Genomic DNA, 72,089 nt, shown 5'->3' with positions numbered 1-72,089 from the left:
CTGACAATATCTGCTGCTCTTCCTCCGCTCCAATCGGTTCTTCTGACCTCGTCCTTGTCAAAGTGGACATCTCTGGCTGTTATCAGAGAACCACCTCACCGCCATCGAGTCTGGCATTTCACTCAAGCCGACTGGCAGGGTCTCCAAGCAGCCATCAAACTTATAAACTGGTCTCCTATCTCTTTCTCCAACATCAACTCATCCTGGGAATTCTTTAAAAGAAAGTTGCTCTCCCTCATGCACAGATTTATCCCCTCTCGCCTTCAGTTGTCCTACCCTTCCTCCCGCCCTTAGTTCACTGAAGCTTGTGGTGAGGCAGTTGTCCTGAAACAACTTGCCTTTGCCTCATGTAAAGCAAACCCAACTGAGGGTAATCTCAGTTCCTTCCATAAAGCTCGGAACAAGTGTGTATCTACCCTCAGGAGAGCCAGAAAACAACATCTTTCTAATCTCAAGTCTGAACTCTCAAACCTCTCTCCCTACTCAAAATCCTGGTGGCATCTAATCAAATCTGTTTCTGGTGTATGTTCCCCCTCCATCCCCTCCCTTACCTCAAATGGCCGCACTGCTGATACCGCACATGAAAAAGCTGAATGCCTAATCTCGGTGTTTGCAGCTAAATCTTGTGGCAAAAACCCATCACTTTCTCTCCCCGCCTTACCCAGTCACACCCAACTGTCCTTGGACTCTGTGTCGTTTTCTCCTGTCAAGGTGGAGAGCTTGCTGGCAAACCTCGACTCAGATTATGCAACCGGTCCAGACGACATCAGCTCACGTGTCCTCAAAGCCTGCTCTTCTGCTCTTGCTCATCCTCTCTGTTCTACTCACCCTCTCATTTGCTCAAGGTCATCTGCCATCTGCTTGGAAATCTGCAAACATCATTGCCCTGCATAAAAAGGTGCAAAAACAGATCCCTGCAACTACAGACCAATCAGCGTTCTCCAAATCATCAGCAAGGTGATGGAATCCATCATCGCTTCAGACATTAAATCCTTCCTCTTCTCCAATGGCTTGATTTCCGATCATCAATTTGGTTTCAGACCAGGTCACTCTACCCTGGATATGCTGCTTCTGCTCTCCCAACAATGGATGGAGGTCCTCAATGCCAGACAGGAAATCCAAGCCGTATCCCTGGACATATCACTGCTTTTGACACAGTCTGGCACCCTGCCCTGCTCACCAAACTCTCTTCCCATGGGATCCAAGGCCATCTGCACTCATGGCTCGCAGATGTACTCTCCTCTCGCAGTCAAGGTGTGGCCCTAAATGGAGTTCTTTCATCCCCTCTTCCTGTCCAGGCTGGAGTTCCTCAAGGTAGCGTTCTGGGCCCTGTTCTTTTTCTGGTTTTCATCAATGATCTCTCCGACTCTCTGGAAAATCCTCTTTATCTCTTTGCTGATGACTCCACCCTCTGCCGTACCATCGGTCATCCCTCCGACCGGCAAGCAGCAGCTTCTTCGCGCACTGCAGATCTGGATAAAATCTCAAACTGGTCCAACATGTGGAACATGTCTTTCAATCCGGACAAATCTCACACTCTCACTATGTCTCTCTGAAAGGACCGTTTGGAAAACCCCCCCATCACTTTCTCAACAATCCTCTGGAAGAAGTCTTTTCTTTCAAGCTTCTGGGTCTCACTATCTGCCATGACCTTTCCTGGGAAAGCCACATTTCAAACCTCGCCTCCAAAGTCAGTCGCCGACTGGGAATCCTTCGTCGTGCAAAGTCCTTCCTCGGCCCTCCTGAGCTCCTGACCACTTACAAAGATTTTGGCTGTAGCCTGATGGAGTACTGCTCTCCCCTCTGGGCTGGTGCTCCTGCCTCCCACCTCTCTCGGCTTCACGCTGTAGAAACCAGGGCATTTCGGATCATCGGCATCTCCCGCAATGAGGCTGAGTCTTTGGGCCTCTCACTCAATCACTGCAGGTTGGTCGGTGGTCTTTCTGTCTTCTCCCGTCTCCTCTCCAGCCTTGCACCCCCCCCTGCTCTCTCTGCGATTTGTCCGCACCACATTTCCTCAGGGCGCTCAAGGTCAGCCAACAACCCCCTTCTGGTAAAACTACCAAAATCACGAATCACTGCTCACCTTCACTCTTTCATTTCTCGTTTTTTCCCACCTTTGGAGTAAACTCCCTCACTCTGTTCAATCCCACTCTTCCCTCCAGGCCTTCAAAACAGCTGTTCACAACCACCTCTTATCATCCCCAATCCAAATCCTCGATCTTTTCTACCCCAGATAATCCACCCCAAACCCACCTCCTTCAAATTCCCTGCTTTCCTTCCTGAAAGTCCCTGTAATGACAATCTTGTATTCCCCATGTTCCCTGCCCCATCCCTTTCCCTTCCCCAGATCTCCTAATCTGTTCCCCACTGTTTTGTCCCTCCCACTCCCGCCCCTCTTGTCTCATGCCCCCTTGATGTGCGTTGTGTGTTCGCTCTCACACGAGCCTCGACAAGGTATACAAAAAAAGGGAACTATCCAAATGTGGAGCAGAGCCCGAACCAGCTTGGTTGAACTGCTTTCGTGGTTGCTGCACATGTTTGCTCGATCGGTAGTTGCTCTTTCCATTTTATTGAAGCTAATTTTCTTGGACCGGATTAGTTGTGTTTTCTGTTATCTCTTCAACCCTGTGTTGGTTTTTTGTGTTTTCATCCAATTTCCCATGTTAAATAGTACCTTGTTTTGCTGTACTGATGATTTGGTTTTCATGTTGCTCAATGCCTCCTCGGATAGCCGGCGTACGAATCCTGTCTCTGTTTTGAGACCATGGTCTTCGTTCCACTTCTCCCCCCCCCTTCCCAAGTATTGTCCTTTCTACCTCTTCAACTTTATCCTATTACCCCTCCTCACTTTAAACAAATATAAATATATTTTTCACTCCAAAACACAAATTTCAATCTGTTTATAATTCATTCTGCCTGTATTTTCTAAACTTCATGATTGATCTCTTCCTTTTCTCAATATCTCCAAACAATCTTCCCTGAATGAACGCTTCTTCCTTTAAAAGCATGTTAATCCATTTCAAAAATGCTTCACCTTCCTTATTTCTGTTATGAATACTCATGTTGTTATTCATCATGATCTATTCTTCTTCTTCTTCTCCTTCTTCTCCTTCTTCTCCTCCTTCTCCTCCTTCTCCTCCTCCTCCTCCTCCTCCTTCTCCTCCTTCTCCTCCTTCTTCTTCTTCTTCTTCTTCTTCTTCACCTTCTTCTTCTTCACCTTCTTCTTCTTCACCTTCTTCTTCTTCACCTTCTTCTTCTTCTTCACCTTCTTCTTCTTCTTCACCTTCTTCTTCTTCTTCACCTTCTTCTTCTTCTTCACCTTCTTCTTCTTCTTCACCTTCTTCTTCTTCTTCACCTTCTTCTTCTTCTTTACCTTCTTCTTCTTCTTCATCTTTTTCTTCTTCTTCACCTTCTTCTTCTTCTTCACCTTCTTCTTCTTCTTTTCTTTCTTTTTCTTCTTCACCTTCTTCTTCTTCTTCACCTTCTTCTTCTTCTTCACCTTCTTTTTCTTCTTCACCTTCTTCTTCTTCTTCACCTTCTTCTTCTTCTTCACCTTCTTCTTCTTCTTCACCTTCTTCTTCTTCTTCACCTTCTTCTTCTTCTTCACCTTCTTCTTCTTCTTCACCTTCTTCTTCTTCTTCACCTTCTTCTTCTTCTTCACCTTCTTCTTCTTCTTCACCTTCTTCTTCTTCTTCACCTTCTTCTTCTTCTTCACCTTCTTCTTCTTCACCTTCTTCTTCTTCTTCACCTTCTTCTTCTTCTTCACCTTCTTCTTCTTCTTCTTCTTCTTCTTCTTCTTCTTCTTCTTCTTCTTCTTAACCTTCTTCTTCTTCTTAACCTTCTTCTTCTTCTTCACCTTCTTCTTCTTCTTCACCTTCTTCTTCTTCTTCACCTTCTTCTTCTTCTTCACCTTCTTCTTCTTCTTCACCTTCTTCTTCTTCTTCACCTTCTTCTTCTTCTTCACCTTCTTCTTCTTCTTCACCTTCTTCTTCTTCTTCACCTTCTTCACCTTCTTCTTCTTCTTCTTCACCATGATCTATTCCTCTTCTTCTTCTTCTTCACCATGATCTATTCCTCTTCTTCTTCTTCTTCACCATGATCTATTCCTCTTCTTCTTCTTCTTCACCATGGTCTATTCCTCTTCTTCTTCTTCTTCACCATGGTCTATTCCTCTTCTTCTTCTTCTTCACCATGGTCTATTCCTCTTCTTCTTCTTCTTCACCATGGTCTATTCCTCTTCTTCTTCTTCTTCACCATGGTCTATTCCTCTTCTTCTTCTTCTTCACCATGGTCTTTTCCTCTTCTTCTTCTTCTTCACCATGGTCTTTTCCTCTTCTTCTTCTTCTTCACCATGGTCTATTCCTCTTCTTCTTCTTCTTCACCATGGTCTATTCCTCTTCTTCTTCTTCTTCACCATGGTCTATTCCTCTTCTTCTTCTTCTTCACCATGGTCTATTCCTCTTCTTCTTCTTCTTCACCATGGTCTATTCCTCTTCTTCTTCTTCTTCACCATGGTCTATTCCTCTTCTTCTTCTTCTTCACCATGGTCTATTCCTCTTCTTCTTCTTCTTCACCATGGTCTATTCCTCTTCTTCTTCTTCTTCACCATGGTCTATTCCTCTTCTTCTTCTTCTTCACCATGGTCTATTCCTCTTCTTCTTCTTCTTCACCATGGTCTATTCCTCTTCTTCTTCTTCTTCACCATGGTCTATTCCTCTTCTTCTTCTTCTTCTTCACCATGGTCTATTCCTCTTCTTCTTCTTCTTCTTCACCATGGTCTATTCCTCTTCTTCTTCTTCTTCTTCACCATGGTCTTTTCCTCTTCTTCTTCTTCTTCTTCACCATGGTCTTTTCCTCTTCTTCTTCTTCTTCTTCACCATGGTCTTTTCCTCTTCTTCTTCTTCTTCTTCACCATGGTCTTTTCCTCTTCTTCTTCTTCTTCTTCACCATGGTCTTTTCCTCTTCTTCTTCTTCTTCACCATGGTCTTTTCCTCTTCTTCTTCTTCTTCACCATGGTCTTTTCCTCTTCTTCTTCTTCACCATGGTCTTTTCCTCTTCTTCTTCACAACAATAATTTTCCAAAACTGTCTCTCACCTAACTGCTTTGTCCATCAACTTTCCTACCCTCCCGACAGCACGACCTTCCTCCATGCCTTCGACAATAATTATTTCCACTCATCCCATGATGTTTGTCTCCGTATGTCCAGTTTGGGAATCTTGAGAAGTCCACTTTGTAGAGGTTGTCTGCTCACGACAATCAATTCCCTTTGACGTCCTTTAACAGTGTCAAACCCCAATGTGTGAGAACCCTCCCCCCACATCTCCTACAAGCCAGCATCCTTCCAACCCCACCACTTCTATGTGTCCACCTCTTCAGCATCTCTCCACTTCATGTCCCCTCTTTCTGCATCCCCCCTCACTCCACCCCTTCACAGCTTCCCCCTCTTCCTGCCGCCTCCCATATTCCCTCTATGTCTGACCTGCTCCCAGCTGACCCCCATGTCCTGCCGTCTCCACCCATCCCGCACCCCTCTCCCCATCCACCCCCAGTTCTGCAACCTGCAAACATCCTTCCCATACCGCACACTTCCAGCCTCCACCCCATCTTGCACCCTCCTAGCCTCTAACCTATCCCACACAATCCCAGCCACACCCACACCCCACCATTGCACATTCTCCCAGCCCCCCTCCCCTGTTGCACATTGTCCTAGGCCTCCCCTCCCCCTGTCCTGCACCTTCACAGTCCTCCATCCCCAACTGTCTGGAACTAAAACACAAGAGGCCTCCACTCCAACCTGACAGATCTCTCAATCCAGGCTGCTGCTGATAAACCGAACATCATCTGTTTACCAGAAACCCTCCTCCCACAGGATGTCCATAACTCCTCAGTGTGTCTCCCTGGAAATTGTCTCCTCTGAGATTTGATAGGCCTGAACCCCACCCTGGTGGCAGAGTTGCACATTACATCAATTTCTCGATTTTTCACTGTGCATGTACTGATCTTACACCTCCCAGAAGAGGGGAAAGAAAGTCAAGAAAGTAGATGGGTGAGAGATTTGTTAGGATTGAAAGACATATTCCATGTGTTTGACCAGATTGTGATTTTTTTTTGGTCAAGATCTGAAGCGAGGGAAGAGGCTGCAGCCTGCCTGTCTGAAGGATGAGGGATGTCATGGTAGAGGGTGGAGTCATCAACAAATAGATAAAGCGGATTTTCCAGAGAGTCACAGAGATCATTGATGAAGATCAGGAATACAACTCGGCCCAGAACGCTGCCTTGAGGAACTCCAGCCTTGACAGGGAGAGAAGATGAAAGTATTCCATTGAGGGCCACATGTTGGCTCTGAGAATAGAGGATGTCAGGAACCCAAGAGTGGAGATGGCCTTTGATGCCATAGGCAGACAGTTGCCAGAACTTCAAAAGCACAAGATATGTCCAGAAAGATGGCCCTGATCTCATGTCTGACATTGAGAGCTTCCATCCATTGCTGGGTGAGTAGAAGCAGCATCTTCTTCCTGCGTATGGCAGCTTCGCTGCCGGGGTAGCTATCATTTCTTGGAAGCCGGATTGTGCCGCTGATACAGTGTCCGAAAAGACCGAAAGGACCATTAGTTCCCCATCTACTTTCTTCACTATCCTCTTGAGGGCGTTCAATCATTCAAACTCATGCGTCTCACGATCAGCCATGATCTTTCGTGGGCAAAGACATCTTAAAGTTGGCCTCCAAAGCCAGCCACCAACTGGGCATCCTCTGCATACAAAGTCCTTCCTTGGCACACCTGAACTCCTATCCACATACAAGGAGTTCACCCGCAGCTTGATGGAGTACTGCTCTCCACTCTGGCCTGTCTCCCCTGCCTCATATCTTGCTCAGCTTGGCGCTGTGGAAGGCCAGACCTTCAAGATCAGTGGAATCTCCCGAGATGAAGCTGAGTCTATGGGCCTATCACTTTGTCATCATAGACAAGTCGGTGGTCTCTCTGTCTTATTTTGCCTCCTTTCTGATCTTCCACCTTCTACTCTTTCCATGTTCTCTCCCCTGCAGGTGTCTGCAGGGCTCACATGGTCCACCATCAATGCCCTTCCGGTAAAACTATCCAAATCCAGGATCACCGCTCATCTCCACTCATTAGTTGCTCTTTTTTACTGCCGAGAGAACCAACTTCCACATCCTCTTCAATCTCATTCTTCCCTCCAGGTCTTCACAACATTTGTTCACTGCTATCTCAGATCATCCCCAATCCAAAACCATGATCTTTTTTACCCTTGTTAACCCCATCCACATCCCTTCTCATGTTCCAGTTTTCCTTCCTTGGAGCTTCCTTCTCTATGCATGTGTGTTTTGCATCGTGTTTTTGTGTGTTACGTTCTGATCTATTCAGTGTGTTAGCTCTTCCATGAGCCTCAACTATGCATACAAACAAAAAAAAAATTGCAAATGTTATCATGGTAAAAACAATACATATATATATATATATATATATATATATATATATATATATACATATACATATATATATATATATATATATATATATATATATATATATATATATATATATATATATATATATATATATATATATATATATATATATATATATATATATATACAGTTAAGCAACCACCAATCCGGGAACCTTGGGACCGAAGGGTTGACGGTTTTCAGGATATCCCAGTTCTCAGGATAAAAGGCCAAGATCGAGGAGTTTTGGTCTGTTTTTGATGATCAAACAAATATGTGAACAGTTTTTTTTTTGTTTTTTTTTAATGAAGGTGAAATTCTTTAAATAATGGTGAAATGAGAAGTGATTGAGCGATCGGAATTGTGAACATTTGCCGTCTGAGCGCTTCGACTTGTGGTATCCCCACGCTATGAATGATTCGTTTTTTTATCTCAAAATTATAGCTTTAGCTTGAAAAATTGGCGGTTTTCAGGTAAAACCGGATTTTAGGATCCCGGATTTTAGGATCCCGGATTTGTGGTTGGTTACCTGTATTACACAATACAGTCTTTTTATCACCTCCGATTTGTACGCTTCGTCACTTACTTGTCCTGTCAGTTGGCATTAACTCCCATATTCAGCAGCCCCAAAGATCCTTCGTCACCAGGCCGAATATTTTTTGGAGCTAAACAACTTGAGTTAAACCGCTTTTCAGAACATACATTTCAATAAATGAAGCCATGTGTCTTAATCGCTTGATAGCTGGTGCTCCATTTGGTTTGTATGTAAATGTGGGACTTGACACAAGTGGAAGTAACACCACAGTGACTTGAGACTTGTTTGCAACTTGGCTAAAGTGACTTGTTGACATCTTTGGTGGTCGATGACAGATTACAGGGGTTAAAAACCAGAAGATGGGATTGCTTCTTGAAATGGATGGAAATATGAAAAAGTAGTAAAGTGGGCCAGAAGGGAGAAAGATGTTGGATTTTATTTTGAACTTTCTCACAATGTATATGATGGAAGGGAGAGATGTAGACGTAGACGTAGACGACGTAGACGTAGACGTAGATGTAGATATAGGAATTTTTGGGAGACTGATAAGATTGGTTTCTCGCCTATGAGGCTGATCTCTAATAATGTGAATGACCTCATGAGTGTTGTTGCCAGTGATCCTGCCAACTGTTCTGCTGTAGGCCTGATTGGCAATTCTGCAATTGGCCTGCCGAGAGTTAGTGCGTCCTGCCTGCTGCCTTACTTTCGGCCGGCTTCATAAAAAATTGGCCTACCAAGTGATGCTGCTGGCTATCCTACCAGTTATCCTGTTGGGAGCCTGACCGGAATCGCCGTGAGAGCCTGGCTGACTTTGTGACCATATCTACTGACTTGTCTCTGCACCCCACCACAAGTATTTGCAGTATTCAATCCTGATTGCCATCCATTGCACTTCTGAAGGCAAGACCTTGCAATGAGCTACATATGGTTCATTTGTATGCAGGTGTTGAGGCTAGAGGAACAAGAGAACTACAGAGAGCTGAAGGTGAGCAGATAGAAAGTGGGGTGAAGAAGAAGCAGGCGCATGAGAACACGTCAATGTGCTACAGCACAAGGGAGGAGTTTCAGGAGCAAGGGAGAGACAGGGAACTAGTGGTTGAAGTAAAGCTCAGAGGTAAAGAAAGGAAAGACCAAAAGGTCTCAGTGGACAGAAGACTTCAATTGCTTGAGGGAAGAACAGGAGACAACAGTTTCGGGAATATGTTTCCGGTTCAACAGAGATGTTTGGGGCACCACGATGGCTTTTAGTGAAAGGATTCCACTCTGGATTGAACTAAGAAGCAAAACACTCATTGGAAAACATTGAAACGATGGATGGTATCCTGCCATTCCCTGTCATGTTTATCTTTCTTTCTCACACTTCTTTATATACTCTTCAATTACTCGTTTTCATCTTTTATTTTAATACAATGATAATTTTAATGAGAGCAGTATGGCAAGTCTTTTTTTATTCTCCACTTCTTTCACATGCGATGTTTTTTGTTTTCTTAGCGTTTCCTCAACAACCCGATTAAAAAAAAAGATAAAATATCAACCATAAAATGGGTGATTTGTGTACGTGCTCCTTTTCTTTATTTCATGATGGAGGTCAAGGCTCATGTAGAAGCTGGGTGGTGGTAACGAATACACAGCAAACATTAATATACACTAGTACGTGCCTGTACGTGTGTGGTGATACGTGCGTGGCCGTACGTGCAAAAAAAAACTTTCAAACTGCGTGCCAGAAACAAACACACAGGCCGTTCCTTCGCTCTCGCGTGCCCGTACGTGCGTGGCCGTACGTGCAAAAAAAAAAAAAAATTCAAACCGCGTGCCAGAAACAACCACACAGGCCGTTCCTTCGCTCTCGCATGCCAGATGTGCATGGCCGAATGTGTGTGACCGTACGTACAAACCAAAAAAAACTTTCAAACAAATACACAGGCCATTCCTTTACTCTTGTAAACGACGACTGGATTGGGACATTGTGTTTATCTATAAATGTGCATAAGAAATCGATAAATTATTAGAATACAGTAAGTCATCACTATCCAGAAGTAGTGCGTGCCTGTACGGAATGTTCACATGCATTCCACGAATTATGGCTTGCATTGAAGTAACAATTGCTGTGATACTTACACACAGAGTTAATTAAAATCCAAATTAAAATCAAGTTTACCTCCCTGTCTTTGCTTGCCATAACATTCACTGCCAGTGACCATTGCCACTCCTACGCCACGGTAACTAAATAGCACCCTTTCCCCATCGGCCACACCTACGCAGTAACGTGTCTTGACATTGGTTTGGTAAATAAATGGCCATAACTTGGGAAGCACTTGTCCGATTAATATAAAACCTTGAAAAGGCACATACTCAGGTCCCCAGCAATATACCTGGCAAGTTTCAATGAGATCGGACAAGTGGTTGTTGAGAAACAGCGGTCACAGGCGCACACACAAACACACACACAAACACACACACACACACACACACACACACACACACACACACACACACACACACACACACACACACACTCAGACATACACACACATTGCTGGAATTATAGATAGATGACCCACAGTCCCCAATAGAAAGCCTACACATCTTTCAAAATGTTCACCTTTTGTTGCCTTATCACCTAGAATTAAATTCCATGAAATCAGACTTTTTACAGCTTTATTTATACATCGTAACCCACAACTTCCAAGTGAAAAACAAATTCTACAAATTTGAGAAAATTAATTAAAAAATACAAAACGAGAATATCTTGGTTGGATAAGTGCCCACCCCCCTGAGTTAATGCTTGGTGGAAACACCTTTGACAGCAATTACAGCTGTGAGTCTGTAGGGATAGGTCTCAACCAACTTTGCACACCTTGATTGGACAATATTTACCCATTCTTCTGTGCTAAACTGTTCAAGCTCAGCCAAGTTGTATGGGGAGCATTGATGGACAGCAATCTTCAAGTCATGGCACAGATGTTTTGATTGGATTTAGGTCAGGGCTCTGACTGGACCACTCAAGGACATTTATCTTTTTGTTCCTTAGCCACTCCAGTGTAGCTTTGGCTGTGTGCTTCGGGTCGTTCTCATGCTTAAAGGTGAACGTCCGTCCCAATTCCAGCTTTCTTGCAGAGGGCAGCAGGTTTTCCTCTAGGATTTTTCTGTATTTTGCTTCATACATTTTCCCTTCTATCCTGACAAGTGCCCCAGTCCCTGCTGATAAGAAACATCCCCATAACATGATGCATAAACACCATGCTTCACAGTAGGGATGGTGTTCTTTGATTTATGTGCCATGTTAGGTTTCTATCAAACATAAGGTTTTTTTTGGTTTTTTTGTATACCTTGTAGAGGCTCGTGTAAGAGCTAACACAACGCACAGCAAAGGGGGGGGGGCATGAGACAAGAGGAGCAAGAGTGGGAAGGACAAAACAGTGGGGAACAGAGGCATTAGGAGATCTGTGGAAGGGAGAGGGGTGGGGCAGGATACACGGGGTAAACAAGGTGATACTACAGGGACTTTCAGGAAGGAAAGCAGTCAATTTGAAGGAGGTGGGCTTGGGCTGGATTGATGGAGGTAGAAAAGATCGAGGATTTGGATGGATGATGAGAAGAGGTGGTGGTGAACAGCTATTTTGAAGGCCTGGATGGAAGAATGGGATTGAATAGAGAGGGAGTTTATTCCAAAGGCGGGAAAAAAAGAGGAATGAAAGAGTGAAGGTGAGCAGTGATTCGTGATTTTGGTAGTTTTACCAGAAGGGGGATGTTGGTGGACCTTGAGTGCCCTGTGGAAATATGGTCGGGACATATCGCAGACAGAGCGGGGGAGGGGTTGTGCTTTTTTTGTGCAGAGAGTGTTTTTTTTTTGCATAGGACTCCACATGAGCTTTTTTGAGTAATGGCTTCCTTCTTGCCACCCTACTGTACAGGCAAGACTTGTAGAGTGCTTGGGATATTGTTATCACATGCCCACAGTGACCAGTCTTTGCTATAAATTCCTGAAGCTCTTTCAAAATTGCCATTGACCTCTTGGTGGCCTCTCTGATCAGTCTCCTCCTTGCTTGGTTATCCAGTTTGGAGGGATGGCCTGATCTAGGCAGGGGCTTGGTGGTACATTCCACTTCTTAATGATTCTCTTGACTGCTCCAAGGGATATTCAAGGCCTTTGAAATATTTTTATACCCATCCCCTGATCTGTGCCTTTCCACAACTTTATCCCAGAGGTCTTTTGAAAGCTCTTTGGTGCTCATGGTTGAGTCTTTGCTGTGAAATTCACTGCCCAGTTGAGGAAATCCACAGGAACAACTGATTTTATTCAGAAATAAACGAAATCATGACAATTTAACACAGGTGGAGGCCAATTAACTTGGTGTGTGTGTTTTTTTAATGTGATTGGCTACACCTGAGCTAATTTACAATTGCTGTTATAAGGGGGGTGGACACTTATCCAACCAAGATATTCTAGTTTTGTATTTTTAAGTACTTTTCTGAAATTTGCAGAACTTGTTTTTCACTTGGAAGTTGTGTGTACCGATGTGTAAATAAAGGTGGAAAGAGTCTGATTTAATGTAATTTAATTCCAGGCAAAAGGTGAAAATTTTGAAATAGGGTGTAGACTTGCTACAGGCACTATAAATGTACTTCAATTACTTTATCACTTTAACATCGTCTTGAATATCAATTTGTCATTTTATTTTCAAAAATGGCAACCGCTGTGGCAAAAAGTTCAATTGCATCACTGTCGACTGTATCTCCATGGCTTACAAACATCGGTTGATAAGGAACAACTGGCTTGGTAAGCGATTAGTGATGTATACAGCGAGTCGTAGGTATGAAGCTACATCGTTTTGAAACCTTACAACCTGTTCCAAGGCAAGGCATTTTTGAGTAGGCCAAAACAAAATGGCAGATTAAGACCCCTGCGAGGTGAATGTGGACTGACCAAGGGTAGGCCTGTTTTTGGTTTTAATTGAATAAGGCTGTTAATTATCTTCAAAATGGGTGATTACCCAAATACCCAGTTTTCATTCATGCACCTCCTTGGAGTTCTCTTAGTATGTGTGCAAAGTTTTGTGCCACTAATATTCATGATTTTTGAGTTATGGAGTAAAAACCCTGACTGATGAACTTCTTCTTGTGTATCTGGAATAATAAATATGTGTGTGTGTGTGTGTGTGTGTGTGTGTGTGTGTGTGTGTGTGTGTGTGTGTGTGTGTGTGTGTGTGTGTGTGTGTGTGTGTGTGTGTGTGTGTGTGTGTGTGTTCGTCCTCCATAACTCCAAAACCATTAAACCTACTTTGTGGCCTGAAACTTTGCATGCATACTATGGAAGCTCCAAGGGAGTGCATGATTAAAAACTTGGTGTTTGGGTTAATTTAAACACACCTTTTGAAGATAATTTAGGGGGCGCTCATCATGAAAAACCCAAATTAGCCTTACAAACATGGTGGCGCATCATCTTCGTCAGCCCTCTGTCAGCTCACTATAGTCTTAAGGCTTTAGTGTTTTTTTCACTTTCCTCACTTATTATATATTCATCGATTGCCTGATCACTGAATACCTACAAATCGATGGATACATTGCATTGCTTATAAATGACCGGTGACTTTTCCACACATGCCATAACCTCTAGAATCTCGTAATCTGAGCCAAATTTCAAAATTTATACTTCTTCATTGACTTCAGCAATAGTTCCGACTGTTAAAAAAAAGTATTCATTTGTCCAATTCGGACATTGCTTGACATTCCGGGTGTCTCCGGGTGCGTGGTGTTTGTATGACCAATCGGAATGACCTTCCTCTGACACTGCCTCCCTTTCCCCTCACATTGCATTATTTTGCCCTCTTACTGCCTTATCTTCCCTTGCCCTCAAGCTGTGCTCCCTTCCCATCATGCTGCCTTCCCTCCACCTCCCCTCACACTTACCCCCTACCCTCTCCACCCCCTTGGACATCTCCCAGTGGTTTCCGTGTGCTGCATTAATGTGCTGTTTTAACGTATCCCATTTCATTCAATCCGACACTACCCCCCCCCCCTTCTTCACAAGTCCCACTTCCAAATGCTAGTCAAAAACCCCTCCCCTCATGCTTACCTCACCCCAAATCCCCCCTCTTCTGCACTCCTCTCTCCCCCATCCTTCTCTCCCCCACCCCCCCAGAGTGTACAGCAATGTTTGGTGAGGCGTTGCTCTCACCACACCCCCCTTCCTCGCTCTTCCCCCTTTCTAACTCCCCTCCACTGTCTCTCTTCCCCTCCTATCTCTCTCCCCCTCCCCTCTGTCCTCTATCCCTCCCTTTCCTCCTCTATCCCTCCCATCCCTTCTCTCTCCTTCCTTTCCCAGTTTTTCCCCTTCCCCTTAATATTCCCGCTAGGGGTTGTATTTGCGGGTATAATAATAAATGTAAGTGTGTATCAGTATCAGTGTGTGTGTGCGTGTGTGTGTGTGTGTGTGTGTGTGTGTGTGTGTGTGTGTGTGTGTGTGTGTGTGTGTGTGTGTGTGTGTGTGTGTGTGTGCCTTCATGCTTGGTTACGGGTGCCGTGATGGCATAGTTTCATCCTGTGTCTTGTGATGATAATCATGGGTGGTGGAGGTTTTAACTTTTAACCTCAGCAGCGTACGAGCGATCACGTTTTCCCTTGGACTCGTGACTGTTTCTTCAGTAATTGGTTATTTTATATGAAGCGGGTGTGCTTTACAAGGTCAGTTGGCTTCCCTTTGTGAATTGCAAAACAAAACATACGAGATTTGATAACACCTGATTTTCGAGCCGTTTGCCGTATAAATGTGTTTTCTAAATTACAGAGCCAATTTTTTTTTTCAACTATCACATGACGATTGGCAGCTGTTTATAAAGATTAATGTTTATGCACATCTCTCTGAAACATCTGTAATCCAAAGATGTTTTTATAATTTATTATTAAATTCACCCAAAACAAGGGTGAAAGTTATTCACGGTTTTTGGGTTGTATACAGTATGTACTGTAGTCGATAATCACACTGACTCCAATCTGCCAATTCCTGAAGAATTGCCGATATTGGCCAAGCACGTGTGTGTGTGTGTGTGTGTGTGTGTGTGTGTGTGTGTGTGTGTGTGTGTGTGTGTGTGTGTGTGTGTGTGTGTGTGTGTGTGTGTGTGTGTGTGTGTGTGTGTGTGTGTGTGTGTGTGTGTGTGTGTTGTTGTTAAAGCATAACATAGTCTCTCTGCTAACTTCCCTACCCCCATATCTCTCTCTCTCTCTCTCTCTCTCTCTCTCTCTCTCTCTCTCTCTCTCTCCCTCACTCTCTCTCTCTCTCCTCGCTCTCTCACTCTCTCCTCGCTCTCTCTCTCTCCTCGCTCTCTCTCTCTCCTCGCTCTCTCTCTCTCCTCGCTCTCTCTCTCTCCTCGCTCTCTCTCTCTCTCTCTCTCTCTCTCTCTCTCTCTCTCTCTCTCTCTCTCTCTCTTTCTCTCTCCTCACTCCCTAGCTCTCCCTCCCCCTCTCTCTCCTCGCTCTCTCTCTCTCTCTCTCTCTCTCTCTCTCTCTCTCTCTCTCTCTCTCTCTCTCTCTTTCTATCCCTGGACATATCTGAATGTTGGTTATGTCTGGACGGTGGTTATTTTTGCACATATTTGTACAGTGGTTATCTCCACACGTATCCAGATGGTGGTTATGTCTGGACAGTGTTTGTCTCTGGATGTGTCTGTGTTTGTCTCTGGGCATGTCCTTGTTTGTCTTTGGACATGTCTGGGCGGTGCTTATATCCAGACGGGAGTTCATCTCCAGACATGTCCGGGTGGTGTTTGTCTCCAGACTTGTCCCGGCATTTGTCTCCAGACCTGTCTGGGCATTGTTTGTCTCCAGATGTCTCCGGGCAATGTTTATCTCCGGACATGCCCAGGCGGAGTTTGTCTGTGGGCGGTATTTTTAGTATGACCAGTAGAAAATACTTTTCAGACATTGTTTTGTTTCCATCTTCACTGTTATTTTATGCAGAATCATTTTGATGAGGCGGTATGAATCATAATTAACACTCCACCACACGTCTGCCTTCCCTTCCCCTCATCTCATGCTGCCTTCCCTTCCCCCACCCTTCCTCACTCCCCCCCTCTCTCCTTTCTGCTCCACCTATTCACTCTCCCCACTTTCTCTCCCCCACCCCTCTCTCCCTCTTCCCCACCATTCTCTCTCTCTTCCCCATCACTCTCTCCCTCTTCCCAACCCTTGTCTGTTCATCATAGCTATGAATTGTTGTTTCTTTTCCTCTTTATTTTCCCCTCCACTGCCTCACTCTCCACCATTTCCCCCACCCCTCTTCTTCTCTTCCCCCACTTTAGTATTCCCATCAGTGAAGCGATCGGTGGTATTCGCTCCTTATAAATAAACCTGTGTTATAAAAGTACCTAGCTCATAGTGTCTTTTTTAATTGGTCCAGTAAGGTCCGCATGCAGTATAGCGGAGAATTTCTGCCCCACTTAATTTGCTCTTATTAGCCTGTCCATACTCGCATCTCCATTCGACTGCACCTGATCCGGTGAGTAATTTGAGTATGCATTGAGGGAACGAGGCTCCCTTGGTGCAGCTGTCCACACATAATGTATCATGCGAAGTAATGTAACGCTGCAGGATTGGCAGTACCAATCGGCGCTCGTCGTTGCTTAGCAACCCACCGAAGCACAAACTTATTCGTGCCCAGTGGCCTCAGGACCGAGTGTTCAGGTGGAACCCAAGAGCTTCCCTTCTCATCGTGGTCAAACTGAAATCCTGGAGCTGCAAGAATAGTCATCCGGCTTCACTGTGAAAGGTACATACCAATAGTATGTAATTAATAAGTTAACGTGTCGTCTGCAACCAACATTCAAAGAGTACATGATCAATAGGCCTACAGTCACATGGCTTCACAGACTGACTGGCTGACGAATGGACAGCTTCACTCACGGATGGACCATGCTTTTCGTTTATATATGTTGTAATGAAAGCAGATCATACAAAAAGGTGAAAAAAGCAAACTTTGTATGTAATTGCTGAAAAAAGAACCCCTTGTTTACTGTATCACCATTGCTTGTGAATAGCAGCTGATACAGCACGGCGATTATGCAGATTGTTTTTTTTTATTGCATTTAATGAAGTTCCACTTTCTTCACATTCCTTAACCTTTCACCACTCAATATAATTGAATGAACAGGAGAAAAAATTAAGTTTAATGCTTTTTTTCAATAAATACACTTCACTTAAATAATCGCTAATTAGTGAAAATTTTCAGACCACTCCAGATTTCGACAAATAATTGGTCCACCAGATCCGATTCTCAAATCCAAAATAATATTTTAATTATATACTTTTTAATTAGTCTGTGAGAGCATATCATGTTTCCAAGGCAAGACATGTTTGAATAGGCTGAATCAAAATGTCAGCGAAGACCCCTGAGAGGCGAAGTTGGGCTGACTGACCAAGGGAAAGTGTTTCATGGAGGTCAGTGATTATCTTCAAAGGGGGTGTTTTAATTAACCCAAACACCTGATTTTCATCCTGCACTTCCTTGAAGTCCCTTTGTATGCATGCAAAGTTTCAGGCCGCTACGTTTCATGGTTGAGAGAGTGAGGAGGTGGAGGGGGAAAGAGAGAGAGAGTAAGGAGGGGTGGGGAAGCGAGTCAGGAGGAGAGCGAGGAGGGGTGTGGGAGAAGGGAAGACAGTGTGAGGTGAGAGGAAGGGAAGGCAGACGTGCGGTGGAGCGTTAATTACAATTCATACTGTTTCATCAAAATGCTCCTGCATAGAATAACATTAAAGATGGAAACAAAATAATGTCTGAAATTCATTTTCTACAAGTCATACTATAAATACCGCCCTGAGACACACCACCCGGACATGCCCGGAGATAAATGCAGTCTGGAAACAAACACCATCCAGAAACAAACACCGGCCAAACACATCCGGAGACAAACTCCAGTCCAGACGTAAACATCAGTCATACGTGTCCGGAGACAAACACTGCCTGGACGTAAACACCACCTGGACAGATCTCGAGCCAAACACCACCCGAATGCCTCTGGAGCCAAGCTGTACAGAGACAAACACCACTGGGACATGTCCAGAGACAAACTCCTGTCTGGACATGTCTGGAGACAAACTCACATCTGGACATTTCTGGAGATAAACTCCGGTCAGGACATAAACACCACCCAGATGCGTCCAGAAACAAACACCCGTCCAGACATAAACACCGTTCGGACACGTTTGGATACAAACACCACCCAGATGTGTCTGGAGCTAAGCTGTCTGGAGGCAAACACCACTCGGACACATCCAGAGACAAACTCACGTCCAGAGACAAACACCGCCCAGCCACATCTGGAGACAAACACCACCCAGATGTGTCCCGAGCTAAGCTATCCGGAGACAAACACTGCCCGGACATGTCCGAAGACAACCACAGACACGTCCAGAGATAAACACTGCCTGGACAGGTCTGGAGAGAAAGAAACACTGTCCAGAGAGATCCAAACACTGTCCGGAGATGAATGACACCTGGACATGCCAAAGACAAACACCATATGGAGATGTGCACCACCCGGACACGTCCAGAGAGAAACATCGTCTGGAGAAAGGAGAGGGAGAGAGATGTGTGGGAGGATGCTGCTCTGTATTAGGCGGCGGCGGGGGGGGGGGGGGGGGGGTATATATATATATATAAATATATATATTTATATATATATATATATATATATATATATATATATATATATATATATATATATGGAGAGATAGTGATGGTTGAAGGGGAATCAGCAAAGAGAAAATGTTATGTTTATGAACCACACACACACACACACACACACACACACACACACACACACACACACACACACACACACACACACACACACACACACACACACACACACACACACACACACACACACACACACACACCATTCGTGCTTGGCTGATAATTCTTCAGGAATCAGCATATTGGAGTCAGTGTGATCACCAATTACAGTACGTACTGTATACAACCCAAAAACCTTGAGTAGCTTTCACCTTGTTTTGGGAGAATTTCAATAAACAAATTAAAAACTAGAAGGGCACTCGTTAGAGCGCATTGCTCCACCACACAATGCCTGATCCACGAGAACATATCAGGCCCAATTAATTTTTGAGATATCGTGCTATATATCATTCTTGGCCCTATCTCTCAATCGTGATTAATCACTTTAAAAATTAAATAATTATCATATCCAGATTCGGATTCGGATCTTCACCAAAATCTAATTAGTTCGTCCTTGTCACGCACCCAACCTGTCCACAAAATTTCATCTGGATCCGTCCACAACCTTTTGATATATCCTGTACACAAACAGCCAAACAAGAAAAAGATGGAGTGCATAGCATGATACTTGCAAAATCCACCCTCCTCTCCAAAGGTTGCCCTGGATACATCAAATTGTCCATTTCATTAAGATTGAAATTGACAATGTTGATCAAAGCTGAAGTCAATTGGATGAAAATTGATTATTTTTCAGATTGAAATTGATGATTTTAGAAGTGTAACCTTGAGTTGACTTTTGACCTTTAGACCTAAAAAAAAAAAATAGTTGGTTTCCTTATTCAGTGATGGACTATGCAAATCCTGTTCAACTCTCAAGTTAATAGGATGAAAACTGATGATTTTTCAGATATAAATTGATGATTTTAGAAGTTTGACCTGGAGTTGACCTTTGACCTATTGACCTCAAAATCAGTTGGTTTTCCTGATCGGGACACAATATGCAAATCGTGTTCAAATTTAAAGTCGATCAGATGAAAAATGATTTTAGAAATTTCACCCCAAGATGACCTTTGACCTTTGACCTCAGAATCAACAGACTTCTCAGGTGAGACTACCTCTAGAACTTGGTAAAGTTTCATGACGATTGGTTTAAAATTGTGACCTGGAGGCGATAATCAAACAGACAAACAAACAGACAAGCCGGTAGGTGGCGATGGGTCGCCAAGCATGGAAACTATAAGATATAGAGCAAAATGGATGTCATATAGCGGATAGGGAATCACATTAAGATTATGCATATCAAATCTCATCCAGTTCCATCTCCTGATAACTACTCGGTATCCATTTGAATGAAAAGTATCGAAAATGCGGTTTGAAATGGAAAATCCCCAAAGTTCGAGGGGGTGCTGTGGGTGAACAAAGATCTAAATCGAAAATCCGGCTCGATCGTTTGTGCACAATGTATTCCAGATGATTAGTGTGAATTTTCATGACCATCCGACCATAACCCTAGGAGGAGTAGCATTTGGCGCGAAGGCACCTCCAGCTCTCGCATATTATCGATTTTTGCACTAATTGACCTTTGACCCCTGACCGAAGCGAAATCGGTCAATATGTCCTGAGGCAAAGTTGTAGTACTCATTGAGTACCATGAACCTGAAAAGTTTCATTCGTATCTGCACTCATCTGGTCGCTAGGGGGCCTTTTCTCCAATTTTCGTGCATACTCTAATTGTAGGGGGCGCTGCGGGTAAAGTATTCCGTATATCATAAAAACCAGAACATATTTGATAGAGCATCACCTGGAGATCATTTGTGCCAAATTCCATAACCCGACATGGGATAATGGCTTTCGGAATTGATTTCGCGTGAACGGTACCGATTTTGAAGGTTTTTCGGTTGTTTCTCGAGAACCAAAGCGTCCCGCGCAACCATTACAATTTCCAAAGCACTTGGTCATAAGTTCAGTTCACTGTCCATGCAAATGTTATAACTTTATTTTAAAACGTCTGTTTTTCACAAGATTTGCTTTGATTCCAAGTCGAGTACCTCGTGAACCCTCTGAAAATATAGACCCAGATCTGGCAGACGCTATGGATAGGCATTCCCTCCCGGGGGACAGGGCACGATGTCAAGCAGTGAGTGCATTAAATCATATAGCTCAATGAAGCTGGTTAATTTTGGCACATTCCTCAATTTTTTGTTCACTTGATATATTTCTCCAAACAGTGGAAAATAATAAGTTTAATGATTTGGAAATTTCACATTTTCTTGTGTTCATATCGAGAAGGAGGGAACATAGCCTTGCTTGCTTAATTATATCCTTCATCAGGCATTCCTCAGCCACCGCTCTTTATGGGGTCTTAAGGCATATCCTGGGCAACCACGCTGGGGTCTGAAGCCGCCATGTTTTTGGCCTGCTCAACCATGACTTGATTTGGAACAGGCCACAACAATTTCTTTCTGACAAAGGGGTTTTTTCACTTTTCTCACTCATATTATTGAAATCCTGTTCATCATCGCTACAAATCGCTGTGTACATCGCTTCTGTAAGTGCTATAGTTCTCAAATTAGGAGCTTGGAGCGATTTCATACATTATATGATACGATTTTCCATGATCTACTCACAGATTAATTAAAGTACATCATCGAAATATTATTTCGGTTTTGAGGATCAGATATCATCTGGACTAAATAAGTATCGAAATCTGTTGTGAAATCTGATAATATAAAGAAATAACGAGTTTTATAACTAAGCCGATATACCTATTTACTTTAAATAAGGCCGTTAATTATATTCAAAAGGGGTGTTCTAATTAACTCAAGCACCAAATTTTCACTCTTGCATTTCCTTGGTATTTTCTTTGTCTGTTGCACATGAAACTGCACAGTCTGTTGCATGCACAGTTTCAGGTTGCTGGTTTTGGAGTTATGGAGAAGACACTGACACACACGCACACGCACATGCACACGCACATGCACACGCACACAATCATACACACAATCGAACACACACACACACACACACACATACACACACACACACACACACACACACACACATACACACACACACACACACACACACACACACACACACACACACACACACACACACACACACACTTGTTAGTGCAGATCTTCCACATCGTAAAAATCACTCACATATTGTCACTTCTCACAACTGCAAAGACGTATCCCAAGATGGTTGGCCCTGGGTTCAAATATTTGTGATAAAAGGCGATCAAAATGGCATGAGTTCTCCTGCAACGTCATTATTCTGTCCCTAAAATGTGTGATGTGGAAAATGACGTCGTTAGAAACAAATTTTTCCCATTTAAATTAATGTAAATAACATTTAATGTGTCCCAAGTCGAATTTTTTTTTGCAATAAAATGTACTGTATTTGTAAACCAGTGAAGATGAAAATGATGGACAAAATGAAAAAAAGAGCAAATTATCTCAACACAGAAAAGTAACCCCTCAGAGATGAAAAATTAATAAATTTTAAGGAAACAACTTAGAAATTGAGAAAGTAAACTCGTACAGTGAATGAAGACATTTCCGATTGAGGAAACGCACCATTGTTGTGCGGTTCAGTAAATGAATGAATAATTTGCAATTGAGCAACACATGCCATAAATACACGATGCAGAAAACAAATGAATATTTTATGATTGAGGAAATGCACCATAAATGTGCGATTAAGTAAATGAATGAAAGATTTGTAATTGAGGCAATGCACCATAAATGTGTCTTTATAAAACTAATTAATAACTTGGATTGAGGAAGTGCTCTGTAAGTGTGTGAATCAGCAAACGAATGAAAAATTGGCGATTTAGGAAACGCACCCTGATTGTGAAATTCAGTAAACAAATGAATAATCTGTGATTGAGGAAATGCACCATGACTGCACGATTCAATAAAGGAATAAATAATTTCCAACTGAAGAAATGCACCATAAATGTGCGATTCAGTAAAGGAACAAATAATTTCCAACTGAAGAAATGCACCATAAATGTGCGATTCAGTAAAGGAATATATACTGTGCAATCGAGGAAATGCACCATTAATGTGCGATTTAGAAGATGAATGAATCATTTGTGATTGAGGATATGCATCATTTTTTTATGTGATTCAGCAAACAAATGAATAATATGTGATTGAGGAAATGCAGCATAACAGTGCAATTCAGTAAAAAATGAATAATTTGTGATGGATGAAACGCACATCAGACGTGCGAATCAGTAAATGACTGAATAATTTGTAATTGAGGATACGCACCATTTTTATGAGATTTAGTAAACGAATGAATAATTTGTGATTGAGGAAACACACCTTAAATGTGTGATTCAGTGAATGAATCAATAATTTGCAATTGAGGAAATGCACCATGAATGTTCGATTCAGTAAACAATGAATAATTTGTGATCAAGGCAACGCACTACAAATGTATGATTCGGTAAATGAATTAATATTTTGCGATTGAGGAAGCGCAAAATGAATTTGCTATTTAGTAAATGAATGAATGAATAACTTGCAATTGAGGAAATGCACCATGTATGTTCGATTCAGGAAACGAATGAATAATTTGCGATTGTGGAAATACACCTTGTTTTTGTGATTCAGTGAATGAATAAATAATTTTTAATTGAGGAAATGCACCATGAATGTGCAAATCAGTAATCAATGAATAATTTGTGATTGAGGAAGTGCAAAATGAATTTGTGATTCAGTAAAGGAATGAAGGAGTAATTTGTGATTGAGGAAATGCACCATGAATGAGTGATTCATTTAACAAATGAATAGTTTTGCAATGTAGGAAACTTACTATGAATATGTAAATCAGTAAACGAATAAATAATTTGAAATTGAGGAAATCCACCATGAATGTGAAAGTCAGTAAACGAATGAATAATTTGCGATTGAGGAAGCACCTCATAAATGTGCGATTCAGTAAACAAATGAATTATTTGCGATTGAGGAAACGCACCATGAATATGCGATTTAGTGAATGAATGAATAGTTTGTGATTGAGAAAACGCACAATGAATATGCGATTCAGAAAATAAATAAAGAATTTGTGATTGAGGAAATCCACCATAAATGTGTGAATCAGTAAATGAATGAATAATTTGCGATTGAGGAAATGCACTATAAATCTGTGATTCAGGAAATGAATGAATAATTTGTGATTGAGGAAATGCACCATGAATATGTGATTTAGTGAATGAATGAATAGTTTGTGATTGAGAAAACGCACAATGAATATGCGATTCAGAAAATAAATAAAGAATTTGTGATTGAGGAAATCCACCATGAATGTGTGAATCAGTAAATGAATGAATAATTTGTGATTGAGGAAATGCACTATAAATCTGTGATTCAGGAAATTAATGAATAATTTCTGAATTTGCTATTCAGGAAATGAATGAATGAATAATTCGTGATTGAGGAAATGCACCATGTATGTTCGATTCAGGAAACGAATGAATAATTTGCGATTGTGGAAATACACCTTGTTTTTGTGATTCAGTGAATGAATAAATAATTTTTAATTGAGGAAATGCACCATGAATGTGCAAATCAGTAATCAATGAATAATTTGTGATTGAGGAAGTGCAAAATGAATTTGTGATTCAGTAAAGGAATGAAGGAGTAATTTGTGATTGAGGAAATGCACCATGAATGAGTGATTCATTTAACAAATGAATAGTTTTGCAATGTAGGAAACTTACTATGAATATGTAAATCAGTAAACGAATAAATAATTTGAAATTGAGGAAATCCACCATGAATGTGAAAGTCAGTAAACGAATGAATAATTTGCGATTGAGGAAGCACCTCATAAATGTGCGATTCAGTAAACAAATGAATTATTTGCGATTGAGGAAACGCACCATGAATATGCGATTTAGTGAATGAATGAATAGTTTGTGATTGAGAAAACGCACAATGAATATGCGATTCAGAAAATAAATAAAGAATTTGTGATTGAGGAAATCCACCATAAATGTGTGAATCAGTAAATGAATGAATAATTTGCGATTGAGGAAATGCACTATAAATCTGTGATTCAGGAAATGAATGAATAATTTGTGATTGAGGAAATGCACCATGAATATGTGATTTAGTGAATGAATGAATAGTTTGTGATTGAGAAAACGCACAATGAATATGCGATTCAGAAAATAAATAAAGAATTTGTGATTGAGGAAATCCACCATGAATGTGTGAATCAGTAAATGAATGAATAATTTGTGATTGAGGAAATGCACTATAAATCTGTGATTCAGGAAATTAATGAATAATTTCTGAATTTGCTATTCAGGAAATGAATGAATGAATAATTCGTGATTGAGGAAATACACCATGAATGTGTGATTCAGGAAATGAATGAATAATTTGCGATTGAGGAAATGCACTATAAATGTGTGATTCAGGAAATTAATGAATAATTTATGAATTTGCTATTCAAGAAATGAATGAATAATTAGTGATTGAGGAAATACACCATGAATGTGTGATTCAGGAAATGAATGAATAATTTGCGATTGAGGAAATGCACTATAAATCTGTGATTAAGGAAATTAATGAATAATTTCTGAATTTGCTATTCAGGAAATGAATGAATAATTGGTGATTGAGGAAATACACCATGAATGTGTGATTCAGGAAAAGAATGAATAATATGCGATTGAGGAAATGCACTATAAATCTGTGATTCAGGAAATTAATGAATAATTTCTGAATTTGCTATTCAGGAAATGAACGAATGAATAATTTGTGATTGTGGAAACACACCATGAATGTGTGATTCATTAAACGAATGAATCATTTATGATTGAAGAAACACCATTTTTGGGCAATTCAGTAAACGAATGAATCATTTATGATTGAGGAAATGCTCCATGAATGTGTGATTCAGTAAACTAATGAATCATTTGCGATTGAAGAAACACACCATGAATGTGTGATTCAGTGAATGAATAAATAATTTTTAATTGAGGAAATGCACCATGAATGTGCAAATCAGTAATCAATGAATAATTTGTGATTGAGGAAGTGCAAAATGAGTTTGTGATTCAGTAAAGGAATGAAGGAGTAATTTGTGATTGAGGAAATGCACCATGAATGAGTGATTCATTTAACAAATGAATAGTTTTGCAATGTAGGAAACTTACTATGAATATGTAAATCAGTAAACGAATAAATAATTTGAAATTGAGGAAATCCACCATGAATGTGAAAGTCAGTAAACGAATGAATAATTTGCGATTGAGGAAACGCACCATGAATATGCGATTTAGTGAATGAATGAATAGTTTGTGATTGAGAAAACGCACAATGAATATGCGATTCAGAAAATAAATAAAGAATTTGTGATTGAGGAAATCCACCATAAATGTGTGAATCAGTAAATGAATGAATAATTTGCAATTGAGGAAATGCACTATAAATCTGTGATTCAGGAAATGAATGAATAATTTGTGATTGAGGAAATGCACCATGAATATGTGATTTAGTGAATGAATGAATAGTTTGTGATTGAGAAAACGCACAATGAATATGCGATTCAGAAAATAAATAAAGAATTTGTGATTGAGGAAATCCACCATGAATGTGTGAATCAGTAAATGAATGAATAATTTGCGATTGAGGAAATGCACTATAAATCTGTGATTCAGGAAATTAATGAATAATTTCTGAATTTTCTATTCAGGAAATGAATGAATGAATAATTCGTGATTGAGGAAATACACCATGAATGTGTGATTCAGGAAATGAATGAATAATTTGCGATTGAGGAATTGCACTATAAATCTGTGATTCAGGAAATTAATGAATAATTTCTGAATTTGCTATTCAGGAAATGAATGAATGAATAATTCGTGATTGAGGAAATACACCATGAATGTGTGATTCAGGAAATGAATGAATAATTTGCGATTGAGGAAATGCACTATAAATCTGTGATTCAGGAAATTAATGAATAATTTCTGAATTTGCTATTCAGGAAATGAATGAATGAATAATTAGTGATTGAGGAAATACACCATGAATGTGTGATTCAGGAAATGAATGAATAATTTGCGATTGAGGAAATGCACTATAAATCTGTGATTCAGGAAATTAATGAATAATTTCTGAATTTGCTATTCAGGAAATGAATGAATAATTGGTGATTGAGGAAATACACCATGAATGTGTGATTCAGGAAAAGAATGAATAATATGCGATTGAGGAAATGCACTATAAATCTGTGATTCAGGAAATTAATGAATAATTTCTGAATTTGCTATTCAGGAAATGAACGAATGAATAATTTGTGATTGTGGAAACACACCATGAATGTGTGATTCATTAAACGAATGAATCATTTATGATTGAAGAAACACCATTTTTGGGCAATTCAGTAAACGAATGAATCATTTATGATTGAGGAAATGCTCCATGAATGTGTGATTCAGTAAACTAATGAATCATTTGCGATTGAAGAAACACACCATGAATGTGAGATTCAGTAAGTGAATGAATAATTTGCGATTGAGGAAACACACCATGAATGTGTGATTCAGTAAACGAATGAATAATTAATTTATGATTCAGGAAACATACCATGAATATGTGATTCAGTAAACGAATGAATAATTTATTATTCTGTAAACGCTCCGTGAATGTGTGATTCAGTAAACGAATGAATCATTTGTGATTGAGGAAACGCACCATTTTGGGGTGATTCAGGAAACGAATGAATAATTAATGATTCAGGAAACACTCCATGAATATGTGATTCAGTAAACGAATGAATAATTTATTATTCAGTAAACGCTCCGTGAAGGTGTGATTCAGTAAACGAATGATCATTTGCGATTGAAGAAACACCATTTTTGGGCGATTCAGGAAACGAATGAATAATATGTGATTCAGGAAACGAATAATATGTGAATCAGTAAACGAATGAATAATATGTGATTCAGGAAACGAATGAATAATGTGATTCAAGAAACGAATTAATAATATGTGATTCAGGAAACGAATGAATTAATTATTTGCCATTGAGGAAACACATCATTTTTGGGCGATTCAGGAAACGAATGAATAATATGTGATTCAGGAAACGAATTAATTAATTATTTGCCATTGAGGAAACGCATCATTTTTGGGCGATTCAGGACAGGAATTAATAAACTGCGATTGTCGAAACGCAGTATGAATGTGCGATTGAGTAAACGAATGAATAATTTGCGATTGAGTAAACGAACGAATCGCGATAAAGAAAGATTCACGATGCAGGATCCTCTTGGATCGTCCGTATCACTCCGCGCAGCTTGGGTGTGACGCGCCTTCCGCGGACTCCACACAGTTGGGCGAAAGTCCGGTTCTCAGAGACTGACGATTGCTCTCACCGGCAGCCCAGGTCGGAGCTGAGGACGAATGGCCGCTGTATGTCACGGCCAAGGACGGCGGGACTCGTTGTGAAGGGGACGACGAGCCGTCACGCCCGCTGCTATTGTGTCGGAAAGTAGTCCGCTGGACGCGAACGATCGGGGACTGCGACCCACGTCCAGATCGGGACTCGGACCGGGACCCGGTCCTGAGATGGTGCCAAAGGTTCCCCTTCTTGGGACGAGACGTCCATCGATGGACTGACACGATCATTTGTTCGTCGTGTCTGTCTGTCCGAAACTACAATAATCTGTCCCAGGACTCAAAAAGAGATTCTTTCACTTTCGCTTCCCTCGGTCCAGTTCGTGGACTGTGCCGCCGCGAGACTGGATCGACCGGTGGAACCAGCGGTTCGTACTTCCCTCGGCTCGCCTTGTCTCCTTGGCTGTTGTTCAACGCTGTTCGTCTCGATTTGTAATTGATTTGTTGTAGCACATGTTTATCTTTTTAAAACGTTTTTATTACTTTTATTGGGACAAAACCAATCCCTGTCTAACCTCAACCCATCACTGTCTAACCGAAACCCATCACTGTCTAACCGAAACCCATCACTGTCTAACCGAAACCCATCACTGTCTTACCGAAACCCATCCCTGTATAACCTCAACTCATCTGTCTAACTTCAACCCATCCCTGTCTAACCTCAACCCATCACTGTCTAACCTCAACCCATCACTGTCTAACCGAAACCCATCACTGTCTAACCGAAACCCATCACTGTCTAACCGAAACCCATCACTGTCTAACCGAAACCCATCACTGTCTAACCGAAACCCATCACTGTCTTACCGAAACCCATCCCTGTATAACCTCAACTCATCACTGTCTAAACGCATCTCATCACTGTCTAACCTCAACCCATCACTGTCTAACCTCAACTCATCACTGTCTAACTTCAACCCATCCCTGTCTAACCTCAACGCATCACTGTCTAAACGCATCTCATCACTGTCTAACCTCAACCCATCACTGTCTAACCTCAACCCATCACTGTCTAACCTCAACCCATCCCTGACACCTCAACCCATCCCTGTCCAACTTTCCTTCTGTCTAACCTCAACCCATCCCTGACACCTCAACCCATCCCTGTCCAACTTTCCTCGTGTCTAACCTCAACCCATCCCTGACTAACCTCAACCCATCCCTGTCCAATTCTCCTACTGTCTAACCTCAACCCATCCCTGTCCAACTTTCCTTCTGTCTTACCTCAACCCATCCCTGTCCCACTTTCCTCCTGTTTAACCTCAACCCATCCCTGTCCAACTTTCCCACTGTCAAACCTCAACCCATCACTGTCTAACCTCAACCCATCACTGTCTTACCGAAACCCATCCCTGTATAACCTCAACTCATCTGTCTAACTTCAACCCATCCCTGTCTAACCTCAACCCATCACTGTCTAACCTCAACCCATCACTGTCTAACCGAAACCCATCACTGTCTAACCGAAACCCATCACTGTCTAACCGAAACCCATCACTGTCTAACCGAAACCCATCACTGTCTTACCGAAACCCATCCCTGTATAACCTCAACTCATCACTGTCTAAACGCATCTCATCACTGTCTAACCTCAACCCATCACTGTCTAACCTCAACTCATCACTGTCTAACTTCAACCCATCCCTGTCTAACCTCAACGCATCACTGTCTAAACGCATCTCATCACTGTCTAACCTCAACCCATCACTGTCTAACCTCAACCCATCACTGTCTAACCTCAACCCATCCCTGACACCTCAACCCATCCCTGTCCAACTTTCCTTCTGTCTAACCTCAACCCATCCCTGACACCTCAACCCATCCCTGTCCAACTTTCCTCGTGTCTAACCTCAACCCATCCCTGACTAACCTCAACCCATCCCTGTCCAATTCTCCTACTGTCTAACCTCAACCCATCCCTGTCCTACTTTCCTTCTGTCTTACCTCAACCCATCCCTGTCCCACTTTCCTCCTGTTTAACCTCAACCCATCCCTGTCCAACTTTCCCACTGTCAAACCTCAACCCATCACTGTCTAACCTCAACCCATCCCTGTCCAACTTTCCTCCGGTCCAACCTCAACCCATCCCTGTCCAACTTTCCCACTGTCTAACCTCAACCCATCCCTGTCCAACTTTCCTTCTGTCTAACCTCAACCCATCCCTGTCCAACTTTCCTTCTGTCTTACCTCAACCCATCCCTGTCCCACTTTCCTCCTGTTTAACCTCAACCCATCCCTGTCCAACTTTCCCACTGTCAAACCTCAACCCATCACTGTCTAACCTCAACCCATCCCTGTCCAACTTTCCTCCGGTCCAACCTCAACCCATCCCTGTCCAACTTTCCCACTGTCTAACCTCAACCCATCCCTGTCCAACTTTCCTTCTGTCTAACCTCAACCCATCCCTGTCCAACTTTCCCACTGTCTAACCTCAACCCATCCCTGTCCAACTTTCCTTCTGTCTAACCTCAACCCATCCCTGTCCAACTTTCCCACTGTCTAACCTCAACCCATCCCTGTCCAACTTTCCCATTGTCTAACGTCAACCCGTCCATGTCCAACTTTCCCACTGTTTAACCTCAACCAATCCCTGTCTGACCTCAACCCATCCCTGTCCAACACCTGTCTGATCTCAATCCATCCCTGTCAAACTCTCCGAATATCTGACGTGACCCCACCCCGATCCAACTAACTGTCCTTCTCTTTCACTGTCTGACCTCAATCCATCACTGTCCAACCCTCTTACTGTCTGAACTGAATCCATCCCTGTCCACCCTCAACCCATCCCTTTCCAACCCTCTGATTGCCTGAACACTATCCATCCCTGTCCAACTCGCCAACTGTCGAAACTCAATTCTTCCCTGTCCAACCCTCCCACTGTCTGACGTCTATCCATCCCTGTCCAGCGCTCCTCCTTTCTGACCTCAACCCATCCCTGTCAAACTCTTTTACTGTCTAACCTCAATCCATACCTTTCCAATTCTCCTGCTGTCTCACTGCAATCCATCCCTGTCCAGCTCTCTTGTCTGACCTCGATCCATCCTTGTCAAACTTTCCTGCTGTCTAACCTTAATCCATCCCTGTCCAACACTCCTACTGTCTGAGATCAATCCATCCCTTTCCAACTCTCTTCCTGTCCAACCTTTATCCACCCCTGTCCAACACTCCAAGTACCTAACCTTAATCCATCCCTGTCCAATGGTCCGACTCTCTAACCTCCATTCATCCTTCTCCAACTCTCCTTCTGTCTGACCAAGATCCATCCCTGTCCAACTCTTTTCCTGTCTGACCTCACTCCATCCCTGTCCAACTCTTTTCCTGTCTGATCTCACTCCATCCCTGTCCAACTCTTTTCCTGTCTGACCTCACCCTATCCCTGTCCATCCATTTTCCTGTCTGACCTCACCCCATCCTGATCCATCCATTTATCTGTCTGACCTCAGTCCATCCCTTTCCAATTCTACTCCTGTCTCACCTCAATCCACCCCTATCCAAACCTCCTCCTGTCTGACCTCAATCCATCCCTGTCCAAACCTCCTCCTGTCTGACCTCAATCCATGCCTGTCCAAACCCCCTCCTGTCTGACTTCAATCCATCTCTGTCCAACTCTCCTGTCTGACTTCAATCCATCCCTGTCCAACTCTGCTGGATGACTTCATTCCATCCCTGTTCAACTCTCCTGTCTGACCTCAATCCATCCCTGTCTAACTCTCCCACTCATTGACCTCAATCAGTCTCTGGCCAAACCTAATCAATCCCTGTCCAACTTTCCGCCTGTCTTACCCCGATCCATCACTGTCCAGCTCTTTTACTTTCTAACTTCAATCCATCCCTGTCCAACTCTGCTGTCTGACTTCATTTCATCCCTGTCCAACTCTCCTGTCTGACCTCAATCCATCCCCGTCTAACTCTCCCACTCATTGACCTCAATCAGTCCCTGTCCAAACCTAATCCATCCCTGTCCAACTCTTTTACTTTCTAACCTCAAGTCATCCCTTTTCAATTCTCCTGTCTGAACTCAATCCACCGCTCACCAACTCTCCCATGGTTTGACCTCACCCCATCCCTGTCCAACATCAATCCATCCCTGTCCAACATCAATCCATCCCTGTCTAACTCTGCTGTCTGACTTCATTTCATCCCTGTCCAACTCTCCTGTCTGACCTCAATCCATCCCTATCTAACTCTCCCACTCATTGACCTCAATCAGTCCCTGGCCAAACCTAATCCATCCCTGTCCAACTCTTTTACTTTCTAACCTCAAGTCATCCCTTTTCAATTCTCCTGTCTGAACTCAATCCACCGCTCTCCAACTCTCCCATGGTTTGACCTCACCCCATCCCTGTCCAACATCAATCCATCCCTGTCCAACATCAATCCATCCCTGTCCAACCTCAATCCATCCCTATCCAATCTTTTACTGTCTAACCTCAATTCATCCCTTTCCAATTCTCCTGTCTAACTTAAATCCATCCCTTTCCAATTCTCCTGTGTAACCTCAATCCATCCCTGTCCAACTATCCTCCTGTCTGACATCATTCCATCCCTGTCCAACTCTCCTCCTGTCTGACCTTGATCCATCCCTCTCCAACTATCCCATGGTTTGACCTCACCCCATCCCTGTCCAACATCAATCCATCCCTGTCCAACATCAATCCATCCCTGTCCAACATCAATCCATCCCTGTCCAACATCAATCCATCCCTGTCCAACCTCAATCCATCACTGTCCAACTCTTTTATTGTCTAACCTCAATCCATCCCTTTCCATTTCTCCTGTCTAACCTTAATCCATCTCTTTCCAATTCTGTCTGACCGAGATCCATCCGTTTTCAATTCTCCTGTGTATCCTCAATCCATCCCTGTCCAACTCTCCTCCTGTCTGACCTCAATCGATCCCTCTCCAACTGTCCCATGGTTTGACCTCTCCCCATCCCTGTCCAACATCAATCCATCCCTGTCCAACATCAATCCATCCCTGTCCAACATCAATCTATCCCTGTCCACATCAATCCATCCCTGTCCAACATCAATCCATCCCTGTCCAACATCAATCCATCCCTGTCCAACCTCAATCCATTCCTGTCCAACTCTTTTAATGTCTAACCTCAATTCATCCCTTTCTAATTCTCCTGTCTAACCTAAATCCATCCCTGTCCAACTCGCCTACTGTCTAAACGAAATTCTTCTCCGTCCAACCCTCCCACCATCTGACATCTATCCATCCCTGTCCAATTCTCCTCCTGTCTTACCTCAATCTATCCCTGTCCAACTCTCCAGCTGTTTAAACTCAATCCATCACTGTCAAACCACAACCCATCCCTGTCAAACTATTTTGCTGTCTGATCTCAATCCATCCCTGTCCAACTCTCCAGCTGTCCTAAAGTCAATCCATCCCTATCCAGCACTTGTCTGACCTCCCTCCATCCCTATTCAGCACTTCTTCTTTGACCTCCCTCCATCCCTGTCCAACTCTTTTACTGTCTGACCTCCCTCCATCCCTGTCCAAATCTTTTACTGTCTGACCTCCCTCCATCCCTGTCCAAATATTTTACTGTCTGACCTCAGTCTCCATATCTCATGCCTGAATTTAGTCCACCCCTTCATGTCGAGAACCTGAAGTCAAGCCTTCCTTCTTAAACTTTACTGTCTGACCCAAATACCAATCTGACGTGACCCGAATCCATATCTGGTGTCCGAACTACTTTCTATTTGTTTTAATGTCTGACATCTATCACTGTCCGTCTCTGGTGTCTTACTCATTAGCTATCTTGTCCACTTTTCCTCACAATTCCAAATCCTTTTCTGTTCACCTCTTCTTGTATTCAATCTTCAGCCATTCCTCTCTGAAACGATTGTTGTCGAAACTGAATCCATCCTTGGATACTTATTTCATTCCACAATCCTTGTACATCTCCAGATTGCCACCTGAATCCATTGTTACCATCAGACGACATTGCATTACTGTTCAGCTTTCTCTATGTAGCCTACATCCACCTGAATTTAATCCATCCCTCCATGTCGAGGATGTGAGTTTAATCCACTCCTCTCCATATCGAGGATGTGAGTTTAATCCACCCTCCATATCGAGGCTGTGAATTTAATCCACCCTGTCCATATCTCGTACCTCAATTTAATCCACCCCTCTCCATATCGAGGATGTGAATTTAATCCACCCCTCTCCATATCGAGGATGTGAGTTTAATCCACCCCCCTCCATAGCGAGGATGTGAGTTTAATCCACCCCTCTCCATATCGAGGATGTGAGTTTAATCCACCCCTCTCCATATCGAGGATGTGAGTTTAATCCACCCCTCCATATCGAGGATGTGAGTTTAATCCACCCCTCTCCATATCGAGGATGTGAGTTTAATCCACCCCTCTCCATATCGAGGATGTGAGTTTAATCCAACCCTCTCCATATCGAGGATGTGAGTTTAATCCAACCCTCTCCATATCAAGGATGTGAGTTTAATCCACCCCTCTCCATATCGAGGATGTGAGTTTAATCCACCCCTCTCCATATCGAGGATGTGAATTTAATCCACCCCTCTCCATATAGAGGATGTGAATTTAATCCACCCCTCTCCATATCGAGGATGTGAGTAATCCACCCCTCTCCATATCGTGGATGTGTGTTTAATCCACCGCTCTCCATATCGAGGATGTGAATTTAATCCACCACTGTCCATATCTAGTACCTCAATTTAATCCACCCTTCTCCATATCGAGGATATGAATTTAATCCACCCTGTCCATATCTAGTACCTTAATTTAATCCACCCTGTCCATATCTAGTACCTTAATTTAATCCACCCTGTCCATATCTAGTACCTAAATTTAATCCACCCCTGTCCATATCTAGTACCTAAATTTAATCCACCCCTGTCCATATCTAGTACCTCAATTTAATCCACCCTGTCCATATCTAGTACCTCAATTTAATCCACCCCTCTCCATATCGAGGATGTGAGTTTAATCCACCCCTCTCCATATCGAGGATGTGAGTTTAATCCACCCCTCTCCATATCGAGGATGTGAGTTTAATCCACCCCTCTCCATATTGAGGATGTGAGTTTAATCCACCCCTCTCCATATCGAGGATGTGAGTTTAATCCACCCCCTCCATATTGAGGATGTGAGTTTAATCCACTCCTCTCCATATCGAGGATGTGAGTTTAATCCACCCCTCTCCATATCGAGGATGTGAGTTTAATCCACCCCTCTCCATATCGAGGATGTGAGTTTAATCCACCCCTCTCCATATCGAGGATGTGAATTTAATCCACCCCTCTCCATATAGAGGATGTGAATTTAATCCACCCCTGTCCATATCTAGTACCTCAATTTAATCCACCCCTCTCCATATAGCGGATGTGAAGTTAATTCACCCCTCTCCATATCGAGGATGTGAGTTTAATCCACCCCTCTCCATATCGAGGATGTGAGTTTAATCCACCCCTCTCCATATCGAGGATGTGAGTTTAATCCACCCCTCTCCATATCGAGGATGTGAGTTTAATCCACCCCTCTCCATAACGTGGATGTGTGTTTAATCCACCGCTCTCCATATCGAGGATGTGAATTTAATCCACCCCTGTCCATATCTAGTACCTCAATTTAATCCACCCTTCTCCATATCGAGGATGTGAATTTAATCCACCCTGTCCATATCTAGTACCACAATTTAATCCACCCCTCTCCATATCGAGGATGTGAGTTTAATCCACCCCTCTCCATATCGAGGATGTGAGTTTAATCCACCCCTCTCCATATCGAGGATGTGAGTTTAATCCACCCCTCTCCATATCGAGGATGTGAGTTTAATCCACCCCTCTCCATATCGAGGATGTGAGTTTAATCCACCCCCTCCATATTGAGGATGTGAGTTTAATCCACTCCTCTCCATATCGAGGATGTGAGTTTAATCCACCCCTCTCCATATCGAGGATGTGAGTTTGATCCACCCCTCTCCATATCGAGGATGTGAGTTTGATCCACCCCTCTCCATATTGAGGATGTGAGTTTAATCCACCCCTCTCCATATCGAGGATGTGAGTTTAATCCACCCATCTCCATATCGAGGATGTGAATTTAATCCACCCCTCTCCATATAGAGGATGTGAATTTAATCCACCCCTGTCCATATCTAGTACCTCAATTTAATCCACCCCTCTCCATATAGCGGATGTGAATTTAATTCACCCCTCTCCATATCGAGGATGTGAGTTTAATCCACCCCTCTCCATATCGAGGATGTGAGTTTAATCCACCCCTCTCCATATCGAGGATGTGAGTTTAATCCACCCCTCTCCATAACGTGGATGTGTGTTTAATCCACCGCTCTCCATATTGAGGATGTGAATTTAATCCACCCCTGTCCATATCTAGTACCTCAATTTAATCCACCCTTCTCCATATCGAGGATGTGAATTTAATCCACCCTGTCCATATCTAGTACCTCAATTTAATCCACCCCTCTCCATATCGAGGATGTGAGTTTAATCCACCCCTCTCCATATCGAGGATGTGAGTTTAACCCACCCCTCTCCATATCGAGGATGTGAGTTTAATCCACCCCTCTCCATATCGAGGATGTGAGTTTAATCCACCCCCTCCATATTGAGGATGTGAGTTTAATCCACTCCTCTCCATATCGAGGATGTGAGTTTAATCCACCCCTCTCCATATTGAGGATGTGAGTTTGATCCACCCCTCTCCATATCGAGGATGTGAGTTTAATCCACCCCTCTCCATATTGAGGATGTGAGTTTAATCCACCCCTCTCCATATCGAGGATGTGAGTTTAATCCACCCCTCTCCATATCGAGGATGTGAATTTAATCCACCCCTCTCCATATAGAGGATGTGAATTTAATTCACCCCTCTCCATATCGAGGATGTGAATTTAATCCACCCCTCTCCATATCGAGGATGTGAGTTTAATCCACCCCTCTCCATATCGTGGATGTGAGTTTAATCCACCGCTCTCCATATCGAGGATGTGAATTTAATCCACCCCCTCTCCATATCGAGGATGTGAGTTTAATCCACCCCTCTCCATAACGTGGATGTGTGTTTAATCCACTGCTCTCCATATCGAGGATGTGAATTTAATCCACCCCTGTCCATATCTAGTACCTCAATTTAATCCACCCTTCTCCATATCGAGGATGTGAATTTAATCCACCCTGTCCATATCTAGTACCTTAATTTAATCCACCCTGTCCATATCTAGTACCTTAATTTAATCCACCCTGTCCATATCTAGTACCTAAATTTAATCCACCCCTGTCCATATCTAGTACCTCAATTTAATCCACCCTGTCCATATCTAGTACCTCAATTTAATCCACCCTTCTCCATATCGAGGATGTGAATTTAATCCACCCTGTCCATATCTAGTACCTCAATTTAATCCACCCCTCTCCATATCGAGGATGTGAGTTTAATCCACCCCTCTCCATATCGAGGATGTGAGTTTAACCCACCCCTCTCCATATCGAGGATGTGAGTTTAATCCACCCCTCTCCATATCGAGGATGTGAGTTTAATCCACCCCCTCCATATTGAGGATGTGAGTTTAATCCACTCCTCTCCATATCGAGGATGTGAGTTTAATCCACCCCTCTCCATATCGAGGATGTGAGTTTGATCCACCCCTCTCCATATCGAGGATGTGAGTTTGATCCACCCCTCTCCATATTGAGGATGTGAGTTTAATCCACCCCTCTCCATATCGAGGATGTGAGTTTAATCCACCCCTCTCCATATCGAGGATGTGAATTTAATCCACCCCTCTCCATATAGAGGATGTGAATTTAATCCACCCCTGTCCATATCTAGTACCTCAATTTAATCCACCCCTCTCCATATAGCGGATGTGAGTTTAATCCACCCCTCTCCATATCGAGGATGTGAGTTTAATCCACCCCTCTCCATATCGAGGATGTGAGTTTAATCCACCCCTCTCCATAACGTGGATGTGTGTTTAATCCACCGCTCTCCATATTGAGGATGTGAATTTAATCCACCCCTGTCCATATCTAGTACCTCAATTTAATCCACCCTTCTCCATATCGAGGATGTGAATTTAATCCACCCTGTCCATATCTAGTACCTTAATTTAATCCACCCTGTCCATATCTAGTACCTTAATTTAATCCACCCTGTCCATATCTAGTGCCTAAATTTAATCCACCCCTGTCCATATCTAGTACCTCAATTTAATCCACCCCTGTCCATGTCTAGTACCTCAATTTAATCCACCCTGTCCATATCTAGTACCTCAATTTAATCCACCCCTCTCCATATAGCGGATGTGAATTTAATCCACCCCTGTCCATATCTAGTACCTCAATTTAATCCACCCTGTCCATATCTAGTACCTTAATTTAATCCACCCTGTCCATTTCTAGTACCTAAATTTAATCCACCCCTGTCCATATCTAGTACCTCAATTTAATCCACCCCTGTCCATGTCTAGTACCTCAATTTAATCCACCCTGTCCATATCTAGTACCTCAATTTAATGCACCCCTGTCCATATCTAGTACCTCAATTTAATCCACCCTGTCCATATCTAGTACCTTAATTTAATCCACCCCTGTCCATATCTAGTACCTCAATTTAATCCACCCCTGTCCATATCTAGTACCTCAATTTAATCCACCCTGTCCATATCTAGTACCTCAATTTAATCCACCCCTGTCCATATCTAGTACCTCAATTTAATCCACCCTTTCCATATCTAGTACCTCAATTTAATCCACCCCTGTCCATATCTAGTACCTCAATTTAATCCACACTTTCCATATCTAGTACCTTAATTTAATCCGCTCTGTCCATATCTTGTTCCTCAATTTAATCCACCCCTCTCCATCTCTGCTGTGAGACTTGAATCCTTAAGGCCCAGTCACACCTTGACGTTTTAGCCAGCTTATGCCGATTTTTGGAAGATTTGTGTAAAACGCTGGTCCACGTCGAATACGTTATGGGTACGTTTTGTATATGTCAAAACCACGCTGAAAAACACTGCCATAAGTGGTGGTACGCTGGCTTTAAACGTTGAACTTTTGGGTTTTCCTCGAATTTTTTCATGCTTGAAATTTTACGACGTATGCCGGCGTATGACTCACACGTTCCGCTACACTGGCCATAAGTTGTAGGCACGTTATGCGATCGTTGACACACGTTGAAACACGTTACTTGTAAGTTACTCATAAGTCAAAACACGTCGAGGTAATGTTTAGCGTACCCGAAACTTATTTCTAACCTATGAGTAACGTTTTGTAAGCACGCTACACGAACGTTGTTCACACTTTGCAACACGTTACTTGAAGGTACTACTACGACTACTACTACTACTACTACTACTACTACTACTACCAACATCGACATCAGTAAATTCTCTCGAACTACTACTACTACTAACATCGACATCACTAAATTCTCTCGACCTACTACTACTACTACTACTAACATCAACAACACTAAATTCTCTCGCACTACTACTACTGATACTACTACTCTTACTACTAACATCGACAACACTAAATTCTCTCGAACTACTACTACTACCAATATCGACATTTACTGAATTCTCTCGAACTACTACTACTGCTACTACTACTACTAACATCGACATAACTACTACTACTAATAACATCGACATCACTAAATTCTCTCAACTACTACTACTACTACTAATAACATCGACATCACTAAATTCTCTCAACTACTACTACTACTACTACTAATAACATCGACATCACTAAATTCTCTCGAACTACTACTACTACTACTGCCACTGCTACTGACATTGACATCTACTCAACATGGAGTCTGGAACACTGACGGGTTCCTCTTGTGAAGCCCATTTGTATATACCAATTCCCCTAAACGCTGCCAATACGGCATTATACGGTAGCTGTAAGTTAGAAACACGTTCAGTAAGTTCTGTGGTCGTCCGGAAGACGTCAATCAAATTCGTCTACATACGCCAATGTGCGTTTGAGATACGTTACACATCGGTTCAAAGCACGCTACTAATAGGTTCAAAGCACGCTACTAATAGGTTCAAAGCACGTTACTCGTAGGCTAAAAATTAAGTTTCGGGTATGCTAAACATTACCTCGACGTGTTTCGACTTATGAGTAACTTACAAGTAACATGTGGCCGACGTGTGTAAACGCTTGCGGAGCGTGCCGAGAACTTATGCCAATGTATGCAGAACTTGTGAGCCATACGTCGAGTACGTCGTAAAATTTTCAGCATGCTTGAAATTTCACGACGTACTACACGTACCACGTAATATGCCAGCGCACTTCATTGTTTTTCATCGTGCTCCTAACGTGTACACAACTTACCCATACCGTATTCGACGTGTTGCAGCGTTTTAGACACATTTTTCATAGGTCGGCACACGCTGGCTAAATCGTCAAGGTGTGACTGCGATGTTGACACTTCCAATTTTCAGGCGGTTATGATTTAAATCTGCGTGCGGCAGGTTTTTAACAGAGAACACCACGAGTTCGTCGGCGATTCGTGCAGCGCGCTATGACTAAAGGCCCGGTCACACCTTGACGTTTTAGCCAACGTATGCCGATTTTTGAATTTTTTTTCTAAAACGCTGGCACACGTTGAATACGTTATGGGTAAGTTTTGATAACATTGAGAGCACGCTGAAAAACACTGCCATACGTCGTTGTACGCTGGCTTTAAACGTTGTACTTTTTGGTTGTCCTCAAATTTTTTCATGCTTGAAATTTCACGACGTATGCCGGCGTATGACTCACACGTTCCGCTACGCTGGCCACAAGTTGTATGCACGGTCTGCGATCGTTGACAGACGTCAACACATGCTACTTGTAAGTTAATCATAAGTTTAGACACGCCGAGGTAATGTTTAGCGTACCCGAAACTTATTTCTAACGTATGGTTAACATGTTGTTGGCACGTTACGCGATCGTTGCCACACATCGACAGACGTTACTTTTAAGTTACTCATAGGCTGAAAGACGTCGGTATAATGGATCGTCCTTGCATCAGCGTCCACGGCCACGGCCAGGACACTTATTTGCAGCATTCTTCAAACTTTTCTTCGGCATGACGAGGATGTTCACACTTCGATGTCTAGCTTGGCTATGATTCCAATTGTCCATCGGCAGCGTCTATTTAAAATAGTCGAGTTTGAGCGTTTTAACACGTTCAGAAAAAACGCTTCAAATTTCCAAACCCCAGCGTCAAAAAACAAAGGCGAGTGACAGCAATTTAAATCGTTCATTGTAAACAATGAAAATAGTTGAGTGGTACCGTTTAAAAGTCGTTGAGTGTAAAAAAAAATCCAATTGTTGAGCGCAAGCGTCTACTTTCAATAGTGGAGATGTAGCCATTTAAATCGTTGAGTGGCAGCCGATGAATAGCAAACCCCACGTCACCGGCAAAGATAAACTGCCGCATGATAGATAAGTTAGGCTATCGTTGGGCATAGTTTGTGAACGCCGGCTTCACGATAATTATTCGTTGTTATATCGCATCTATAAGTAATCAAAGCGCTCTATGCACATTATTAGTTCATTGTGCATTTGTCCAACCCGTTATGAATAGACCTAAATCGTAAAAACAAGCTATAGCTCATTGTTGAAAAAGCCCCATAAAAAATTAGCCGCGAAGAACTTCGAACAATGGTGAAAAGATTTCTCCGACCCGTGAACACGTGGACGCAAGGAGGATCCATCATAACCCACACCCTCCCCCTCACACTCACACTCACCTACTACTGCCAACATGAACAAACTACTACTAATACTAATACTGATACTGATACTGATACTGTTACTGCTGACATGGACATCGACTCAAAAAGGACTCGAAAACACTGTTGGGTTCCCCTTTTATGAGCAGCATTTTTATATACCAATTCCCAAAGCCGCTGGGAACACGTCTTTATATGGCAGTTGTAAGCTAGAAACACGTTCATTTATTTTTTTTGTCGACCGGAAGACGTCATTGGAATACGTCTACATACGTCAATGTGTGTTGGGACTACGTAAAGAATTGGTTCAAAGCACGTCAAACATAAGTTAGAAATAAGTTTCGCGTAAAAAAGACATTACCGCGACATGTTTCGACTTATGAGTAGCTTCTAAGTAGCGTTTGTGGACGTGTGTCAGCGTCCGCATATCGTGTATAAAACGTATCCCCATCGCATGCAGAACGTGTGTCATACGCCGAGTACGTCGTAAAATTTTGAACATGTTTAAAATTTCTTGACGTACTCTACTTACTACGACGTATGATAGCATACTTTAGCGTTGTACTCACGTATACCAAACTTACTCATACCGTATTTGACATGCCCCAACGTTTTAGACACATTTTTCTTAGGTCGGCATACGCTGGCAAGATCGCCAAGGTGTGACCGCGATGTTGACACTTCCATTTCTACGGCAGTTATGATTCGAATCGTTGTGCGTCAGCCTTTTAATAGGCTACGTCACGACATCGTCGGCGATGCGTGCAATGCGCTATGCCTAAGTTAGACTATCGTTGGGCATAGGTTGTGTAGGCCGACAACAGGTTCAACATTCGTTGGTATAAGTTATCTATAACACAACGAAACGTTCTGTGTCCGTTACCAATGCGTTATACATAAGACCAAGTCGCTATGAATACGTCCGAATCTTTAAAAAAAACATCAAAAGTTCAACGTAAGCCAGCGTTTTACATACATTTTAAGACGTTGCCATCGCTGGCTAAAACGTCAAGGTGTGACCGGGCCTTAAGTTAAACTATCGTTGGGCATAGGTTGTGAACGCCGACAACAGGCTAAGCATTCGTTGGTATAAGTTATCTTTAACACAACGAAACGTTCTGTGCCCGTTACTAATACGTTATACATACGACCAACACGTTATGAATACGACCAAAACTTTAAAAAAAACCTCAAAACTTCAGCGTACGCCAACGTTTTACATACATTTTTATACGTTGCCATTCCTGGCTAAAACGTCAAGGTGTGACTGGGCCTTTACTTGTCCATTCTGTTGTTCAATCTGATTCCAACACTCTCAAACTGTTTTGCTTTCGAATCTGAATCCATCCTTGTGTAGCTGTTTTACTCCAGACTTTAATCTATCCGTATTCTTATCCGGTGTCCGAACGGAACCCATCTCTAATGTCCGACCCAAATTCACCTGTACCCCCTTCTTTATTGTCCAACCTGAATTCACCTGTACCCCCTCCTTTGTTGTCCGACCTGAATTCAATGTTGTTTACTCTCCTACCTGGATCAATCTCTGCTGTGCAAACTTCTTCTTCTTCTTCTTCTTCTCCTCCTTCTCCTTCTCCTTCTCCTTCTCCTTCTCCTTCTTCTCCTTCTCCTTCTCCTTCTCCTTCTCCTTCTCCTTCTCCTTCTCCTTCTCCTTCTCCTTCTCCTTCTCCTTCTCCTTCTCCTTCTCCTCTTTTTTTTTTATATACTCTTGAGAGCTTTACACATCTCTACATTTGACCCCAACCATCCTTTTTGTTCAACCGTGTCCTTGGCATTGGCTGGATGTTAGCCATCACTTTGTTTCTGTGGTGATCATTGTGATGTTGTGTTTTCTTCTTCTTCTTTTTCTTTTGAGGCAGGTACATCATCGAGGTTTGCAATGCCCTTAATCCACCTCCCTGTTCCATATCGGTGGGACCTCAGTTCACCACACGATCCACCAACCTCCATCTCAACGTTATGCCTGTCTGTCTTTTGCCAGGCTCTCCTAGTCGTCTCCTGTGCACCATGGCAGAGTTCAGTGCTTCCGGGCCGTCGATGGCCCCGGGCGGGAACGCAGCCGGCGTCATCGCCGCCGCCGTTCAAGCGGCACCGTCCGTAGGCAACCTCGGAGCCAAGCAGGCGGTGGTCGAGCGGCTGCGCCAGCGGATCGAGCTCTGCCGGAGACACCACGCTGTGTGCGAGGCACGGTATGTGCAGCAACAGCAGCAACGGGTGCAGACCGAGGGCAAGGAGCGCCAAGCACTGCACAGACGCTACTTGGAGAGCAGGGCAAAGAAGACTCACAAGCTAAAGCAGCAGCAGCACCAACAGGCGGAAGAAACGGGGCGTAAAATCGATGGACCAGATGCACCGGCAGGCGAGCAAAGATCTTTCACCCTCATCGCGGTAAGACCCTTTTATTTGAGCTCATATCAAACTTCATGTCTCTCCATCTGCAGGAGAGGCCAATAAATGGCGACATCCTTTCTTTGTGGCCGGGTAAGCGGGGATCATTAGCACCGTACGTCACACCATGGTCATCGACTTCTCGGTCCAATGGGTCGGCTCGTTTTGTTTTCCATCTGAACCTTCCGCTCTACGATTCTGGCATCCGAGGTTTAAATCCTATATGTATTAATCCATCGTCTGCTCATATCCTTGTAATTCTTACACAAACACATCGATGTCTTCAAAGCGACACTTTATCATCTTTTTGGAATACAGGCCTTATTTAGCGGTGACATTTTATTTTTAGTGATATTCATGTCTCTGCTGTCCGTCAGTGAGATCTTAAATGTGACATGGTCCGTCCGTCAGTCCACAAACATTTGCAACTTCTCTCAAACTACACACACGATTTTGATGAAACTTGACCACAACCTTTAACACCCGTGATGCACCAAAGATTGTTCACTGCAGTAAAAAAAAAAAAATCCATCCATATTTCCTTTGTTTTTCCGTTAAGTATTTTGTGGGTCATCCGTGCCTTCCAGTAGTTCCCTGGTTTTCTTCAGCCACAACTAGGTGAGCGCCCAGGGGTATTGCCCCTATTTTAGTCAACAAGATGCTCATGGAAGAGGAAAGTGAGGAAGGTTAAAAAGGCAATGTGGACAGTGGGGCCAAAGTTAGACCCAACAAGCAATGGAGTGAATGAACAGGAAAGGAGGAGTGAGGGGGGTAGGAGGGACAATAACCTGTATGTAGGAGTTTTTGGTTAAGAAGGATTAATGGGGGTAGAGAATATCATGGGTAAGGATGGGGATGTGACACAAGATTGTGGGGGCACCGCTTGATCAAAGTCCAGAGGGAAGGCTCAGATCAAATAGTCTCCAGAAAGTGATTCCACAAATGGGAGAAAAGATGAACAAAAGTTGTGGCGTGCAGTGAGCCTGGATTTGGGGGGGTTTACCAGGAGGGGGTTCCTGGAACAAAACGTGAGTCCTGGAGGAGCTGCGGGATGGACGGAGGGTTGCGAGAATGGGGGAAGCTAGACCGGAGAAGAAGTGGTGAAACATTACAAGTGGGCTCAGGGGCATCGAGAGCCAGCACAGGCCCCGAAGAAAACAACTTCAGGGCCCCCACCCCTTCTCTTTCTCTCTTGCATTTGTATTAAAAATTATAGTTACAGGAGAAGCTCGGGCCCCGAGGCAGCGACTCCTCCCCCCCCCAGACCCTCCCCCTGACCCTCACCCCCAGCCCCCCCCAACTCTCGACACCCCTGGGCGGGCCACTGACCAATCCGTGATGAGACCAACAGACCTCTCTCAGCTGACCTCTCATACTTTGACGAGGCAACGTCAATATTATGTATGACCTGTTGCATCATCAACTTAATCATATCAGTAACAGAAACACTGCTTGTGATTGTTTAGAAAAAGTCAGTCTCATTCACTCAACCATCAAAAAGCCAGAACTAGTACGGCTAAACGGGTGAACTATTTGTTCATCACTTGTCTGCCCGGTCGCCCTTACTCGTACTTGTCCACCTCACATTTCTATCACTGTGATACTCACATTTGTTTCATCACTTGGATTTTGGTTTCAACGTTTATTTTGAAAATTCACTTTTTCCACCATAATCACCTAAGTATTCTTTCACTGCCATGGTTTAACAACCCCCATCTGTAGAAGTGATGAACCCTAATTTCCATGGTGTCGTTCTTCTTCTTCTTGGCAGTAATTTTGAACTGTACAAACTGCTGGTTGGTCCTTCCACCAATTTTGGGCTTTGTTACCCATCACGGGTTGACGAACCTTCACAGCAATCCTAAAACGATATGCAATCTCTTTCTTGTCATTTTCCACCAGCTCCAAGGCCAGCTGAAGCGAAAACTGGAAGAGGGTGTTGGATCAGGAGTTGTAAGTGGAGCGTCGGAAAGGCCCAATGGTATTTCTGGTCATTTAAGCTCTTTCAACCAGTCTGCAAAGATTCCTCGTGGTGCAGATGCCGGTGAAACCATCGTCCATGGAAATGGCCATGGCCCACCACCTGACATCAAACCTCAGCTCTTACTCGGCGGAGGACCTGGGAGTGAGAGCGGTTGTGCGAAGGAGGGAGCTGGTGCATCGCAGCCTGTTAGAATTGGGGCTTTGTTGAATCCTGGGGTGATGTCAGGCGTAGGTGCAGCTGGTGGCCCAGGAGTTGCACCAACATTGGGAGTAATTGGCAATGCAATGGTCTCGATGAAACAGGAACCCCAATGTGATGAGGACATACTACCAGGACAAGACTTTGCATTTGATAAAGAGCTGCAGGATCTTCTCAATGAACTAGCTCAGGGGTTGGATGATAACGGCATTGACTTTGACAGCATGTTGGGGGCAGGGGGAGGAGGCGTGCCTCCCCCACATAGTTCGGCGACCACTGAGGCCCCTGCCCTGCCTCTGTCACAAGGCCCTCCTTCGACCCCTGGTGATACCACAGTATGTGCAGCAACAAGAGGCAGCCCTGTGACAAAAAGGGAGTTGTCTCCGGTGTTTGACCCCCACCTTGCCTCACCTTTACGCTCTCCTCCTTCAGGACCGGTGCAGGCACGTACGAGTCACGGTCAAGGCTTTCCAGGCTCTGGTCCAGATCGGTCTTCCCCAGCCCGGCAGACCATGACGGTGTTGCAACAGCAACAACCCCAACAACAACCACAGAGGGCTGTGAAGATGCCCGTTGCCTTAGCCACACCACAAGCAGCTCATTGGGCACCCATGGTTCCCCAGAACTCGGTTTCCACTTTTCCAACAGCAGTGACGACCACAATTTTGCCACGTCCTCAGTCCAAGGGACCCGGTTTTGTGCATTTTCCAGCCGTTTCCGTGGCAGCAGGGGTGCTCGGGTCTGAGGGCGGTGGAAGCGAAGTCGAGGGTATCATCGCCACGGCGTTGACCCTGGACAACACAAAACCTCTGTCGCATTTCGATCCTGCACTATCATCCAATCAAGCACTTTTGACGCAGTCCCACGGCATGGTGGGATACGGGACTAAGGTTTCCGGAACGGGAGACAGCCGAGCGTTCCCTGGAGCGCAGGCCGAACTACTCGGGGGCCATTGCGTGAACCCCAAACGACTGCAGGGACATCCGTGCGCCGTTCCACGAGTGGGCGTCTACCGGTCTCTGCCGCCTGCTTCTCAACAGGTGGGCCTGAAATGTATACACTTGTACGTGAAGCTAGGTAAGCTTGACGATTGGGCCTTTCTCCAGGATTCGGTAATCTTTCTGTTCCTGTTGCCATAACTTCACTACACGATGATTCAACAGGGAGCATGAAATGTTTTTTTTTTTTTTCTTCATCTCTCTTCCTTTCGTTTTTGATGAGGTGCACGTGTTTGCTTTTGTGATCGTGTATTTGTTGAAGGAAAGTGACCGGTGCCCTGTACGTGAGTTTCGGTAAAATTTTCGATTTTCTCTGTCGCTAGTACACATACCGATTCGAGCTGCCGTTGCTTTGCTATTTGTGATGTTTACAGTTCTGTACATGTTAAATATGGGGGCCACATCCATGTTGTCTTAATGTGTAGATGAATGGTAGTAACATGATGGTGACGAGTTCATTCAACACCGGGAATGTAAACACGGCGCTTCTCCTCCACTAACAATGTTCATCGAGTGAAGAAAGTTCCACAAGCGACATTTTAAACTTCGTCAGACCTGTTGATGGATTTTAAATTATTTCCTTTACAAGGTTGAGGCTCATAGAAGAGTGATGCCGTGGATGGGTAGCCTTTTGTCGGTCGTATTATAGCCTGCTGGTGTCATTCGGTGATGGACCTTTGGAACCGCTTGCGGGCCTTCCTTGGTCGGACAAATTGGTGTGCTGATAGAGGTGACGTATAGATGTAAATATTTTGCATACAGAGTCGAGGCTCGTGGAAGAGCTAGAACACAGAACGGATCAGGACACCAAATAGTAAAGGTGAAATAAAATATCTCCTTGCTCCAGTCCTTCAAGAGTGCTGCCGTCCATCGTCGACTCGTTCTTCCTCCCATAAACACTCCTGATATCTTTTACTCTAATCCCTGCACGCTTCTCCTCTTCCCTTCCTACGACTCGACGACTGTGATATGCAGTTGAGGACATTACAGTTGAGGATATTACAGGGAGGGCTGAGGGGGGAAATGAGCTCGAAGGAGTGCAAGAGGTGTCTTTGTTACGCTTGTTTCCCTATAACCCTCCACCATCGTGTGAACCTGTTACCCTCTGTCTATCTCTTCCATGAGCCTAGACTTCTGTCTATATATATATATATATATATATATATATATATATATATATTTTTTTTTTTTTTTAAATCTCTATTTACTGAAATAGCCTTCTTTCTGAGAGTGATCTTTGACATGTTCATTCCATATTGAGATTCCCCTTAGTTCCACGAACCTTGTATTTCAACCCCATTGTAGTCGTGTCATGTCCACGTTCTAAGTACCCAGAGTACCCATTCACTCCTTCAATCGTTCTCTCGGGCCTCGAGGGTGCCTATCATTAATAAATTATTTCCCGACACATCAGCATGATGAGGTTTCCTTCCTTGTACATTACTGGGGAATTCCAGTGAAATGGTTCAAATATACGTGAGACATTGTGTTATTCCCCTCAACTCCTCACAAACATTACAAAACCCATTACAACCATTTTTATTCCCGACTCAACCCTTTGTGCTTCCGTCGCTTGGAGCATGGTGAGGCGTTTGGAGCATGGTGAGGTGCTTGGAGCATGGTGAGGCACAAAGTGTGTTTGTTTTTTTTTGTTTTGTTTTTTTAATGGGAAGTATGGGATGAGTGCACAGATTGCTCGATTTCCCTTCGGTGTTACTGTGCATGTGAATTGTACATCCTGTGGGAGAGTTGATGAACATGGAGGGGAAAACTTTCACAAGTTTTTGTGTTTTCTTGCAGGAGCAAAGCATTATGGGAGTGCGGAGTTCTGGTCCAGCTGGTTACCTTGGTGATCAGGCGACCTTGTTGAAACAGAAGATAGAGCAAGACAGGATGCAGTGGCAGGTCGGTGTGGTGTGAGACGTCACGTGGGCTGTGTAGAAATGTCATTGGTTCACGTTACCCACCACCACCCCCCTTCACCTGCCTTCAACCACAAGATGAATAAAGCACTTTTGATTTTAATTACCTGCTCGCCAAGCAGGGTAGAACCTACGGTAAATGTTCTCGAGCAGGAACTCCTCATGGAGGTGTCCGTATTGTGAAACCCATCCTGCAGTTGTATATTATTCCCATTCTGAAGGGTTCAGGCCTAAAGGCTTTCATTCGGTTCATTGACTTCTTTTTTTTTTATGCCTCCGCTGACGACGTCGCTGGAGGCATTATGTTTTGGGGTTGGCTGTTCAACCATGCTACGTACGTACATACATACACCCATGTTAATTTTCTCTGTTTTCTCTACAACCGCTTATCCAATTTACACACTTTTCACCATAGGTGCGACTATTCATGTGCAATGGTTTACTGAAAATAATGACGTTGTAGCTCATGTGTGTGGCAGCCATGTTGGAAAAAAGGAAAAACGTTGGAACTCTGCATCTCCTAAACTGCTCCATGAAAAATATTGAAACTTGGCACGTGGCAATTAATCACCATGTGAAACGAGTGTGACGTATCTATATATACAAGCCGGTAGGTGGCGTTGGGTCGCCGAGCATGGAAACTATAAGATATAGAGCAAATGGATGTCATATAGCAGATGGAGAATCACCTTAAGATTATGCATATCAAATCTCATCCAGTTCCATCTCCTGATAACTACTCGGTATCCATTTGAATGAAAAGTATCGAAAATGCGGTTTGAAATGGAAAATCCCCAAAGTTCGAGGGGGTGCTGTGGGTGAACAAAGATCTAAATCGAAAATCCGGCTCGATCGTTTGTGCACAATGTATTCCAGACGATTAGTGTGAATTTTCATGACCATCCGACCATAACCCAAGGAGGAGTAGCATTTGGCGCGAAGGCAACTCCAGCTCTCGCATATTATCGATTTTTTGCACTAATTGACCTTTGACCCCTGACCTAAGCGAAATCGGTCAATATGTCCTGAGGCAAAGTCGTAGTACTCATTGAGCACCATGAACCTGCAAAGTTTCATTCGTGTCGATGCACTCACCTGGTCGCTAGGGGGCCTTCAATTTTCGCGCATACCCTAATTGTAGGGGGCGCTGCGGGTAAAGTATTCCATATAATCACAAAAACCGGAATATATTTGATAGAGCATCACCTGTAGATCATTCGTGCCAAATTTCATAACCCTACGTGGGATAATGGCTTTCAGAATTGATTTCGCGTGAACGGTACCGATTTTGAAGGTTATTCGGATGTTGCTGGGGAACCAAAGCGTCCCTAGCAACCATCACAATTTCCAAAGCACCAGGTCATAAGATGTACCTACCACCCGAGTTTGGTCAAAATCCGCCCACGTTTACTACCAATTATGCTGATGACAAACGAACAAACATCCAAACAAACAAACAGACAGAATTACTGACAATAAGGGTCACATATTTCGGCGACCCTATATATATATATACATATATATATATATATATATATATATATATATATATATATATATATATATATATATATATATATATATATATATATATATATATTGGATGATATCATCGGTGGCTTCATTATGACATCATAATTGCATATGTCGAACGCTTTATCCGATTGGTATGATAATTTTTTTGGGTCATCTAGGGATAAATTGTATTGGTGGGGTGGGGGGAGGGGATTAATGACGTCATCGTTCACGTGGTTCGGCGGCTATGATATTTTGAAGAATTAACCTTTAAAAATCTTCTCCAGAACGGCTTCACATATCGAGGGGAAACTTCACACACGTGTTCCCCAAGCATTGGGGATACCAGGGTGTTCACATAATTAATAGGTCACATAGTCTCGCAGCCTGTCATCCGCTGTGGTTTGTGCTCGACCGCACGAGACTCGCTCGCACTCGTCCTCCCCTAGACTTTTTTGACCACGTCTCCCTCATTCTCCTACCCTTCATCCTCTCTCTCATATCCACCTTCCTGCCCTTCCTGCTCTAATTTTTAATTTCTCAATGAAATAAAACCACCCCCACCCTACTCACCCATACATATTGAAATATATACATGGCCTCTGACAGGGGTGTCAACACTACTGAAAAATCCCAAATTACTGAGTTGTGGATTGTCAATGTCATTCAGGAGAAAAGGCTGCAGCAGGAGCAGCTCAGGAGGCACCTTACACGTCCTCCTCCAGAGTATCAGGATGGCTCACGACCTCTGTACCTATCACAATACCCAGGTAATGTTATCGTTTATACAATCCTTCATCACCACCACTGAACAGCTTGTCATTGAAACCTGACCACTTGTCTTGACCCCACAATCCCCCTTTTTCAAACAGGAGCTCGGCTGCCACTCCCTGGCCTCTCTTCCGTCACCGCCCAACTCATTTCGACTCCTGCTCAGCCACAAAGTCTCATTCCTCAACCTTCTCCAGATCCATCCATCCATCCATCCCCCACCTCGGGAGGTCCGATGTACACGGCCGCCAGTGTAGGGGGTAGAATGTTTCATGCTGGAAATCCGGGGCGCTCAGTGTTGTCTGGGGGTTCAATATACCTCCAGCATCCGGTGAATTCCCAAAGTGGAACAATGGCATTGGGAATTGGCCAACAAGGAATGGGGCCAAGTTTGTCATCAATTGGAGGAGGTTCTGCTGTAAGCTACAGACAGAGCCAGGGACCTTCAACAGTGAGCAGTGGAGGTGGGCGGTTGGCAGGGGTGGGGCAACTTCCCCTGCAGCGGTTGGTGATGGGGCGTGAGGGCGGGACTCAGGGTGTCAGTAACCACAACATCCAACCCCAAGGTTGGGCCGGTCGAGTGGGAGGAAGTATGATTGGATGTTTTCCTGTGGGTGGAGGACCCTCCTTCTCAGGACGCCTTCCTCTTCAACAAGAACCTTCAAATTCTTCCTTACAGCAGCGTATGGCTGCTTCGACCAATCAAATAGCCACACGAACAGTGTTGTCCAATCACCCACTAAGGCCTGTGTCACAGGCTCAGCAGCAACCGATAGCTGTGGGGCAATCCTGTGGACTTTCTCAGTCTGCATTGAGTGGTGGAGTAGCAGGAGGTGTGCCCACAACTCCTGTGTACCACGGTAATGGGCAACCCCAGGGATTTGTGGGACAAGATGCCACGTTTGATCTCGGGGGTCTTGACACTGGTGCAGAGTTTATGGACTCGCTCGGTTCAAGCGGAGCTCCAGAGGACTGGATGGACTTGGATGCTCTTCTTGGATGAGTCCAGTATTTATTCATTTTCCTTCATCTTTGCAGCAAGTCTGAACCACATCCCTCCTGTAATATTTTTACAAACTCAGTCTATTTTTAAGATTTAAAAATTATTTTAAATAGAGAATTTCTCAATTTCCCAAACTGTTATAAAATTGGTTGAAATTGTGGGGTTGGGGGTGGGTGGGGGGGGCGGTGGGAGTGAAGGAGAGGGGGGGGGTGAATCGGCCTCTTTGTACCAACGAATGCCTTTTATTTCCCTTAGTGTTCACATTTTGATTGGATATTGAGGATTGCAACCATTGTGTTATTCTACAACTTGTTATATACATATATGTATATATGATGTTTGTGTGCTTAATTTGGGAATACTCAAAGGTTACATCAAATTTACTCTGATAGTTATTGCTGAGGGGGTGCGGGTCGGGGTGGGGATTCCTGCTGTACACATAATCCAATGGGAGTTTCTCACAAGTCGAGCGTGCAGGCCTGGGTCTCGCTTGGGCCGCATGAGGAGTTCCAAACCCAATCCACGTCAGGGTCGGTACCTGCTTCCCACGACATGCTTCCAGATGGAACTTTCAACACCTAAGATGTGATCTCATGTTGTTTGTCACTACAGTGGTCGGTTTGTTTTTTTGGCAAAACGGATGCCAGGGTGAGGGGGAATTTGAATTTTATTATTATTATTATTTTCATTATTTTTTGTCCCCTTTTAACAATTTTTCATCATTTCCTTTGTGTGCAAATGTGCATGATGATGGGAATATATCGCCGTCCTTCGGAGTCACCGGACAAATGTAGGTGTAAAAGCTCATTGTAAACATGCGCTGCCAAATGGACTGCAGTATTTGTTGATCGAGGAATTGTTTGCTAATGGAAGTCGAAGAGTTTCGTTAAAACCTTTTTTTTGGGGTGGGGGGGTTGTGATGATAGCTTCCTGGATATTGTTTACAGAGGGTTTCTGCAAAAAAAAAAAAAACAGAAGAAAACTTTAAAGAAATATTTCTGCTATCTTTAATACCTAGGAATAAATCCTCTTTTTTTTGTTTCTTTTTTTTTTGACTTTCTACCTGTACTGTGTGATTTGATCCGCTTGATGAGGCAAGCTTCCACATACAGCAGGATTGTAGATGTTGCCTGAGATTTATCAGAGGTATGGCCACACCAAAGGGCATGGAGCCACCATATTTGAAGGGATGTTGTCTTTTTAACTGACAGTCTTTGGTAGGTGGAATGGTACTGAGGAAAAGAAATGATCGGTTTCAATAAGGTTTCTGTTATTTGGTTCTGGGTAATTTGGGTGGTACTGAGCAGTCGAGATGAGAGGAGTCGCTTCCATCTTTCGGATTTAGTTCATCTCACGGGTGCAGAGCACGGTAACGGGTGCTGTGTCCTGTACGGAGGTCAAAGCGGTGGTTTTGTTTTGGATACGTTTCTTTATGTGTTTGCAACTTTGTGATTCGACTCCACCATTACATGCCACCGATGCTCTCATGGCTCTCAGCTTTATCTGCTGCGACCCTCATCTACCATCGGCGTTCTCGGTGTTCTTTCACTGTACGAGAGTGTAGTCACCATGGCGCTTCCTTTTTGGGCTCGTCCACCTGAGCCGACTCCACCACCTTACACACCACTGATATGCTTGGTTGGGGGGGGGGGGTTAATGCCATGCCAGTGGAATTGTTTGCCATAGCGGCTTTGTAACAAGCCACAGTACATAATAGTCATCTCTACTCTCCTCAGCTCTCCCACCCGCTCGCCTCAGCTCTCCCACCACCACAGGGTACCTCGCCGGTAGTTGCACCGGCGGATGCTGCATCACAAAATCGCGTAACGCTTTAGAAGGTGATTTCAGTCCAATTAGTGTACAGATATACTGCCACACCCAAAAGAGACATAAACAAGGTATGATGAAATAAACTTTGAAATTGTACTGAAATATTTGTTGGCAGAGGTAATATGTCATTCGAAAAGTAAAACGTTTGTTTATATTGACATCTTCAATGAGTAATATTTTGAGAATGTACTCTTGTGAATTAATGATTAAGTTGGAAAGAAGTTTATATCTGCTGAAACAGTTGGATATCACATGACCTGTATGGACTTGTGTTAACCCCAGTGAATGTTTTTTGTTGTTGTTGTTTAGCTCCCCCTTCACAAGGCCAAAGGCCATCCAACTTGGGGACCATATACACACACACATATAATTTGACTCCTCCAGCCGAAGAAGCTGCGAAAAGCAGCCCAAGAAGACTTACACAAGGTAAGTGCGACGCTGTTTCGAACCCTTCCAAGAGTTCCTCAACAACCATAAAGACGTTCACACATCGCACACACACGACAATCTCATTGATATACACCCCATGGGGTGTGTTGCATTGGGATTAGGATTCTATATATATATATATATATATATATATACATATATACAAACATACAGTGCCTTCAGAAAGTATTCACACCCCTTGACTTTTTCACACTTTGTTGTGTCACAGGCTGAATTGAAAATGGATTAAATTGAGATTTTAATTTTATTTTTTGTCACCGATCTACACAAAATACCCCATAATGTCCGTGATGTAAAATGTTTATTCTTGTTTTCCTTCATGCATATTTATGTTCCACTCATTTCTTGCCTCATGCATATCTATGCTCTGCCCACGTCTTGCCTCGTGCATATTTATGCTCTGCCCATGTGTGGCGTCATCTTCGCTGCAGAGGGCGAGCGGATTCTTCCCCGGTCTGGCGGGACTTATGTTTTTTTTTTTTTGGAAAAGGAACGGTTTATTTTTCCGACGCTGTTGGAGTATTTAAAATTAAAGAAAAGGTTATTTATACTTCTGCAAGTGTTGGTTAAACTGCCTGGAGCATTCTTCTCCAAAGAATCTGGACACTTAGGCCGTTCCAGGATAAGAAAAACCTTAATGGAACTCGTCTCACCATCTGGAGGTACGAGCACCGCAATGTTGAGGAGCTCGCTTCACACGCGGTCTGTCGCTGGCTCCCATGGTTCGGCGAGAGCAGCCGTGTCGAGCTCACTCCATATGCGGTCCGTCACTGGCTCCCTGGTTTCATTCAACTCTTCCCGGTCTTTGCTGTTGTTGAAGGCCAAAGCAGAAGCAGCTGAGGGATGCAAATCTGTGAGAGAGAGATAGAGATAGAGATAGAGATAGAGAGAGAGAGAGATAGAGATAGAGATAGAGATAGAGATAGAGAGAGAGAGAGATAGAGATAGAGATAGAGATAGAGATAGAGATAGAGAGCTGTCATGGGATGCAAATCAGACGAAGCTCAATTGTATCTCAAGCATCAACAGATACATCTCATGCAGCAACAATTGAAAGCAAAATTTGTTGTTTTTTTTAAAACAGCTGAAGCGGGAGGAAGATGCTGCTGTGACTCAGACCCAATTGGAGGCGATTACTGACACACTTCCTCAAATTCGACATTTTGGCATCTGCAATACCTGCACGTGCAGAGAAGGTGGGAATGCTCTTGTCCATGCCCGCCACGTCTTTGCCGCTATCCATTCAATATGATGATGATACTGAAGGTATTCCACCAGATACCCGGGTACATGCAGACCAGCTCCCTCGCTCAAACCAGTGTCATTTCAGACATACTCCCTTTCACCAGCGTCAACGCTGCAGCACCAGCATCCATGGAGAACTCATTGACAAATGTGTCCAACAGGTAAGTTCTGTCTGCTCAGTTTAACATGATGGCAGCCCCTCATCTATGGTACACAACTCACCAGACACGAACGAATGACTTGCACACAACCTTCATGTTGTCATCCTTCTCCATTGCTACATGTCACGGTTACATATCGACACCCCCCCTCCCCCGTGTTAATGTGCCCCATTATGAGTTTGTGGGTCACAAACCTGATTTTGGTTACGATCGCTCAGTATCCCACCATGTATACTGACCTGACGTCACCATCCAGTGCGATTACAACCAGCAACTAATCGGCTTATTTCTTACACATCCGATGTACACCCAAGCTGTACCCACATATGCTGCGAGGACATTCAATATGCATCCGGCAACAACATTACCGGTGTCTAGCCATTCACTATTGGGTTGAGAAGTCAAGCCATCAATCATCCCAACAGTGATGCCTGCCATGCGGGAATGTGTAAACTATCTTTCTCGTCGAGACTTGGTTTCAAATAGGATTTCTGTGTTTGACGATAAGCCTGAGAAATTCAGTGCATGGCGTGCAGCCTTCCAGAACATGATTGGAGAAGTACCGCTGGCATCCGATGAACAGCTTAACCTCATGGTTCAACATATGGCTGATGGTTCAGAATCCAAAACACTCATAGAGCATCTTAACCAAGTCTACGTTTCTAATCCTGAAGTCGGTTTAGAGCAGGTTTGGAATCGCCTTCAAGAAAGATGTGGCAGAGTTGAAGCAGTTACACAATCATTGCAAAAGAAGCTTGAAATTTTGCCTCAAGTCTCTCATGATGGCAAAATTTTGCAGAAGTTCAGTGACTCCATCTAGGAAATAGAGGCCACCAAAAACGATGGTTCCCTTCCCAGACTTGCAGTGTTGGATATATCTCTGTTCCTCAAGCTAATCATAGTGAAGCTTCCACCTGACCTCGTGGATCGTTGGAGGATGGAGGCCTTCAAGTATAAAGAAAACCCACAATGTCACCTTTTGCACCATTTTCAATGCTCGTATCGTTAATTCCAAATTGCCATCATCATTGTAAAGATTCAAAATAACCTCAGTCTGATGGTTTCCTCTGGATATGATGATTGATCATGGTCTTCAGCTACTAAAGTGAAAGCTCCACTCACCACAAAGAATAGAATGTCTGCCTTCACGAGTGACACTTTCGAGGGTCAGAGCAAGCAAGATCGAGGTCACGGGTGAATTGCTGCCATAAGGTGTGAAGCAACTGACCACAGTAGTCGTGTCACCTTCTGAAAATCATTGCTCATCATTTCATGATGCCAGTTGTGCTACCCTCAACGGACTGGTGGAGAGGCAATTTATCAGACTCTGAACCCTGAGAGAGTGTTGGATGGGCTTCAAAAGCATGGTGAGGAGTGACCCTCGGTGATCAACAGGTGCACAGACATTTGTGGCAGTAGTGGATCCAGAGGAAGGTCTTGTTCCAAAATCTGTCTTCTGAAGGTATTCATCACTGGTAATCCTGAAAACTTGTGCTGTGTTGGATGACCAGTCAAATCGGTCTCTGGGCCTCAGCGAACTCTGACTACTTCAATGTGCCAAATAATCTCGTCCCCTGTGAGCTCAAAACCTGCTCTGGAACTGTGGCAGCCAGTGGTAGACGCGTCTGGAATCCAGTCATCGAATGTTTTGATGGAATCGTCCACCTGCTGCTCTCGAAGTTAACCGAGTGTAATGCGACTTGTAATTCCTGCGAGATTGCAACACCGGATGTCGCAAGGCTCCACTCACAAATACGTCCCAATGCTGAAATGGTTCCCGAACCTGACCCAGAAGCGAACATCTTGCTGTTAATGGAACAAGATGCTCCTCAGCTGTTTATGGTCAGAGAATCTCGGAATGACCCACATAATGCTCCGTGAGCACAGCGTACACACCTTTGGTGGGTGATTGGTGATGTATGCCTGGATGGCATCCATAACCCTGAGTGAGTGGAGGCCTATCATACTCACATTCTTGACAATGGAAGACCATCATTCTGTTCACCATGCCCTAATCGCGTCACCGTCAAGGATGTCATCCTGCCGCATCATCACGTACCTTCAGGTCAGCTCTTCGGGAGATCCTCTGACCACAGTACCTATGATGACAGGGTCAGCAGTGATGTCTTTCAGCGAGCAAGGAATGATGACAAGCCGGTCGCTCCATTAGAATACGACCATGGAGGACGGATTCACCAGGTATGATTATGGCAATTGGGTAGCTCCGTTACCCTCCAGAGACTATGTAAAACTTCCAGATAATCAACCCATTGCAGTCAACTGCTTTAAAGTCCCTTTGCAAGCTTCTGGATAAGAAACTAGCCCTTTAAACAGCAGTATGTGGACTTAATGGCCAAACTCTTTTCCAAAAGACATGCTGAACTTCTTGAACCAGGAACAGAGGCAAAACGACCACGATGGTATCTTCCTCATTTTGCTGTTTTCCATCCACGCAAACCTGACAATATTCATGTGGTGTTCAATGGCAGTGCTACCTATCATGATGTCTCACTAAATAAGGCACTACTTCCGAGTCCAGACATCGTCGATAGTCTCATTGGGGTATCAGTATGCTTCAGAAAGGAACCCATTGCCTTCATGGCCGATGTAGAGCAAATGTTCCGTTGTTATGTTGTGCGTGAGGATCACCGAGACTTTCTACTATTTCTTTGGTTTAAGAACAATGACCCCAAAACGGACATCTCTGAATTTCGCATGAAGGTGCATTTATTTGGGGAAAGTCCAAGTACTGCCATTGCTGCCTATGGACAAGGTAAAACTGCGTCTAATCGTAAAGAAAAATATGGATGTGATGCAAGACAGTACGTGGAAAGCAACTTCTATGTCGATGATGGTTTGGTGATCTTACCGACCCCCTGTTGAGGCCATAGACCTTCTGACTCGTACCAAGGTAGTGATGCCTTCCATAAATCTACATCTGCACAAAATCACTTCCAACAGCATGGAAGTGATGCTCATTTTCTCAACAGCGAGCACGCTAAGGATTTATGTGACGTTGACCTTGATGCTGACCCACTACCTTTTCAGTGGTCATTTGGAGTGTCGTGGGATTTGGAAAGATACCATCATCTTCTTTGTTCCCATCATGGACAAGGCCTTCACAAAGTGTGGAATTTTTTCTGCAAATCAACAGCATTTATGACTCCTTCGGTTTCTCAGCACCTGTCGTTGAGGGAAAGATGTCGCTGCATCAGATGACCTTACCCGACAATGCCGGAGCTGCGCTTGGATGGGACGAACCACTCCCCGAACATTTCAAGAAACAATGGTACAACTGGTGTGCTTCTCTTACCACACTCACCACCATGAGCGTTCCACGTGCTTATTGTCCTAATCCATTGTCTGAAAACTCATGCCGTGAGTTGCACGTTTTTCTCAGATGCATCGACTGAGCCAATTGGTGTTTGCAGTTATTTGCGGCTTGGCAATGGCAACGGTGACGTCTTTGTAAGTTTTGATGCAGGAAAAGAAAGGCTGACACCGCTACAGACAAGAAGTATTCTGCGGTTAGAACTCTCTGCTGCTGTTCTGGCTGCTGAATTGGTCGACGTCATCACTGACAAGCTCGACATAGAACTCAACTCAGACACTTTCTACACGAACAGTCGTGTGGTGCTCGGATATATCAATGAGTCTCGGTGGTTCTTTGTGTTCGTGGCCAACCGTGTTGAAATGATCCATAAAGGACATCACCTTCTCAATGGAACTACGCGGCAACCATCAATAAATCCGGCAGACCTGGCCACTCATGCTTATTTATGTTCCTCTGATTTCTTGCCTCATGCATATTTATGCTCTGCCCATGTCTTGCGTCATGCATATTCATGTTTTTCCTCGTGCATATTTATGTTCCACCCATGTGTGGCATCATCTCTGCTGCAGAGGGCGAGCGGACTCTTCCCCGATCTGGTGGGACATGTGGTTTTTGTGGAAAAGGAAAGGTTTTTTTTTTTTTTTAACCGACGCTGGTGGAGTATTTTAAATTATTGGAAAGGTGATTTGAAACTTTGCAAGTGTTGGTTAAACTGCCTGAAGCATCCTTGTACAATAATCTGGACACGTGAGCTGTTCCAGGAGAATGACAAAGTGAAAACATGTTTTTGAAATTCTTTTACAAATATATTGAATATGAAATACAGAAGTATCTAATTAACTTTTGGGTTTTTTTGCAAACTCCAGGTGTGCTGTCATGTGCCTTTTTATCAGGAGTGGTTTCCATCTGGCCACTTTCCCATGACGCCAAGATTTGTGAAGTGCTGCAGCAGTTGTTGTCCTTCTGGCAGGTTCTCACATCTCAGCCAAGGAACTCTGTAGTTCTGTTGGAGTGGTCATTGGGTTCACCTCCCTGACCAAGGTCCTTCTTGCCTGGTTGCTCAGTTTTGTCGGACGGCTAGCTCGAGGAAGAGTCTGGGTAGTTCCACATTCTTTCAATTTCCAAATGATGGAGCTCACTGCTCTTGAGAACTTTCAACATTCTAGAAATTGTTTTATATTATGCCCTTCCCCAGATGTATGCCTCCTTACAATTCTATCTCGGAGTTCTACGGACAGTTCCTGGGACTTCATGGTGGAGTTTCTGCTCTGACATGCACTGTCAACTGTGAGACCTTATATGGAAAGGTGTGTTTCTTTCTAGATCGTGTCCAATCAATTGAATTGGCCATAGGTGGACTCCATAAAAGTTGTAGAGACATCTCAAGGATGATCAAAGGAAATTGGAATCACCTGAGCTCAATTTGGAGTGTCATAGCAAAGGGGTTGAATACTTATTGACACAAGACATTTCAGCTTTATATTTTTAATTGATTTGTAAAAAAAGAAAATTCCACTGACATTATGGGATATTCACTGTAGATCAGTGACCAAAAATTTAATCCATTTTAAATTCAGGATGTAACAACAAAATGTGACAAACGTCGAGGGGTGTGAACTCTCTATCTCTATCTCTTTCTTTCTGTGAGAGATAGAGATAGAGATAGAGATAGAGATAGAGATAGAGATAGAGATAGATATATATATATATATATATATATATATATATATATATATATATATATATATATATATATATATATATATATATATATATTTGTTAACATGCTCTTGAATTGTGGAAAGTTATAGGATAAGGGAAGCAGTATACGAGCAAGGAGTTCCAAGGTAGAAAGTGGAGGAGTATGAAACAGTATTGGCCCTGAAGCAAGATACTGTATAAGGGTGTGGGGAACATATAAAAGGTATGTTCAGGGGGAGTAAAGGAGGAGAGACAACGAAGCTACAGAACGCCGGATGGAAAGAGGTTCGAACTATGATGCAAAGTCATGCCCTACCAGATTGACAGCAGGCTGCTGGATCCTGTCAGAAATATGACAAGCAGGTGCACCAATTTGTCATGAGAATATATATATATATATATATATATATATATATATATATATATATATATATATATATATATATATATATATATATATATATATTGTCGCGGATTCGCGCCCGCCGGCGTGTGAACGGCCACGTAACTCGAATCGCGGCACGTCGCCCACCGGACGGACAATCCAGTCGTGACCCTCTCGGACTAACGCCGGGAACCAGTCACAGGTGGACCTTTCGGTCTCACCGCGATCGTGCCAATCGGCCCCCGCGTGGGATAGGGTTGCTCGCCAAATTCGACCAACCTAAGTACCCACACGGAGGGTAGACCGGGCGATCGCACCTCGCCGCAGGTCGACTTCGGACACGGGCCACTTAAGCGACCCGTTCCGTACTATCGGGATAACCGAGCGGTGTTATTCGTCGACCTCGACGGTTCGATTAATTATCGGGCGTCTTAACCCACGACCAACCCTTTACGTGAAGCAAGATGAGGATTCAATGAAAGAAATGACGAAGCGAAGCGGGAAAACAGTTCAATAATAAGCACATTTATTTCGCGATGAACGGAAAGCACACATATACAATTCCACCAAAAGCACATAGAAAAGAAGAAGACAAAAAGCAAATGCAACAATGCAGATCTAATACCGACTATGCGAGCACACGGCAACACTTATACAATTTTACTTCACAGACGGCGCCGACAACACATATTCCCAAAGCAAAAGAAAAGAGAACCACCCTCCAGGATGAGGGGGTAGGCGGGCCTGGGGCCGAGACCGTGTCGGGCCTACCCGTCTGATGATGAGACGCGGAGCGGCGGTGGTGCCTCAACTCCGCGGGCCTCGAGGACAGTGTCTGGTAGGGGGTGGGAAGGGGGACCCCTTTTGTCGCACTATCTCAGCGCGGGGGGAAACAGGAGGGGGTTGCTGATGCTCGGGGAAAGGAGGATTTCACAAAATCGCGGGTCCCGCGACGAGCGTCTCCACCACGACCTCGGTCGCGCCGCCGGCCTTTTCCTCCGCAGTTCCTCGAATCCGACGCGAGCACCCCCTCAACCGCCTTCGCCGCCGCCGCCTCTCCACAGCTCCGTCCTCTTCACTCCGACTCCGCGAACTCCCAACTGCACTCTTCCTCCTGCGAACTGAACTCTTCCTCCGCTTCCAACTCAACTCTTCCTCCTGCAAACTGAACTGCCTCGACTGACGAACGCGGCCCCTTATATCCCCCGTGGCCTTGCTCCTTCATCTTTGACCCTCTGCCTCCGACCTTTCACCTCTCTTGCTGGCTCCCCATTGGCCCGAGGAAAAGTGGGCGTGAATGCTTTTTGATCCATGAATTTGCATATAGTGACCGCCCTCCAACGCCCTGGAGGCGGGGCCAAACCGCCCCTCGCTCACCGATTGGACGGAACAAAAGTGGGCGTGAGTCGTTTTTGATCCGTTTTTCTGCGGAAAGTCCACGATGCTTTTGAACACGCTGCTCGGTGCGCGCTCTACACGAGTCCAGCATCGGTGCCCACGAGTGGCACGAGATGACGGTGATGCGATGGTGGCGAGTTGTGACGGTAAAGGTCGTGGCGGTTGTGGTGAAGCGGCGTTGTGGTTGGTGGTTGTTGTTGTGATGGCTGTTGAGACGTGGTTGGTGGTGGTAATAATGGCGGTTGGTCCAAAATAAAGATAGTAAAAGAAAAACGGCTATCCTGAAGAGTCGCAGCCCTCATGAATGACATTTATTCCCTCTTGACAACGGGTTTGGGCCTAACTACACATATACTTACCGAGATATCTCACCTAAGGGACCTGAATGGTGGTTTGCTAATTTGGTCAACCACAACACGACCCCCTCCCCTTTTTACAGACTCGTCCCGAGTCGTCAAATTTTCGTGTGCCATCATGTGTAGTTTTCCCCTAGTACAATTTACCTACGGATCCCTGAGTGCGACATTCATGGTATTCGTGTCCCCAAAATAAATAACCTGAGGGCTGAGTAACTACCTAAACAAACTCACTCACACGGACGACTTAAATAAAATTGCCGGCGCTAAGACAGACATGCCGGGGGCGCACTCATATGTACAGTACATCTTAACCTTAACTTACAAATTTTACACTAAACCATGGCCCAGGATCATTGAACTCTGCAAAAAGAAAGCAGTTAGCAGGGAGCCAGGCTGCTCGCATGCAGTCTCTGGCTCAACACAATGCAGGTGACAGGGAACGTGGCTGGCTGCTCACACGCAGTCCAAGGCCTTCCTTTTTGAACTGAACGCAGTGAACCACAACGGTGCATGGGCTGCACAAACGTAGTCTCCGTGCCAGCTCAAGTGGCACACGCAATGAACACTACAAATGGATGGGTGAATGGGTGGACGCAAACACGGTGCACGGGCCGCCACTGCAGGCCCGTGTTGTAGCTGCCAACAGGGCAGTTCTCGCAGCTTGCAAACTGTGGCCTTGCGGATCCTGGCGCACATGGAAATGAACAGGGGGGGGGGGCAAAGCAAAATTGAACGGGGCTGGTGAACGTGGGCAGTGGGCATGGCATGGCAAAGGCAGCAGGCAAACACAGCCCGCAGAAGAAGGCCGCTGCAGGCAAACACAGCCGGCAGATGAACTGGCCGGCACAGGCCTTGAAGTACCACAGCTGCAGATGATCCGGCCGGCACAGGCCTTGCAGCAACACAACAGCTGCCGATGAAGTTGGCCAGCCTTTGCCGTTCCGTGGAGGTTGGTGGAGGGAGTGCGGTGGTGCTGGCCACTTGGAAGGCGGACTCGGACCTACCTACCTGTCTCCCTCCCACCTATCGCCTTTGCCTGTCACTGTACATACCCACTCCCTTAATTTGTCAAACCCCAATTTAGCCCCAACTTATTTTTTTATTTTTACTTCCCCACTATAAATCGTCCCCTAACCCCCTTTACTGTCCTTGTTCGGCTAACCTATCCTGTCACCTAGCCTACTCCCAACCCCTACGTTCCCTTCCCGGAGGGGAATAAGGGAGAGCTAGCGTCCTGTGTCGAGGCCCAACGAAGCCTCAGAATGGCCTCCCCAGAGTTCAGCGATCTATAACCAAGGTGGGTCCAGCGGCCCACAACGACAGCGAGGGGATGGATGGTGCGGAGGGGTACATCTCCTAATCTACCCTAACCATTTAACTGTTAAACTACCCCGGGGCTTTCAACAAGCGCCTCCCGCTTAAACTATTGGTTCTAACAACCCAGATTCCCGTCGCCTGTGTTGGTGTCCTCACAATTTCGGGCCTCGCCCCTCCAATTTTCTCTCCGTGCCCTCACACGGTCTCCTGGCTGGGACACGCGGCTCCCTTTGGCAGGCACGACCCTCTGCCGAATCTCCCGCTATGGCACCCCAGGGCACTACACTGCCTCCGAGCCTACCAGCTCCCTAACACCGGGGAGTGCCCCCCATGGCACCTCCCCTGAAACGCACACGTGGCAGGCTGGCTTCCCAGGCCCCTTTCCGAGGGTCACCCATGCCCACAACACTGCCCACGCGGCTTATGGCGCCCCGGGCCCCCGCACCAAGCAGGCGCACCCGTGCCCACTACTCTATCCCAGCCCCCCATGGGCCCATGGCCTACCGCGGCCGACTAGCCTGGTGCCCGGGGTACCCACTCAGCGATACTCACCTTTCGCAGCCACGCTCCCAAGCCCGTCAACAGGGCTCCTGCACCCCTCCAAATGGGTCTCGAGCCTACTTTCCCACCAACAACAAAACGACCTCCATTTTTCAATTTGACTAACCCCCTAACTCAGTCTACACTGACCCCGGGGTCCCTTGGGCGGGAGTCACTCCTCCCCCCAATCACTCATCGCACCATGCATTCCCCATTCGCTCCACTCACACAGACCCGCTGGCCTCACTCACTCATCATGTACTCACCTCACAACTCACCAACTCTTCAACACACTCACCGCTGAACTCTGCCATCCTCCTAACTATATCCCCTAACTAACTCGTGCTCCCACGTCGTCCCTTAAACTAGTAGCACGTTCCTTTTAACACTACGTAGCTAAGCTACGTCCCCTCTACACATTCACAAGTCTGTCCATGTCCTCAAAATAAATCATTTTATTTCGCAACCTAAAGCTCACTAAATCCCTCCACCTAATCCATTCCACGGACTCCATGAGGACTTACCCCTGCCCCATGAAGTCGGTCTGGCTATGCTAACCCTTCCCCTAACTAGTTTCCATCCTGTGCCCAGGCCAAGGGGGTCTTCCACCCCTTGCCCAGGAATCCTGTGCACCCGAAAGTGAGGCTTGCTTTTTTTTTTTTTTTCTTTACCTGCGCAGCACCAGCGCGGCAACTCAGAGCTCGCGCACTTTGCACCTGCCCGTGACGTCATGCAGCTGCACGTGTTCCTCGTCCCTCCTTGGACGGCACCATCCGGCAGGGATACCCCTCCTGCCGGATTCCAACCCCACGTGCAGCCATGACGTCACCGTGCGCATAAAAAAAAACAAGCCCCACGTCTCGAGGGGTTCCCCACGCGAACACATGTGCTTTGCCCGTTGGAGCTTAACACACACGATCGCGTGGAGAACCCGTCCGGTCCAAATCCGTTATCCTGCCTAAACTTTGTCCGTCCGCGGGATCGGCAAATCCACCGCGTGCGTTTCCGGACCGGGACTTCACTCTCGCAAGCGAGCACGTGGTGGTCTCGTGCGTTGCACAGCACGGACCTCGTGCTCACTGCTGGGTGAACCCGGCACGGTCCCCGAAACAACTACAGCCGCGACTCGGCTTTCTTTCCTCACATGTCGCCGTCGTCGCCATTCGACACACGCACTCCCGCGTGTTACGACGCTCACACTCCATTCCATTACATTCACACCGGGAGACGCGGCTGCGTGCTCCCGCATGCCAACCGACATCTCCCTCACATACCGCTCTCTCACACACACGGTCTCCCTTGCACAAACCATACCACTCACACGTGGTGCTCCATTCACTCGCGCGGGGGCACTCACCCGCGGTGCCTCATCCACACACCGTCCCTCACTCACACACGCGGGGGCACTCACCCGCGGTGCCTCATCCACACTGGCCGTTTCATCCACACACACGGCCTCACTCACACACGGTGCCTCACCCACACACGCGGGGGCACTCACCCGCGGTGCCCCATCCACACTCGGCGTGCTGGGAAGCACGTACTCTGGCACCATCGCCACCACACCACTCACACACGGGGTCGCTTCCACACACGGGGACGCACTCACACCTTGCACCACACACACAGGGACAACCACACTGGGGATTTGTGTCCCCACAAGGGTCTCCGGGGCCTCTATACCCCCCAAGCTCTCCGTGCACCTGTCCACAGCACTCGTCCCCTCGAACTCGCAAAGCACGACCGAACTCACCTGGTCGTGACTCGCCTCAAGGGGGCATACTCCCTCCCCTCGTTCCTGGAGGCGGCCATCCAGCTGCTCGCACTGGGTCCCTACACGCTCCGCGAGCTCACCCCCATTGTCCTCCACTACCTCCGTGTGTGTGTGTGCGTCACTTACCCCGTCCTCACCGTGCAGTCCCTCCTCCATTTTTTTTGTCTCCCGTGTCTCTATACATTTATAAGTTTCTGTTGTCGTCACCTCGTGTCTCGTCTCACACGTTTTGGTCTCCCCATTTAATTTTTCCCTTTTGGTCACCGTCGATTCTTCTGTCACGACCCTCGCCCAACACGCCCCCCGAATTATTTTTTTACCCGCCTCCACCGCGGGCCTGTCAGCCGCTGCACCCCCTTCCAGCTCGTTTGCTCCCACACGTGGAGTCGCCATTCCCAGCTCCCTGGTCACGGCCTTCATGCCCGCCTGCAGGCATCGGCCCATGTTCTGCGTCTCACCCCGTAGCTCTTTCATTTCTTCCTTCATGTTTGCTTCCATTCCGTTTATTTGCTTGTTCATTTCGTTTTTCATTTCATTTGTATTTGTATCCATCTTTTCGTTCATGTCTTTCATTTCGTTTTTCATTTCATTTGTATTTGTATCCATCTTTTCGTTCATGCCTTTCATTTCGTTTTTCATTTCATTTGTATTTGCATCCATCCTTGCTGTCATTGCCGCCAGCATGGCGCAGAGCTGGGCCATGTCGGATGCACTCAGCTGAGCCGTTTCGGCAAGGGTTGGGGAAGGGTTTTGGTGGAGAGGGGGGGGAGGTGTCATACACCGCGGCCGCTGCCGCACCCATTTCGGGCTCTGGGTTCAGTTGGGCGAGTTCGTTTTCCTGTACAACCAACATTTCCTGCACGGGGATTTCATCCTGAGCCATGGATTCTACACATTCTACATCCATTTCTAATACCCCCGGCTCCCGCTCGCCTTGAGACGCCATCTTGCTTCTCGTGAAGGGTGAATTTGAATCGCTCGTAATTTGGAGGGAATCGGGGGTCGCTCCTCTCACCCCTGGACCGATTCCCGTGAATTTAATTGGAGACAGGAGAGCCCGTTTTCCCGTTCTCCGTTACCAGTGCCGTGAGGAGGGCGATGGGTTTGTATCGCACGACCTGACACCAGTGTCGCGGATTCGCGCCCGCCGGCGTGCGAACGGCCACGTAACTCGAATCGCGGCACGTCGCCCACCGGACGGACAATCCAGTCATGACCTTCTCGGACTAACGCCGGGAACCAGTCACGGGTGGACCTTTCGGTCTCACCGCGATCGTGCCAATCGGCCCCCGCGTGGGATAAGGTTGCTCGCCAAATTCGACCTACCTGAGTACCCGCACGGAGGGTAGACCGGGCGATCGCACCTCGCCGCAGGTCGACTTCGGACACGGGCCACTTAAGCGACCCGTTCCGTACTATCGGGATAACCGAGCGGTGTTATTCGTCGACCTCGACGGTTCGATTAATTATCGGGCGTCTTAACCCACGACCAACCCTTTACGTGAAGCAAGATGAGGATTCAATGAAAGAAATGACGAAGCGAAGCGGGAAAACAGTTCAATAATAAGCACATTTATTTCGCGATGAACGGAAAGCACACATATACAATTCCACCAAAAGCACATAGAAAAGAAGAAGACAAAAAGCAAATACAACAATGCAGATCTAATACCGACTACGCGAGCACACGGCAACACTTATACAATTTTACTTCACAGACGGTGCCGACAACACATATTCCCAAAGCAAAAGAAAAGAGAACCACCCTCCAGGATGAGGGGGTAGGCGGGCCTGGGGCCGAGACCGTGTCGGACCTACCCGTCTGATGATGAGACACGGAGCGGCGGTGGTGCCTCAACTCCCGCGGGCCTCGCGGACAGTGTCTGGTAGGGGGTGGGAAGGGGTCCCCTTTTGTCGCACTATCTCAGCGCGGGGGGAAACAGGAGGGGGTTGCTGATGCTCGGGGAAAGGAGGATTTCACAAAATCGCGGGTCCCGCGACGAGCGTCTCCACCACGACCTCCGTCGCGCCGCCGGCCTTTTCCTCCGCAGTTCCTCGAATCCGACGCGAGCACCCCCTCAACCGCCTTCGCCGCCGCCGCCTCTCCACAGCTCCGTCCTCTTCACTCCGACTCCGCGAACTCCCAACTGCACTCTTCCTCCTGCGAACTGAACTCTTCCTCCGCTTCCAACTCAACTCTTCCTCCTGCAAACTGAACTGCCTCGACTGACGAACGCGGCCCCTTATATCCCCGTAGCCTTGCTCCTTCATCTTTGACCCTCTGCCTCCGACCTTTCACCTCTCTTGCTGGCTCCCCATTGGCCCGAGGAAAAGTGGGCGTGAATGCTTTTTGATCCATGAATTTGCATATAGCGACCGCCCTCCAACGCCCTGGAGGCGGGGCCAAACCGCCCCTCGCTCACCGATTGGACGGAACAAAAGTGGGCGTGAGTCGTTTTTGATCCGTTTTTCTGCGGAAAGTCCGCGATGCTTTTGAACACGCTGCTTGGTGCGCGCTCTACACGAGTCCAGCATCGGTGCCCACGAGTGGCGCGAGATGACGGTGATGCGATGGTGGCGAGTTGTGACGGTAAAGGTCGTGGCGGTTGTGGTGAAGCGGCGTTGTGGTTGGTGGTTGTTGTTGTGATGGCTGTTGAGACGTGGTTGGTGGTGGTAATAATGGCGGTTGGTCCAAAATAAAGATAGTAAAAGAAAAACAGCTATCCTGAAGAGTCGCAGCCCGCATGAATGACATTTATTCCCTCTAGACAACGGGTTTGGGCCTAACTACACATATACTTACCGAGATATCTCACCTAAGGGACCTGAATGGTGGTTTGCGAATTTGGTCAACCACAACAATATATATATATACATATATATATATATATATATATATATATATATATATATATATATATATATATATATATATATATACACAGCTCTGGAAAAAAAATAAGAGACCACTCCAATAAAAATTTAAATCAGCATCTCTTCATGTATGGCAGCCATTCCATTCCAGTGTCTGTTGAATTCCAACACAGGCACACCTCATTCAGTGAGGTACTGATTAGGTGATCACCTGACCCGAATATTATTTAACAAGGAAAAGTATAAAAACCACTGCTGTGGTCATCGCTATCCTCTTGCAATAGGACCAGCTGGATGGCAAAAACAGTACTAGTGGTACCTCAAAAGTAATTGGAATCAAAAAAATAACTATTGACCATGCCAAACGAGTTGAAAAGAAAAGTTTTGAGTGAGGAAAAGAAGGGTTCAATTCTGGCTTCACTGGCAGAGGGATACAGTGACCGTCACGTAGCTTCCATCCTTAAAATTTCAAAGATGGCGGTTCATAAGAACAAGGTCAAGCAGCCGACATTGGGGACAACAAAGCTACACACTGGCAGAGGGCGAAAACGACTTTCCACTGACCGGGATGACCGACAACTCATTCGAATGTCACTCAACAACCGCAGGATGACATCAAGTGACCTACAAAAAGAATAGCAAACGGCAGCTGGGGTGAAGTGCACGGCGAGGACGGTTCCAAACAACCTCCTAGGGGCAGGGCTGAAGTCGTGCAAAGCTAGAAAAAAGCCCCTCATCAATGAGAAGCAAAGAAGAGCCAGGCTGAGCTTTGCAAAAGACCATAAGGATTGGACCATAGAGGACTGGAGTGAGGTCATCTTCTCTGATGAGTCCAATTTTCAGCTTTACCCAACACCTGGTCATCTAATGGTTAGACGGAGACCTGGAGAGGCCTACAAGCCACATTGTCTCGCACCCTCTGTGAAATTTGGTGGAGGATCGCTGATGATCTGGGGGTGCTTCAGCAAGGCTTGAATGGGGCAGATTTGATTTGTCTTTGTGAAGGACTCATGAATCAAGCCATGTACAAGGTTGTCCTGGAAGAACACTTGCTTCCTTCTGCTCTGACAATGTTCCCCAACTCTGAGGATTGGTTTTTTCCAGCAGGACAATGCTCCATGCCACACAGCCAGGTCAATCAAGGTGTGAATGGAGGACCATCAGATCAAGACCCTGTCATGGCCAGCCCAATCTCCAGACCTGAACTCCATTGAAAACCTCTGGAATGTGATCAAGAGGAAGATGGATGGTCACAAGCCATCAAACAAAGCCGAACTGCTTGAATTTTTGCACCAGGAGTGGCATAAAGTCACCCAACAGCAATGTGAAAGACTGGTGGAGAGCATGCCAAGACGCATGAAAGCTGTGATTGAAAATCAGGGTTATTCCACAAAATATTGATTTCTGAACTCTTCCTAAGTTAAAACATTATAGTGGGACAACTTAGCTAAATATAGCATAACAATTGTGCATTTTGTGAGGAAAGCACTAAATTTGGCACACGAGTAGCCTAACATATTATGAACAGATTTGGATATTGGGCCATCTCAAATTTTTGATAGCAGTGGAAAATGGCTGCCACAGCCATCAGCGGCTGAATTTGAGATGGCCCAATATCCAAAACTGTTCATAACATGTTAGGCTACTAGTGTGCCAAATTTGGTGCTTTCCTCACAAAATGCACAATTGTTATGCTAAGTTGCCCCACTATTAGTATTGTGTTGTTTAAAAATGAATATGAACTTGTTTTGTTTGTATTATTTGAGGTCTGAAAACACTGAATCTTTGTTGTTATTTTGACCGGTTGTCATTTTCTGCTCTAAATGACAATATGTTTATTCGGAATTTGGGAGAAATGTTGTCAGTAGTTTATAGAATAAAATAAAAATGTTAATTTTACTCAAACACATACCTATAAATAGTAAAACCAGAAAAACTGATAATTTTGCAGTGGTCTCTTAATTTTTTCCAGAGCTGTATATGTATATATATATATATATATATA

At 44.7% G+C, this 72,089-nt stretch overlaps 2 protein-coding genes across 3 annotated transcripts in view; both read left to right on the top strand.

The window, feature by feature from the left end:
- Positions 1-3,299, top strand: part of LOC147025593 (uncharacterized) — a 60,819-nt gene extending 57,520 nt beyond the window's left edge. The window contains exon 7 of one of the 2 annotated variants that reach the window (XR_015059588.1): positions 1-3,299. This exon is cut by the window's left edge and continues 2,051 nt beyond it. The gene's annotated coding sequence lies outside the window, so the exon portion shown is untranslated. The other variant, XM_085886716.1, reaches the window with a different exon arrangement.
- A 24,725-nt stretch (positions 3,300-28,024) lies between these two features.
- Positions 28,025-52,879, top strand: LOC147025592 (uncharacterized). Its single transcript, XM_085886709.1, has 6 exons — positions 28,025-28,532; positions 43,919-44,325; positions 46,228-47,547; positions 49,306-49,410; positions 51,613-51,712; positions 51,815-52,879. Exons 2-6 carry the CDS (start codon positions 43,945-43,947, stop codon positions 52,714-52,716), a joined length of 2,808 nt encoding a protein of 935 aa, XP_085742835.1. The 5' UTR covers positions 28,025-28,532; positions 43,919-43,944; the 3' UTR covers positions 52,717-52,879.
- Positions 52,880-72,089: the final 19,210 nt, after the last annotated feature.

Source organism: Eptatretus burgeri, chromosome 6 (assembly GCF_056783735.1).
Source record: "Eptatretus burgeri isolate ZD-2024b chromosome 6, Ebu_testis_v1, whole genome shotgun sequence".
Classification (NCBI taxonomy): Eukaryota; Metazoa; Chordata; class Myxini; order Myxiniformes; family Myxinidae; genus Eptatretus; species Eptatretus burgeri.
This window is presented reverse-complemented; position numbering and strand designations above follow the sequence as displayed.

Excerpts from the sequence above, each read along its gene's own strand:
- LOC147025592 (XM_085886709.1), top strand. The coding sequence starts at position 43,945 with ATGGCAGAGTTCAGTGCTTCCGGGCCGTCGATGGCCCCGGGCGGGAAC. Across the intron at positions 44,326-46,227 it reads GATCTTTCACCCTCATCGCG|CTCCAAGGCCAGCTGAAGCG; the intron begins GTAAGACCCTTT and ends ATTTTCCACCAG. Across the intron at positions 47,548-49,305 it reads TGCCGCCTGCTTCTCAACAG|GAGCAAAGCATTATGGGAGT; the intron begins GTGGGCCTGAAA and ends GTTTTCTTGCAG.